This window comes from Sabethes cyaneus, chromosome 1 (assembly GCF_943734655.1).
Source record: "Sabethes cyaneus chromosome 1, idSabCyanKW18_F2, whole genome shotgun sequence".
Classification (NCBI taxonomy): Eukaryota; Metazoa; Arthropoda; class Insecta; order Diptera; family Culicidae; genus Sabethes; species Sabethes cyaneus.
In genome coordinates, this window is record NC_071353.1 from 143,397,411 (window position 1) to 143,469,499 (window position 72,089).

A 72,089-nucleotide genomic window follows, 5' to 3' on the forward strand; every position below is an offset into this window, starting at 1 on the left:
ACTGGCTTGGCTTGTGGACATAAAATGCCTTGTCTTCCAAGGGTTTGCTTTACCACCGACAAGCAAGCGAGCAGCAGCAAGAGCAAGCGGTTTGTTATTTCTGGTGGTAAGAGCATATCAACTCTAAATGGAATATTAAGTAAGATCGGTCCGCAGCAGTGCAGGTCCGTAGCTTGTCGTTTTTCTGTGTGGAAGGCTCAATAATGATGAAAGGCTCATTTCGTGCGAGGAGATGTTACGGCAGTACGCAATGCCGAATATTGGACAAGATTAAGCCATTAAGGAAATTTGCTTCGCTGACTCACGGAGCGGCTGCCATGGAAAAGATCGTAATGTTTTTATGTCTCGCCAACAACGCCATCCGTGGTTGTACGTACATTCATTTGGGGGAATACATACTGTGGAACGTCAGTGTAAACAGTGTCCCAAGTGGTCATCAGTTGTGTTGTAAGGTTCGTTTTATGCACAAAGGTTGTAATCTATGCTTAATTACGCACATAAATCGACAGACAGTAGTAATTATGTGACAATCGCCCAGAAACGACGATAAATTACTTTATTTATTGATGAAATAGATGATTATGATGTGAGTGCAATAACTGCAAATTGAGCTAACACATGATTGCCACCAAAATTTATTGAACACTTTGATTATTCATTGTCAATATAAATTTTTTGGAAATTCCAGTTTGCTTTTAGATTAGATACGATGCGGGCCTAATAAGCCAATCGTCGTTTGCACGAAGCTCGGCCGGCAGATAAAGTCAGTAGAATTATAGCACTAGCCCCGTAACTGTCCTGTATTCTAACAGCCGGCTACGAAGTCTGCTGATAAAGAAGGCTCACGTTGATAAAGAAGTTGGCAAGGCTTTGTTTTTTTTAATTGAAAAAAATTCCAAGTGCTGCAGTACGGTCTTTTGTCGGACCGCCGGAGTGAGACATATATATTTGCACCACTACTGTTCGTCGTCGTAATAGACGAATCGGAATGGTCAGGGGTGACCCTTTTGGGCTTTCGGAATACTTGATGCTCAAATCAAATTACCTTACCGGTTTTTATTGAACGAACTAATCGCTCCCACGACCGCCCATATGTGGTGGTGACGGCGAATTAAAAAATGAACTTTATGTTAGCGTTAAAGAGCAAGCAATTCTGATAGCTGTTGGTTGATCTGTTTTAACTGTTTTTCAAGTTCTCAGCTAGCGCCGACGAAATACCCATCGTTGTCGCTCCAGATTTTCAGTTGGGGCATCAACCGCTTTTCTTGTGCACACCTTCAGCAGGATGCTATTCTGCGAAATTCCGTCAACTAGCTGCCTCCCACATAAGGCCAATCTTCTACGGTTTCTTCAGATTCTGCACTACTCTCCACGGGAAATACCAAACAGGACGCGAGTCTGCTGATTATAACTCCGCAAGCTAGCTCGCTTCTCGTCTTCACACTTTGGTCCGATGAAATACCCACCGTCTGTCTGTCTGTCTGTCTGTCTGTCTGTCTGTCTGTCTGTCTGTCTGTCTGTCTGTCTGTCTGTCTGTCTGTCTGTCTGTCTGTCTGTCTGTCTGTCTGTCTGTCTGTCTGTCTGTCTGTCTGTCTGTCTGTCTGTCTGTCTGTCTGTCTGTCTGTCTGTCTGTCTGTCTGTCTGTCTGTCTGTCTGTCTGTCTGTCTGTCTGTCTGTCTGTCTGTCTGTCTGTCTGTCTGTCTGTCTGTCTGTCTGTCTGTCTGTCTGTCTGTCTGTCTGTCTGTCTGTCTGTCTGTCTGTCTGTCTGTCTGTCTGTCTGTCTGTCTGTCTGTCTGTCTGTCTGTCTGTCTGTCTGTCTGTCTGTCTGTCTGTCTGTCTGTCTGTCTGTCTGTCTGTCTGTCTGTCTGTCTGTCTGTCTGTCTGTCTGTCTGTCTGTCTGTCTGTCTGTCTGTCTGTCTGTCTGTCTGTCTGTCTGTCTGTCTGTCTGTCTGTCTGTCTGTCTGTCTGTCTGTCTGTCTGTCTGTCTGTCTGTCTGTCTGTCTGTCTGTCTGTCTGTCTGTCTGTCTGTCTGTCTGTCTGTCTGTCTGTCTGTCTGTCTGTCTGTCTGTCTGTCTGTCTGTCTGTCTGTCTGTCTGTCTGTCTGTCTGTCTGTCTGTCTGTCTGTCTGTCTGTCTGTCTGTCTGTCTGTCTGTCTGTCTGTCTGTCTGTCTGTCTGTCTGTCTGTCTGTCTGTCTGTCTGTCTGTCTGTCTGTCTGTCTGTCTGTCTGTCTGTCTGTCTGTCTGTCTGTCTGTCTGTCTGTCTGTCTGTCTGTCTGTCTGTCTGTCTGTCTGTCTGTCTGTCTGTCTGTCTGTCTGTCTGTCTGTCTGTCTGTCTGTCTGTCTGTCTGTCTGTCTGTCTGTCTGTCTGTCTGTCTGTCTGTCTGTCTGTCTGTCTGTCTGTCTGTCTGTCTGTCTGTCTGTCTGTCTGTCTGTCTGTCTGTCTGTCTGTCTGTCTGTCTGTCTGTCTGTCTGTCTGTCTGTCTGTCTGTCTGTCTGTCTGTCTGTCTGTCTGTCTGTCTGTCTGTCTGTCTGTCTGTCTGTCTGTCTGTCTGTCTGTCTGTCTGTCTGTCTGTCTGTCTGTCTGTCTGTCTGTCTGTCTGTCTGTCTGTCTGTCTGTCTGTCTGTCTGTCTGTCTGTCTGTCTGTCTGTCTGTCTGTCTGTCTGTCTGTCTGTCTGTCTGTCTGTCTGTCTGTCTGTCTGTCTGTCTGTCTGTCTGTCTGTCTGTCTGTCTGTCTGTCTGTCTGTCTGTCTGTCTGTCTGTCTGTCTGTCTGTCTGTCTGTCTGTCTGTCTGTCTGTCTGTCTGTCTGTCTGTCTGTCTGTCTGTCTGTCTGTCTGTCTGTCTGTCTGTCTGTCTGTCTGTCTGTCTGTCTGTCTGTCTGTCTGTCTGTCTGTCTGTCTGTCTGTCTGTCTGTCTGTCTGTCTGTCTGTCTGTCTGTCTGTCTGTCTGTCTGTCTGTCTGTCTGTCTGTCTGTCTGTCTGTCTGTCTGTCGGGATGTTCCTTATAGAATCGAAAACTACTGAACCAATCGGCGAGAAAATTTGCATGTAGAGGTTTTTGGGGCCAGGGAATGTTCTTATGATGGTTAGAGACCCCTCCCCCCACTAAGAGGGGGGCTCCCATACAAATGTAACACCAATTTCTGCATAATTCGTGAACTAACCAAGCAAATGGAACAAAATTTGGCGTGTGAAGGTTTTTGGAGGCAAGAATTTTTTCTATGGTGAATTAGGACCCCTCCCCACTTTAGGAAGGGGGGCGGCTCCTATACAAATGAAATACAAATTTCCTCATAACTCGAGAACTAATCAATCAAATGGAACCATATTTGGCATGTGGGTGTTTTCGGAGACAAGAATTTTTTTCTATGATGAGTTAGGACCCCTTACCTTTTTGGGAGGGGGGATCCCATACAAATGAAATACAAATTTCCTCATAAATCCAGAACTAATCAAGCAAATAGAACTAAATTTAGCATGTGGGTGTTTTTGCAGGCAAATTTTTTTTTCTATGGTGAATTGAGACCCCTCCCCTCTTTAGGAGGAGAATTATGATCCCTCTCCCCTTTAAGAGGGGGGGGGGGGGGGGCTTCCATATAAATGAAATACAAATTTCTTCTTTTTTTGGTAGGGGGGACTTAGATTACTTTGTCCATTGAATTGAACTTTTGTAGTACAGTAAACTCTCGGAAAAGTTAATCGATTGGGGAATGGGTCGATTAACTTTTCCGAAATATTAACTTTTCTGAGTAGTCCTAAAAGTCATTGAAAATGATAAATACAAAAGCGTAAAACATTACATTATTCGATTGCGCGGTCAAAAATCCATCGAAAAAGTATATTGGCATGTCTTCACATCAAACTGTTTCAGAGATATTTGAACCCGAAAAATGACGTTTTTTTTTGAAAATCTGTAAAAACAGGAAGAAGCGCCACTGCTATGGGGATTGATCGTTCGGCACAATATTTTGGGAAATTGGTTGTGGGGTCGGAATGAACAATTGTGCCAACTTTGGTGGAAATCGCTGATGGTCGAATCCAAACCTTGTGTACGTTTGAGATGGAATGACCTAGAAATACTCACAGTAAGAGATACGCGGAAACTAAAGCCAACGATTTGGCATCAGTGTACAAAAACTGCCAGCACTTGCTGTGAAGCGATATGCTGTAGCAGTGTGACTTGATTGTTTTCAACATGATCCGCTTCTGTTTTGTTTTCATCAATTTTGCACAATAGAGCGATATATCTTTTAACTTAATCAATGTGACATGCATCGCAAAGCTTTATACAAACTGTGTCCGAGTATAATATTCAAGGTGCGTGCCAATAGCTTAAGTAGATTTCATAACTATTTCAATACTTGTTAATCAAACATTTAAGCATACAGTATGCGTGTTCGATTGGCTCCCTTTTGACAATTCGCGCTGCTCGATTGGCTCCCAAGATGGCTGTTTCCGCGTATCTCTCACCTCTGAGTATTTCTAGAATGACCCATATGGAACACGGATGATAGAAGACGAAAGACTAAAACGGGAATTTGAAAACAGAAGGTGCTGCAGACACTGTCGGATCCATTTCTTTGCAGCAAAATTAATTTATTGCACATATGTATATTGAAGTTCAAACTTCTGGATTCACTACAAGCAATTAATACTTTTTATCATAAATTGCACTGATAATAATATAATATAATGAACCTAGAAGCAATTAGTCTACATTGAGGTTTGGTTAATAATTCCATTAAGACAGGGTAAAATAAAATTCTAAAATTCTCGCTCACCTCAGTTAAGACGAATTCAAAGCTAATGAATGTGCAGTTACACAATATTTATGATGTTATCTGTGCAAACAAGGATTGATAAACAAATTCAGTACTAAATGATAAATCTAGACTAGAGTAGAAATCATAACGTTTAATGTCATAATTCCGGGAACGGGTTTCCGGACATATATTTCGAAAGATGGTTAATCTTTTTAAGCTTCCTGGCTAAAGAAATCGAAACTCACAGGGTTCTCCCCAACCTCGCTGTCGCTTTCGAAATCATTCCAAAACACATTTATCTCAATTCACAATAACGAATTAATCGCAAAATCTGTCCCGCATCAAAGAGCAACCAACCTTCCGTCGGAACCTCGGAAATCCAGCAGCAGCGCAGGGAGCTGAACTGCTCGGAGGGCGTCATCGATTGTGTATCGAACGAAAACATGCAGTAATAAATGTAAATAAACTGAATCAAGTCCTTTCAACTGGATCAAAGCTGATTTACTTTTTTCCGCCCGTTTGGCTTTCTGTCGATTCTCCAACTGCCGTACCGTACCGTGCCGTTCCGAAGCCGGGCCAAAGCGGGTGCCCGAAGTATCGTTCCACAAAATTTCTTCCTTCCGGTTCTGCTCGCTTATCGCCTTTTATCGATGGCACCCAGCAGTCAGTCAGTAGTAGTGCTCGAAAGTGGTTGGGCTGACTGCCAGGATAGGCAAACCAAGGAAAGGTAGGGTGTAGGAAGGTGACGATAGAAGCAAAAAAGAGGAAGTGTTTGATTTCTTCCTGAATGGATATCCTTCGGTTCCTTGGGCCGCTCGCTCCAGTCGCCACCCCACCGGCGACGTTTAGTCGGTGCCTGACTCTTTACGCCTTACGACTTTTTGTAGAGTTGCAACAGTCGAGTGTGCAGAAGAGTATGTTGTGAAATTCGGTGCCTGCGCTTGGTCTGATTTTTATGGAAATTTAAAATGCAACGTGGTTGGTACTTCAGCTGCAGTCAAAAAAAGTTTTTGTAACATAAATTCGTTCATGTTGCGCCAATAAATTTATACAGCTTATAGCTTGCAGTTAATGTGAAGAACTGATGAAAATAGTTTAAAATTATATATAATCCTCTGATCTCGTTTACGGAATTGTAATCTTTCAGAGTCATTCAATGTATTTTTTGTTAATGAGTTCTCAGAATTGGATCGAAGGGCGTTAAGTCCCAGATAACCTCCACTCTACGTCATCCGGATCCCTCTGATTGATGGTGCCGAATATTCTGAAAGAGGTTAATCAACATGACCGCCCGCAGGGGAAGCATCATCCGCTGCTGGCCTTTTCATCTGATAATTATTCATTTTGTGTCGCATTCGAAATGGATGAAATATACTGTAAAACGTTTTAATCCATCGGTCGATAAGCGTCAATCACCATCCGCTGGTAGGTCCGGTCTTCCCTTCTACCCTTCAGAAACGAATCGAAATTTTGCTGCTGAATACGCAGCCAGAGCCTACTGCCGCTGAGAAATGTCACATTAAATTCGTTTGTTTTGCAATTGCACATGAAAAAAAATCAATAAAATGACAAACACTCACCTGTCACAAGCTGTAAAAACGGTGTAAACCATTAGCGTTTCCCGTAATTATCCGACACTTGCTGGCCTGTGCTGGCCTGGAAACTTATGAACGAAGAATCGGTCGACAAAGCCACCATACATTGAGTGAATAATGAAGACACCCGGGCAGGTAACATTATTTCATACCAAAATAATCAACATCAACGACCGTAGCGAATAGTTGTCTCAGCCATCAGCTCAAGTTGCGCTTCCCCACCCCTCTCCGTTTTTGTTCCCATACTGAAAAGCTTGCACACGCCAAAGAAAAGCTTTACCTGCCTGCCACGAAGGAAACCCTGATATGCCGAGGATAAATGGTTTATAAATTATGAAAGCAAAAATTACATGTCTTTCAGCAATAGCTGCTGCAGCAGCAGCAGGAGAACGTCGTCGTCTGCTTACAGCCAGAGCGCGTTAAGGCAGACGGTGCCGAAGAACAATGCACCGGAAGCCCAGGAAGGTGCGATATTATTAGCTTATACAACGCTTATGCCCGTTCCTTCTGGCACCTGGGAAATGGAAGCAGGCGTGCAGCCACCACCCACCCGAGAAGCGACGATCCGTTCCGGTAAGACGTTCAAACCATAGTACCGAAAGAAAGTAGCAACACTAAAGGCACTAAGGTCCAATGGAAGGAGTGCTGGCACCACTTTTTTATTGTGCTAAAGCAACATAACGGGAACAGCATTCCGGTAGCGAACCTTTAACCTGAAGCTCCGTTTAGGTTCAGGACGAGAGAAAAATGTGGCACCGCCACCGGAGCTAGCTGCTCTACAGTAACGGTTTCAAGAGTCGGTAATTTCATATCGGTCTCTGATATTCATGTTATTTCGACTGGAGTTATTTATTACAAACATATTTTTTGGAATTGAGTCGAACAAAAAACCGAGCATCGTTGCTCATACGGGATTTGCGTGTCCCAGCATATTCTTGTTGCAATAAAATTTCGACTGTCACTGTGAGGTGCCTCCAGGAGACTGTTTTTCTCACTCTCGTGGCTTGTGTTTTCATTCTTACCATTTCCGTCTGTTACCGTTTGGCACCTGGCATTTATGCAAATTACAATCTTCCGGTTAGAGGGGTTTAAGAACAACAACAGCAACAGCAACAAAAACGAAGAAAGCAACGATTTTCTCCACTCGCTTCGTTTATGAAAAACAGCTTTGATTAAGATAATCGGCTAAATTCAATCTAGATTAGCAAGCCGGAGAGTATGAAGAAGCTGTTAAAATTGCCACCAAAGTGCTAAAGCGGAAGTTTATAACTCTAGAAGTTTTGCTTTGAAGATTTTGTTTTCTTTTTTATATTGGAAATTTGTATGGTACTTGGTCTTTTTTCGTTCATCTTTCGTCTCTTGTCTTCCGTCTTTCGTCTTCTGTTTCCCATCTTTCGTATTCGGTCCGACCTTCGTTATCTCCCTTTATCTTTTGTCGTTCGTCTTTCATCTTTCTTGTTTCACCTTTCATCCTTCATCTTTCCCCTTTCGTCTTTTTAGTCTTTCTTTTTACCGTCTTCCGTTATCGTCTTTCGTCTTTCGCTTTTCCTCATCCGCCTTTCGTCCCTCGTCATTCGTCTTCCGCCTTCCTTCTTCATTCTTCCGTATTCCAGTAACGTCCTTCATCTTTCGTCTTTCATATTTCGTCTTTCATCCGCATTCGGTCTTCCGTGTTCCGTTATAATCGTTCATTTTTCGTCTTTCGGCTTCTGTCTTCCGTTCTTCATTTTCCGTCGTCGTCTTCCGCCTTTTTTCTTGCGCCTTTCGTGTTACGTCATTCATCGTTCGACGTTCGTTTTTTGCCTTTGGCTTTCGTCTTGTGTCTTTCACTTTCCATCGTCCGTCTTCCATCCTTTGTCTTCGGTCTAACACCTTTCGTCTTCCGTTACCGTCTTTCGTCTTTTATCATACGTCTTTCACCTTGCGTCTTTCGTCTTTCATCTTCTCTCTTACAGCTTTCGCTTTCGGCCGTATTCCTTTAGTAGGAGTTTCTATTTTCGTCTTTCGTTTTCCGTTTTCAGTTTCTGCTTTCCATTTTGCGTTTTTGATTTTCCATTTCCCGATTTCCGTTTTTCAATTTTTATTTTTACCTGGTAAATGACCCTTTCGGTTAAAACCACCTTAATATAAAAAGATCGTTTTTCATTATTAGATTCACTAGGGTAAACGCACCAGTTATGGCTATACTTAGCACGATATATCATTCTTTATGATATTTTGACATGATAAGATTCCGGTATTTGCTTCTCAACACTTTCAAAGTAAAATTTGAACATTTTTTAGTCGTTATGTATTAAAAAACTCATCAATAGGACATAATTTATCGTTTAAATGCGTTTCGAAAACTTCATTCTAGCGTACCACTTATGGCTATAATGTTCTTTTATTCGTCATAAAAGTGTACCAAATATGGTTATACTAGAAATTACTAAGAACAAGTAGCTTTTTCACCCATAAACTAAAATATTACTTAATGAAGATGCGTATTAAGTGTAAAGCAACCTGATTGAAACCACCTAAAGATGTAACGATACCTTTATTTTAGTTTATCCTGGAACCTGCTCCCGAATACAGTGAGGAAAATTCGTTTAAACGCATGGTAATATTTTAATGTTTTAACAAAACAACATATTATAAACAAACCATAACAATATCAGATGGTGACAGTCTAAATTTGTAATATGCAGCAATGCCGATTTCAATTTAAAGTCTTTCGAAAATTAAGAAAAGTACAAAAATGGGTTTTAATAAAGGAAATTCGTATAAACGCACTTTAAATTTTATTGGTTCAAACAAGGATGTAATTAATATTTTAACAGTTAATAACAGTTAATATTTCGTTTCCTTTCCGTTATTTCGAATTGTTTCGAAAATCCTGTCCGGCATCGAATTTTACCAGCTTTTGCAGCGGTAGCAACAGGAATGAATCTCCAAGATTCTCTAACTGCACCTTTGAGCTCCCGTACTATTCCAAACTACCTTCCACCTTGGTAAACAAGCCACACTAGAATGCCCCAAAGGTTTTCGATCGGGTATAGCTCTGGGCTACGTGCAGGCCATTTCAAAACATTGATTTCTCGCTCGTCAAACCTCGTCAAAGTTCACTTACCAACGTGATGGCTACGTTATCTTGCTTGAATATGAAATCTTCAGCCATAATATTCTCGGCAAAGGGAACAAGGACCTTTTCCAACAATTCTACATACTTTTCGGAATTCATCGTTTTTGAAATCATCACAATAGGGGGTTTTCAGTTTACGAAAATGCAGCCCAAACTATAAGCATTCCACCACCATTGTTTCTTCTCAGTTTGACTTCTGGTTCCTTCCTAAAATCACTCCAGTAGTAAGCCAAGCATTTGGTACCATCTTCTCAACCGAAAAAAATACACTGCTTCATTCTCTTTTCCACGACATGTGCTTTTCCACGAATTACAGCCTAGCTTGGATATGAGTTGGAGTAAGATTAGGTTTTTTGGCCTTTTTTGTGTACTTTAAGTATCCACATTCTCGAAATATCTGTGCAATACGCTTGTTTGCGATCGAGATTCTCAGTTCCTCCTTTATTTCTGCAGCAGAATACCTTCCTGTTTCGCCCAGCTGCGCTATTCGATTTTGGTCGCAGTTTTTTATTTTGGCGTTCCCCTTGGTACACTTTTTTACACAATATTTTTCACCTTTCTTGACAAGATTTCGAATTGCTACTTCGTATCGGTTTATTCTCTTTGCTATTTCACGGTTGTTTGATTCAACATCCTTCAATTCACGGGTCAGTTTTTGCTTTGATTCGCTTAAATTCGTTCGTTTCGCCATTTTGTATTCTGTTTAACAAAATAAAGCTATCAGTTTATGTTTTGCTTACCTATGCAATCACAGTATACTAAAATGACATCTAACTAAGGATTTGTCCTCTCAGACACGACTAAGGATATTTTTATTAGTATGCGTTTAAACGAATTTTCCAAAACAACATGAAATGTGTTATCTTATCGGAGTCATGAGTAGCATTCAAACCAAATCAATATATGCACAAAATCTACTCTCAATTACCAGTCGCATAGTGTTGTATTGACATATTCTTTTTTAGTTGTTATATCATATCAGCCAAAATTGACCATGCGTTTAAACGAATTTTCCTCACTGTATGTCCGAATTGCCTCAAACGTGGAAATAAATACTTGACATCATCGCCAAAGGGGTATATATCAAAAACATTAAACTTGACATATCCTACGAATCAGTTCGATGTTAATTGGAAAGTTGCCAACTCCCCCGAGGCACATAGAGAGGGTAGATAAAATGATCAGGACGGGGTAAATTTGGATAAAACTCAAACGACTGGTTGCATTAGACAGATAAGATTTTTCAATTTTTCTACAATATATCAGTTTGTGGTGGTCAGAAGACACTAGAAATGTTTCGGATTTTCGGGAGTATGCCAAAAACTAATTTTAATAATCGCTTGTATTGATCCTAGTATGAAATTTCATTAACATTTATATTTTATAAAAAACTCAGAATTCCCAGTCCACCGGGAAAAAGAAAATGGAAATCCGTTCAGTAAAGGATGAGATATGGCAATTTCCATGAAATTAGATACAGTTCATGAAGGGAAATGCCCGGATCAGAGCTGCCACAAATACAGATATTTGTGCATATATAAATTTGGTACCCATCAATTATTTCAGTTGCTGTGATTTCTGGCTCTACTAATGTTCCTGAATTTTAAAGTAGTCCATAAACTATTTATGTTATTTAAAAGATTAGATCGAGAAAATTAAATACTCCGGAGAAAACGGTAGGGTCCCAAATTTATGCATGCACAAATATCTGTATTTATGGCAGCTCTGGCCCGGATTCCGACGCGTGCGTGTGAATGTCACAAACCATTGTTGCCCTAAAAGTATCATTACTTTGCATTAAGTTTTAATTTTATGGATGTAATGTAATTTTTACTGACCAGGGTGGTTATGTTTCAATGGCGTGTCTTGTAGGATCGATCTCAGAAAATTTTTGGCATTTAAGCTTAGTGTCTCACGTGAAACTGGAAATTCGACCTCTTGAATTCCAGTCAATTTCAGCGATGTAATCTTCTCTCGTTAGGACTGTTCATGGTACCGGAACATTTTTCTTCCTTCACTCACTGGTCCTTTACTTGGCCTCTCAGTTGGCCGCGAGATACGGCACTAGTCTAATAGGCCGTAGATTTAAATCACATCTGGAGAGACTGTAAGAATCAATAGGATCGCCCCGCAATTGTCCTGTGCGCGTACACCTGGTTGCGAAGTCTGTCCTACAAAACCAGATGGTCAAGTTTCGAAACGGGTTGCAGCACCTAGGCTTTGCGTTGGTCCTCTTCCCGTTTACCAATCCCCGTTTACCCGTCTCCAATCCGGGCGATTTAGAGCCTGCACCGATCAGACACTTCTTCCGCCCTATAGCATTAAATTATTACTATTGTTGGCGATTGTTAATATATTTTACGTACCTGAAGTAATAATGTAACAAAATATCAAATTATATCCACGAAAACCAGCCGGAGACACTAAAACCAACGATGACTTCCCACAAGGTTGTTTGTTTATCTTCACTATGGCGACAACTGGTTTTGCAAATTTCTTTGCACACTATGCTCCATTTCGCATGTCGCCAAGTAAGGAACAATGTATATTTTTTCACCAGTTACGGCAATAGTAATAAATTGGGCAATTTGATAAAATAATGAAGAATTTCACAGTTTATGTAAAAAAAGCATATCTAAATAATGTCATTGGTGATATCCATATGTAGATATTGCGATCATTCTGTTGTATGCAACTATTTTAAAGTAATATGTACCTTAGCTAAATGATAGAAACATGAGCAACATGATAGTGGAGTATAGAAAAACAATTTCTGCCTATTAAATCTTTTATAAAAACCTACAAACATTATTCTAAACAGTGAATCTGACATTATTTTTCATAATTTGTAAAGTTTTGCCTTCAGAAAATGTTTCATAGTCTTATATTTTCGATTTTTGTTACACTATAGCTATAACTGGTGCTATCGCTATTACTGGTACTCCTTCCCTAATAGTGTTTTACTTCTATGTTTATTTTTTCGATTAACACTCTGAAAAAGTGCAACTCGGATTGATTTTTAAATTTAAAAGAAGTAACAGCAAGGAACAAAAAATAATCACGAACATTATCAAAATGTAGACGACGAAAAAACAGAAGTAAATTCGTACAACAGATTATATTAAACTTACTGAAAAGAACTAGTATTATTTTATAAAAATCTTGCTACATATTTCCTTCCATTGCAAACTTTCACATGCATTGAAATGTGTAGCCTATATCCGAGAAACTATTTTTCGCCTTTGTACTTATCATTTTCAATCACTTTGAATAACTCAGACCTAATCCCCAAACGATTAACTTTTCCAAGAGTCCACTGTACTTTAACTCTACGATACTTCAGTTCTTCAAATCTTCACTTTTTAATTTCAAATCCATTGTTTTATGTTTTCCATTTCCGTCTTCTATTTTCCATTTTCCTTTTTTCATTTTCCATATTCCACCTTCCGTCCTCCGTTTTCTGCTTTCTGTTTTGACGTAGGACTACGTCTTACGGCAAGTTTCGAGATAGGGTGTCATCCCAAAAAATCGAAAAACGCGAGCGTCACGAAAAATGATAAGTTATGAGCGCTAATAGCACAGCGGTTTTCCGATCGATTTTCAATATTCTTACACCAATTGATCGAAATGAAATGAAGAAAAGTATGGATTATTGATGTTGAACTATTGAAAAACTGAAAATAATGTACCTATGTTTTACCAGAATTCTCGCTTCGTGATTGGTTGTTGGAATTCACGTCATCAAAGTAGAAACGCGTTTTCACTTATAATTTCGGCTTATAATTCAGTAAATTTTCAATAGATTTCCAAGATATTTACACAAACTGATCGGAAAATCGATTTGGAAAATATTGAAAATATAGAAGACTATTGATTTTAAATGCGCGTTATTGAAAAATTGACAATAACTCTAACTCGGTGGTACTAGAAATTGTCGCTTTGTGATTGGTTGGAATAATTTCCAATTATTATCGAACAAGTTTTGGTACAATGCAGGATGCACCGAGAAAGTTGATGGAAAGTTCCATTTAATTCTACTATAACCAAGTTACAAGAGAATTAAATGGAATCCTACCCTTTCTCGTTGATTGCTAATTGGCTTGAAAATTCATTATTAAGATGTACCACCAACGGCAACACGAGCGGTGAGTCGGTGACGCAGTCGTGCACGTCTGCAGTTCCCGGTCGGTCGTATTCATCGGCTGCTGAGGAAAGAAAAGTATGCTGAGCGTGTGTTTGAGCTGGAGCGCTCCTTTCGCTGCCATGAAGGAATATCTGGCTGCTGAAGTTCTGGAATTGGCAGGAAATATGCTGCTCGCGACAACAAAATGACCAGAATCATCCCACGTCACTTGCAGCTGGCCACTTGGAGTGGTATTTCATCGTGACTCAGGAACATACACGAACGGCTTCGTCGATCGCATAGCTGCTGAGGCTTTCCGGCTGGTCCGTTGCAACAAGCCGTGCCTGGTTAGCGGTTATCGGTACTCTAATTTACCGAACAGAGAATTACGTTAAGTGCGTTAGTGCAAGTTTATTGCAAGCTAGAGTTATGATAATTAAACAATCGGTCCTTTTAAGGGCCACAGAACGATTGAAGAGTTTATTATATTTTCTTTCCCAATTAATACTATTATGACACAGGGAACGAAGGAAAAGTTGATTTTTTCGCCATTGCAGACGACCAACAAATGACGGAAATAAGTTTTCTGGTCACGGGCGACATTTTCTGCGACTTCCAAAACATCTGCAGGTTGTAAATGCTTTATTATCAGTGTTCTTTTGTAGGCCGCAGAAATGTTGCGCAAAATTTTCAGCTTTTCGAAAACTCGCGCGTACCGTCTACCGATTACCAGAGAAAAAGCACTATTCAACGTAGAAACAGATCATAAAAAATTATTTACTGTTTGGTTTAGTGTGACTTGCTTTCGTTTTAATAAAATAGATTCAATCAATTCATGGATATAACTCCAAAATCGGATGAGGATTGAATGTATACAATGTTACTACTTTGATAAACGTCACGTATGTAGCTTGTATACATGAAGAATCGTATTATTACATACATGGATACATCCTACTATCGCTACAAAGAGACTTAGGTAGTCCTACGTCACCTATGCGGTCGTGTCTTGTGCACAACCCCTCTGATTTTTCGATTTCTTTTTTCCCTTAACTGTTTTTGCTGTTTTTATTTTCCGTCTTCCTTCCGTTTTTTGTTGTTTGCATTACTTTTTCCGTCTTCAGTTTTCGCTTTTTGTATTCGGTTTTTATTTCACATTTTCAGCATTTTGTTTCCGTATTTCGTTTTTCGAATGATTTTTCGCCTTCTGTTTTCAATTATTTATTTCCTGTTTTCCTTATTTTTAAATTTTATTCTCCGTTTCCAGTCTTTCGGCTTTCAATTGCCGTTCCCATTTTCCATTCTCTGTTTTTAGTTTTTCATTTTCCAGTTGTCCTTCAGCAGTTTTTTATTTTTCACTTTTTAACTTCCAATTGTCACTTTGATTTCCCTGTTTGCTGTTTTCCGTCTTCTATCCTTTGCCTTTCGTTTCTCGTTTCTCGTCGTCCATCTTCCATCTACCGTATTCGGTCTTCAGTTTTCCTTTCTCTTTTGTCGTTTATCTCTCATCTCTCGTCTTCCGTCTTTCATTTTTCGTCTTCAATTTTTCGTAAAGCAAAGCAAAGCCCAGGTGCTACATTCCGCTACCGAAACTTGACCTTCTGTTTTTATACGACAGACTTCGCAGCCAGCTGTTAGGGTACAGGACAATTGCAGGGCCAGTTACTACGATCCTATTGACTCTAACAGCCTCTCCCAGCCGAGATTCGAACATGCGACGACTGACTTATTATACCAGCATCGTACCTCGAGGCCAACTGGGAGTTTTTCGTACTCAATCTGTTATCTTCCGTCTTCAGTCTTCAGGTTTCCGTCTTCCGTTATTGACCTTCACTTTTTGTCGTTCGTCTCTTATCTTGCTATATTCGTCTCCATCTTGCTATTCGCTTTTTGTTTTTCTACCATCCTCCGCATTCGCCTTTCCGTCTACTGTTTCGGTATTTCGACCCTCGTCTTCGGTCTTCTGTTATCGTCTTTCACTTTTCATCATTCGTCTCTTGTCTTCCGCCATTTTGCTTCCCTCCTTCGTAGTAAGTCTTTGCTCTTTCGTTTTACGTCTTTTGTCTGGTTTTGCGTCTTCCGTCTTCCAACTTCAGTCTTTCGTTTTTCGTCATTCATTTGTCTCTCGTTTCTCGCCTGTCGTCTTACGGTCTTCGTCTTTCATCGTATTTCGTTCGTATTTCGTATCTCCTCTTCTGCCCTTCGTTTTTCGTATGACGACTTTCACTATTCGTCTTTTGTTTTTTGTCTTGTGTCTTTCGTTTTGCATCTTCCAGCTTCCCACTTTCAACTTCTATCTTCCAATTTCCGTCTCCGGTCGTATTCCATTTTGAGTTTCTGTTTCTGTCTTTCGTTTTCTGTCTTCAGTTTTTCAGTTTTTTAGTTTTCTGTTTTCTGTTCTCTGTTTTCTCCGACCTATCCAACATGTTAAAATATAAAGTCATTTAAGAGTGTTGAATTTGGACATGAAGTTTCACGTGAAATTAGGATTAACATATTTCGTCTTACTCTCTGACTTGTTTTTTTAACTATCTGTTACATTTTTTCTACTTTTTCCTATCGCTTTCTTGGTTTTTGATCTAATTTTTCTTTTTTTTCTTTCCGTTTCTCTTCTTTTTCTCCCGTTTTCCTTTTTTTCTGTTCCGTGTTTTCTGTTTAATTGTTCTGTTTTTCTGTCGCATATTTTTTAATTTCAGTCCTGTTTTCCACTTGATTTTCCCTAATTTTTTTATAATTTTCTTTCCCGTTTGCTGTCTCTTCTCTTCCCGTTTCTTCTTTTTTCGTTTCTAGTTTTCGTCTTTTACTAATTCTTTTTATTTCCTTTCCTTCTTTTTTTTGCCTTCGTCTGATGGCCTGTTTTTTCTTCTTTCCTCTCACATTTTTACCGTTTTTGGCTCCCATTTTTTCCTTTGCTCTTCATGTTTCCTTTTTTATTTCCCGTTTTTTGACTTTTTGTGTCCAGTTTTCCTTCCCTCTTTGGGCCGTTTTTTCCTGTTTTTTCTTTTATTCTTTTTCTGTCCTTTTTTCCTATCCCGTTTCAGTTTTGTCCCATCTTTCACCTAATCTATTCCATTTAACTGCTTTTTCTAGTTTTCCTTGTTTTCTCTAGCGGTTTTCTTTTTCTGCCTCGCTTATCTCTATCTCTTATTTTCTGTTCCGTTTACCCCTTCTTGTCTGGTTTTTATTCTTTTTCGTCCTCGTTTTTACACCTTTTCTGTAACGTATTTTTTGCCTGTTCCGTCTTCCCTCTATTTATCTCATTTTCCCTCCTGTTCCCTCTCATATTTACTTTTTTCTACACTGAAATCAACGCTGTTTCCTCTTTCTTTCTTTTTCCTATCTCGTTTGTCACCCATTTCGTCTTGCTTTTTTTCTTTTCTGTTCCTTTTTTCGATTTTATTCTTCCGTTTTTCCTCATCTTCAGGCCTTTTTTGACGTAGGACTACGTCTTTGTTTACTATACTGGGACAGGGTAGCACTTTGAGAAAACGAAAATAGAAATGTAACGTTTGAATGAAAGATTTCAAATTGTAATAACTACTAAACTATTGAACGAAACTGAACAATTTATATAGCAATTTTATAGAGGGTGTAAGAGAGCAATTTAAGGGAGGGCATAAGAGGGGGCACTCCTATACAAATGAAGCACAAATTTCCTCAAAACAAGAGAACTAATTAAGCAAATGGAACCAATTTGGCATGGGAGGGTTTCAGAAGGCAAGAATTTTTTTCTGTGGTGAATTGAGCCCCTCCCCTCTTTAGGAGGTGATTAATGATCCCTCTCCCTTTTAAGAGGGGGGGCTTCCATACAAATGAAATACAAATTTCCTCATAACTCGAAAACTACTCAAGCAAAAGGAACCAAATATGGCATGTGGGGTTTTATGAGGTAAGAGTTTTTTCTATGGTGTACTGAGACCCCATCTCCTTCTAAGAGGGTGAGCTTCTACACAAATGAAATATAAATTTCCTCATAACTCGAGAACTAATCAAGCAAATGGAAGCAAATTTGGCACGTGGGGTTTTTTGGAGGCATGAATTTATTCTATGATGGTTTGAGACCCTGGTATGTGCCATATTTTCTGCTATGTTAACAAGCGGTAAGCAGTGAAACTAAACTAGTAAAACCTTTTCGGAGCAAAGACAGTGAATCGACGCCGTTAACTCACGTGCCTATTGCCATTCATGTCGAAAGAGAAGGACATTTGAATGGCACGTCATATTTGCGATAAACGTGCCTTGGCTTTAATGTTATTTGTAACCAATGGCCCTTTTTAAGGCCACAAGCGAGAGTTAGATTATTGAAACATATCATATTTAATACAATAATCTGTGGGCCGATCTTTTATTGCTATTTCAACCTTTATGATGCACACAAGATCATTTGATCTAATGATCTGAAAGTCCTACGTCACCCTTTCGTACAACCCTTAGGGCTGTATACCTTGTACTTTTTCCTATTTGCCAGTTTCATGTTTGTTTTTTGTCCCGTTAACTCCTTTCCTATTTTTTAGTTTTTATTTGTACTGTTCTTCCTTTTATTATGTTCCTCTTTTCATTCATTTTCATTACTATCATCGTCTGTTTAATGTTTTAACCCATTTATGTTCCGTTTCCTTTTGGTCTCCATTTTCTCCTTATTCTGTTTACGTTTTTCAATTTTTGTGCTCTTGTATTTTCTGCTACGCTATCCCGTTTTTGCTCCAATTTTCTTCCTTCCCAAGCAACAATGTCAGTTTAATTGTAGTTTTATGGTGGTTTTCATGACCAATTTTGGTCTTAAATGCCATCCTAAGAATGTAATAAAACCCAAATTGTTACTTGGGGTTTCTGTCAGTATGTCCTCGTTGTCTTTATGGTTTTATGGAAAATGAGCTTTATCATTAACTTTCTTTTCTCCCATTTTTCTTCTCTTTTCTTCTGTTCTGTTTCTTTTTCTGTGCAATCTCCTCTATTTTTGCCTCGTTTGCTTTTTTTCGTTTTTTTTTACTTTTTCTATTCACGTCCTGCTTTCCCTCCCATTCTGTCAAAATTTGTCTTTCAATGTCAGGTTATTTTTCGTTTTCTCTCTGGTGGTTTTCTTCCTTTTCTACCACGTTTGTCATTCTTTTGTCACGTTTTCCCTTGCGCTTCTCTTTGCTGTTTCCATTTCCGGGAGCAGCCGACTTTCTTGGGAGTTTTCTTCCATCACTAAACTTTAAATGGGATCTAAAATTGGAATATAGAAGTGGTTTTTAATTGGACTTGGAACTAGGTTTGAAGCTGGACTTGAAATCAAAATTGAAATTGGACTAGAAATTAGACGTGGCAATGGACATGACATCTGTTTTCTGCTTTCTCCGAATCTGAATATCTCCTAAAAGTCGTCAGAAGGTTTGAATCTCTTCCAACTTTTCAGACTACTAAGAGGCTCAAAATGGTTAGCAATCTGTTGTCCAAAAGTTGCTTAAATGTTGCTCAAACATTACCTTAATGTTTACAAAACATTTCCCGAATGTCGGTGAAATATCGCATGGACTAGTAAAAGTTTTACATGGTCAGTCACCAAACTCTAAAGATTTGCATTATAAGGTTCATGTAAATTTATTTCAAAATGCATCTACGGGAAACCATTCCGGTAGCCATTTGCAAACAAGCTTGCTTTATAGTTCCAATCCCAGCAGAATGGTTCTTTCTTATTTTCCGGTGTCCGTGCAAGATTCCTTCACAACAACTAAATACGAGAGGCTACCAAAGAAGGCAAAAAGCAGTTAAACGGTAGCCACCATCAGATAAACATCGGAACATGTTCCATTCCCCGCGTTCCGCGTCCGCCGTGTGCTCCTTCACTCACTATTCCACCGAAAGCCATTCCGGTTAACGTTATTAGAAGGGGGTGGCAATATAATTGAAAAATCGGCTTCTCCGTTTGCGTTGCGTTTCTTCCGGGGTCGCTGCTGAATGGCGCTTCCACCATTATTATTCCATTCCACAGAACCACCATCTCCCCCTCCCATATCAATTTGTGTGTCTGTCTGTACGTGTGTGTGTGTGCGTGTAAGTAGGTGTACATGTGCAAACGGGTAATTGAATATAACGGCTTAAAGGATTTTAGTTTTTCCAGAGGCTGTTCTTCGGCTGGCGCCTGTGTGAAAGATTGTTCTGTCTGTGCATGTTGTCCGAATTTAAGCCCTGGCCCCCGGTGACTAGTTAGACAGTGAAATCTTCATTCCTTGTTCCATGTGAAAGAAAGGATTAAAGTGCTCGGTTTCTTCCATTGGAGCCAGAAAAAAAACACGAAGATTTCCGGGCAAATTCCAGACGATTATGTGCTATTATCGTTTGCCAGCTGCCCGGTCGAAGTCCAGCCTGCCTGCCTGCCTGCGAGTTAGGTTTTCCAGTGGGAAGCATTAAAGCGGAAGACGATTCGAAACAATTTAAAGCACACAGTAAAAGTACGGTATAAGCAAGGTATCTCCGAGCCAGTCAGTCCAAGAATAAGCAAAATTAAGGATTAATCCTGTGGCTTTTGATGTGATTAAAATTTCAAATATTCATCGCAGCCACAGTGAATTAGCAGCTAAGTTTCTGTTCAGCTGTTTGTATTCTTTGCCCCTGCCTGGAAGTCAGTTTGTGCTCCGTGGATCTGAGCTACTGGAAAATTTACGTCCCACTTAAGATCGGTTCTTCTGGTTGGGGCGACTGCTAAACGGTGGCTCGATTTTTGATTCCTTCAGACAAAAGTAGAATTCCTTATTCCAAATAGATTTGCAGATTTTGCAGCAAATACCTTCTGGCGAAAGCACCGCCACAGCCGTTGCCGTTGTTGCAAGGAATATCCAGGCCAATTTTCATCCACCCTACAAACCGAGAAAGTTTGCAGTGCTGATTCACCTGACGAGCCATCAGGCAGCGTACCATTCCACCGCCTCGGCTGCCTCTCATAAAACTGAGCAGCTTCATGAATATGTGCATGTTCTCACACATTCACACTAACCTCTCCAGAGGAAAAGTTTAAAATAGGATCGCCTCTTCTGGATGGAGGAACTCAACTCGAATCGGAGAAGGTGAGGCAAAAACTTCACACGCCTCACAAAGAATAGTTACAACATCATCACTATCATCATCCCCCTGCTCATCGTCATCATCATTGCCTGGATCTTTCGGTCGATTGTGTGCTGTTGCCGTCATCATAAATATAATCTTGTTAAATGATACTCTTGCTTTGAAGTGAGATTGCAGACCAGCAGCAGCAGCAGCAGCATCAGCGGCAGCAAATGTTTAGAGGAAAACTGAGCTGGATTAGGTTAGAAACTATGAAATTGGTGTGGTTTTTGTCGTTGCTAAAAACGAAACGCCTAACAAGAAAGCTAATCGACGAAATGAAGATAAAATCATGATTGAGAGAAAACTAGTAGGAAGCTTATTGGTGGCCGATCTTTAAACTTTTATCACACCGCAGTTTGCTAAACACTTTCCATGTTCCGAAAAGCGTACTCTCTCATTTGATTTAGTATTTAATAAATAAAGACTAGGAAAAGGGAAAAATAAAATCAAGCATTACTAAAAATTTAAATAGAGATATACAGATATATAAAACACAAAGTACATAACACAAAATAAAACTTTTAAAAGATTGATGTTTAGATGTCTTAAATAACTTAGAACGACTTTCATATGACTTTCTGATGATTTGACGGACGGGTTTCAAACGATTTTCAACCGGCGGCTTTTGGAATGACCTGCAGAAAACTTTCGGGTATTTTCTGGATGATATCGAATCTTTTCCGGCGTCCGGACCGGACTTTTGGGTATCCTTTAGACAATATTCAGATGAATTTTAAAAATCTATTTATGACGCAAAGCCTTGAGTATAACCGTCAACCATGAGATGATGTTTAGAAGAATTTTAGACCACTGTTACACGACTTTCTGACGTGATAACTGTCAGACGTTTTCAGATAACCTTTAGACGACTATCAAACGGCTTTTAAATGACTTATAGGTGACCTTCGATCGACTCTAAGATGATTTTTAGAAGAACGGCTTGTAAACGGTTTTTATGCCAATTAGTTTCGGGCGATCTTCAGACAATTTCCAGATGACTTTAATAAACTTTTTTTTTATTCAAACAATTTTTGTAAGATTGTTAGATGTCTTTCAGATTTTCGTCGGTGAGCGCTTCTAGACGATGACTTCAAAGTGACATTTCGTTGATGTTCAGACGACTTTTAGTCTTTTTTCAAATGGCTTTCAGATAGCTTATAGGTGACCTTCGAATGACTTTGAGATGACTTCCAAGAATTTCAGACGCCTTGTTAAGACGTCAAACGGCCTTTTAAACGATTTTCAGACGACTTTCTGATGGATTTCAAAAGACATTCTAGCAAGTTTCGAGCGACGTTCAGATGCTTTTCAAATGACTTCCATTGGACTTTTTGAATAGTTTCAGATGGCTATAGATATTTTTAAACGTCTCCGGCCTTCGAACGAATGGCAAGCAACAGTCAGGTGATATAGACTTTCAGGCGGCTTCGGTGCGACTTTCAGTTAACTTTTAGATGATTATTTTAGAAAGGGCGGAAGTGTCTGCTACCAAGCATGATCCAATTCACCCAATTATGAAATGGAAAATTTCGGTATAGACCAAAAAACTACCGGGGTTTGCAATGGTAGGTGTGGCTCGAACACGTGCTCTTTCGGGTGGTACCCGAAAGTATTACTAACTAAACTACTGCCGCCCTATTATATTAGGTAGTCTTATGTCTGATTTTGTTATTATTCTCCCAATAGGACACTGTCTCTAGTTTCTGATAATTAATAACAGAAGTTGGCGCTAGTGTTTCAACATGCGCCATGCGTGAGAGTATGTTTGAAACTATCAATGTTTTCCTGGTAAATACAACAGATGTCATTACTTTGTAACACATATTGTACATTTCGTAAACAGCTCAATTTCGCGCGACAATAAATTAACTGAACGCAGTTACATTACTTTCTCATGCATCTCAGTTTCTTTTGTGTTAATCGCTAATCGCAATATAACTTTTGACGCCTGAACCAATAAATAGTTGGTAAACATTGTTTTTATTTATTGCGTTCATGTTGCGAAATTTAATTTTTTCTAATTGAAATGTCGCATACATATTGAGCTCCTGGCTCTCGTATGGTATGAAATCACTTTTCCGAACTCTCGGATGAATGGTAGTAAGATACTATGGAGAGGAACATTAAAAGTTTGTTTTTTATTAAAATTAGGCAAACGTCATGAAAATTAAGTGTAACAGAGTAACTGTACCACAAATAAAATATGATTAGTGATTGTTTTTCAGGTAGGTAAACATAGATACGTGAGAAATTTTGATTTTACGCCATCTCTAGAAAAGCAACGGTTCGTATGGTGTCCTATTCTATCATTCCCTGTATACGCGTCACTCACTTCCCCATGCGTTTTTAGATGACTGCTCTTTGTTTCTACCGCCGAAAAGATAGAATGTTATCTACTCTACCAGTGCACAGTGGTCAAATTTTGAAAAAACGCGGACATTAGCAATTGGGTAAAAAATGCGTAATTTTTCAAGGGTGATGTCTTCAGAGAAGTTTAAAATTAAAATATAGCGCATCTTTGTGCATTATTAGAGTGACCGTGAATTCACCTATTAGGGTGATACGAACTTTCGTTTTTTTAAATAGTTTCAAAAAAATTTTGTTTCTTCAAAAAGTTGCAGAACACACTAAAATAAGCAACTTTGCTGAACACATTAATTATGAGATAGATAATACCGGTTGCGAAATCATTAGATGTGTTAAAAAAGAGCGCTTAACCGTTATGTGTTCGACAAAAAAAACACCTTTAAGTGCTCGACAAGGGTACCCGGGTACCCACAAATTGAAACGCTTGTAACTTTGGCAATTTTTGACCGATTCGGACACCTTTACCACCAAAAGATTCAGGAACTTATCCACTTCTAGTGTGGTTATAACAGAGCCGGAAGTGGTTCATCTGGTTCCCGGAAATCCGGCGGTCCGAGGATGTGTTCCGGAATTAAAGCACTTTTTATATTTTTGGATGTAATTATAGTAATATGGGTGTCCAACGTTCTTCCAATTACTCCGAAAGGTCATTATTCATTGTTTTAAAACAATACAATGATATATCCTCGGAATGGCCATTCTGCGACAAGTTCCCGTGGGACCTCCTGTGGCCATAAAACTGTTTGGTTTGCAACACTGGCAATATGGGTGTCTAAATTCATGAAATTACTCCAGAAGGTCATTTTCCATTATTTTGATTCTATCTGACGATTTTGCCACGGCATAGCCATTCCGGAACATATTCCCGTGGGGCTTCACAGTTGTCCAAAACCAAAAATATGTGCGCATTAGAGTTTTGAGTGGGAAAACTTGATAACTTGATTTTAGGTTTATGGAACCTTTGGGAGAGTTTCTTGAAATTAAAAGTTCTATCGTATGGTGAAATTGAAATTTTGAATAATCGTCCTAAAAGTGAAATAAAACATTTATTTTTCCGCAGCTTGAATATAACACTTTGAAGATGTTCTGCAAAGTTTTGGAGCATATTATTACAAGAAATTTTGCTGAAGACCGTAACCTTCTATCTCTTCAGCGAAGATAGAAATACCCTATTTCTTAGATGTGAATCGTCAAAATCAGTTGTTCTATTTTAGCTTTTTTTGTAGTTGTTGTATGACTTTTTCATGTTTTATAAAGTTGTACAAATAGCAAAGATACACAACTTAGCCAAATGTAGTATACCTCTATCTTTGCTTGTTTAGGAACTGTAAAACTTTTGATATAAAAAATATCCTAATTTTGATCCCCAATTACGCGACTATGCGCAGACGGATACAAATGAAACTTCCTGACTTTTTGTAGTTTTTTATTTAGTTTCAGATTCATGTAATGTAATTTGTATCTGTTTGCGCATAGTTGAGTAATTCGGGGTCAGAATTAGGGTATTTATTATAACAAAAGTTTTACAGCTCCTAAACAAGCAAAGATAGAGGTATACTACATTCGGCAAAGTTGTATATTTTTACTATTTGGTCAACTTTATAAAACATGAAAAAATCATACAACAACTACAAAAAAAGCTAAAATAGAAAAACTGATTTTGAAGATCCACATATAAGAAATAGTACTTTTCTATCTTCGCTGAAGAGATAGAAGGTTACGGTCTTCAGCAAAATTTCTTGTAATAATATGCTCTAAAACTTTGCAGAACTCATCAATGTGTTATATTGAAGCTGCAGAAAAATAAATTTTTTATTTCACTTTTAGGGCGATTATTCAAAATTTCAATTTCACCATACGATAGAACTTTTAATTTCAAGAAACTCTCCCAAAGGTTCCATTAACCTAAAATCAAGTTATCAAGTTTTCCCACTCAAAACTCTAATGCGCACATATTTTCGGTTTTGGACAACTGTGAAGCCCCACGGGAATATGTTCCGGAATGGCTATGCCGTGGCAAAATCATCCGATAGAATCAAAATAATGAAAAATGACCTTCTGGAGTAATTTCATGAATTTAGACACCCATATTGCCAATGTTGCAAACCAAACAGTTTCATGGCCACAGGAGGTCCCACGGGAACTTGTCGCAGAATGGCCATTCCGAGGATATATCATTGTATTGTTTTAAAACAATGAGGAATGACCTTTCGGAGTAATTGGAAGAATACACATAACGGTTAAAAATCAGTTATGCTCAATAACTTTGCACACGATATTTTTACTGCTTTCGAGTGTTATACAAAGTTATTCAGTATGCTAAAATGCACATTTTCGCTGAAGGCTATTGGTCGGTAGAACACATATTTAATAAGTTATAAAATAAATAAAAAAATTGCAATATTCATATTTTTTTTTTAAATTTCTGGCAGCTTCGTACAAACTAGACAACCATTAGGTGAAAGTACTACATTTTATCTATAAAAAAAATATTTCCATCAGGAGCACTCCAAAGGAATCTCAGAAAAATCAATTGAAAAATGTGTTATTTTTTGATAAAATTTTTTTATAACTCATTAAATATGCATCTTCGTGAAAAACAGTCTTCAGAGAAAATATGTATTTTAGCATCCTGAATAACTTTGTAGAACATTTGAAAGCAATAAAAAAATTGTGTGCAAAGTTATTGATTTTTAAGTGCTCCTTTTTGGCACATCATTATATTTCGCAATCGGTAAGAGATAGATACCCAGCAAACACCAACTCGTGTATCAATGTAGGAAATTTATCGTTGTTCACTTTTAATAAATTCAGGATCGTAAATATAGTTTAATGAAATCCACACAAGTTTACCTTCTGTCGTATTTGACGATACCAACTGTTTGACCTACGATTTCCAGTGAAGAATTGTATAGCATTATAAACCTAATCGCTTTGAGTCGGATCTTATCGCATACAAAGATTTATAAAGATGAATTCTTAACGTTTATTTTGTAGTACGTATATGGCCTCCAAATTAGTATGCATATGCTAGTTTTATGCATCAGATACGATTTTTCAGGGTATATATAGGTACATATAACTCATTTGTTGCTCTGATATGCATATAAAAATGTTTACTGGGTAGTTACTATATTCAGCAAAAATGCTTATTGTAGTATGTTCTGCAACTTTTTCAAGAAATTTTTTTTTGAAATTTATTTAAGAAAACAAAAGTTCGTATCACCCTAATAGGTGAATTCACAGTCACCCTGATAGTGCAGAAAGATGCGCTATATTTTATTCTTAAACTTCTCCAAAGACACTATGCCTCAAAAATAACTCATTTTTGCGTTATAGCAAACTATTGTGATTTTGGAGGTTTCATTAGGGTGACACAAATTTTCGTTTATTTAAATGCGTTCATAAAGGTATGGTGTCTTCAGCAAAGTTGTATAACACATTAAAAGAAGGAACTTTGCTAAATACAGTAACCCTCTATCTCTTTACCTTAACCAGCTATAATAAATTCTAGTTAAAAATAACGCATTTTTGAATTATTTTTTATGAGATTCCTTCAGAGTGCTCCTGATGGAAATTTTTTTTTATAGATAAAATATAGTATCTTCACCTAATGGATGTCTGGTTTGTGCGAAGCTGTCCGAAATTGTCAATAAAAAATTTTGAATATTGCAATTTTTTTCATATATTTTATAGCGACAAACAGTCCAGTGAAAATGTGTATTTTAGCATACTAATTAACTTTGTAGAACACTCGAAAGCAGTAAAAAAATTGTGTGCAAAGTTACTGAGCAGAATTGACACTTTTTAACACATCATTATATTTCGCAACCGGAAAGAGATAGTCACTATCAGCAGCACTATAGATCAGCAAAATTGCTTATTTTAGTATGTTCTGCAACTTTTTGAAGAAAAATTTTTTTTTTGACATTAGGCCAAGTTTTTGTCCCTTCGGTGTTGAGGCACTGAAGGGGGGGCGAAAAAAAACAAAGAGAATTTTTTAATCGAGCAAAAAATATGGATTTTAGGCATTTTTATTTTAAGTTTGAGCGGGAAAACCAAATCTATTCTCGCTTTTAATATACATATACGTTGTTAATTTCCATGCAAAAATCTATGAAAAAAGACAAAAACGAAAGAAAACTTTTTTGGCTGAGTTTCGGAAATTCCGCTGTTTGAATTTCCTTTTATATTTCATGCTAGAAGCTCAACTCGTACACTCATTTTTTGAGTTTTTCAGGCTGTAGAACCCACAGACAATTGATTTTATAAAAAAAATTTAGCTCATATCCTACAAATTATTTTTTTGCCCCCCGATTTTTCAAACCAATTTCCAAAGGGGGGGGGACAAAAACTTTTAAAATGATTTGCAATGGCCTTATTCAAAAAAAAAACAAAAGTTCGTATCACCCTATAGGTGAATTCACGGTTACCCTAATAATGCAGAAAGATGCGCTATATTTTATTATTAAACTTCTCCGAAGACACCACCCTTGAAAAGTTACGCTTTTTTATCCAATTGCTAATGTCCGATAGAAACGATAGTGCGCTGCTATAGAAACGAAGCAGCAGCGCAGTGCGATAGCAACGAAGCAGCACGTTGCCGACAGTCGCACGGGAAATCTCCGGCTAAATTAGACGATTATTAATCGACCTCCAGCAGCAGGCATCCCGAGTAAATGATTATAACAAAAAGATAACAAAAAAATATCTCAATTAGATAGAAATAACAGAATTTGTTATATTTTTGATCAGACAAACTAATGAGACAATCAGAATTATTACAAATTTTGTTATTATATCAAAATTTGTTACAAAATTGATATAGAGCAATTCCAGCTCAACTAATAATGGTTTGTCTTGACTATTTTTGATTTCGAAATTTTGCTAATACATTGAACCACGCACGGATTCATTTTCCATGAAACATATTTTTTCGTCAAGAGTAACTTTTAAAAAGGGCGTATTTAGAAATAAGATTTTTTTTGAAAAATGCTATCTCGAAAACTACTTCTTTTATGAAAATGACGTCAAAGGAAAAATTGTAGTAAATTTTATGCATTTTCAGAAAAAAATACACTGAAACAAAAGCTTTGCAAATAGGGTGCTGGATGGTTTCATCTACTTTCCCGACATAGGCGCGAAAACAAGCAATATAACTAACTTTGAGGTGAATTACATTCATACTAATATGTACTTTGCATCAATATTTATGTATTGTCCCTTAGTAATCGACAAAAGATAATGAAAGAAAACCACTATTTTCACAATTTTTTCAAAAATAAAAGTCCTCTTGGTTTTACTATCCGCTTTGAATATGACGAAGAGCATCAGCAGCACATCAGCAGATTACTCGGAGTCAAAACATCGATATCTAAGCTCTGATTCAAACTACTTGCATTGTTTTGGTGCCAGTTGAATAGCTCATGCACACGGCATAACGAATACATGCATAAATTTTTGTTAACAATTGTGTCTGTCCATGGTGGACGAAAGCAAAACTTCGTCAAGACAAAATGCAGTTTCCGTATGACGAATTGCCGCTGAACAAGAACATCTGTGCCTGTAAAAAATGTAAATTTTGAAATATTTTATCTGTCTAAATGGTTGTATATGCAAGAAGTGAGAGAATTATCTCGTGCCAAAAACTTGAGTACTTGTGGATATAATTCTTTTAAAAACTCGAAATCAAGTGTGAATCATGATTACGTATGACGAGGTGGGACCGCAACTCTACGCTGCTTTTTTGTAGAGCTAAAATAAAATTCTTCGTGTAATTTTACGCAAATTCTACGCATAATTTTGAACAAATTATGTCACATAAACTTTTTTCTTATGTCGTTCTCAAGTTATTGCAAATGTAAAATCTAAATAATACGTATTAGAGTAGAGTATCCGAGATATATCGATCTTCACGGATTTGGACCCAATTTGGCAGATTTTTTATTTCAAGTCAGAATGTAAAAATCCTAAATTTGGTGCCGGTTGGTCCTTTCCACTATTAATGCAAGCAAGAACTATCAACATATCGCATTCTATATGTTGCATTTCACATGTTGCTAAGAAATTGTCTAATCTAAAACATACTCGATGCAGTAACGCGCCGCTCCTGTCAAGTCACGTTTTGGGAACCGTATGTACTTTATTATCAGAAATTACAGAACGTATTGACAGAAGTCTTTGCTTAAATAACCTAAAGAGTTATTTTTGAACGTCATTGTTGAATTGCATATATGAGAGAAACAGTTTTTTAGTCAATGCTACAACAATGGCATATAGTAGAAACATTTATTTTATTGCTAGATGCTTGGAACTGAAATCTAAAATGAAACCTTATCTCTTTTATTCTCGGTTTATGTTTTGTTTATAAAGTTACATAGTCACAAAGTCATAGTACAAAGTCACATAGTTACTGAGAAATAGTTGCTTTTACGCATCATTTGAATGATTAAGTTCGTAGTTGTTTTTAATCTTTTCTGTAGTCAGGTCCTGCCAAAATGAGCAGAAAAGTCTATAGACACGAAAGCTGAAATATACGCGTAAGACTCATTGCAAAAAAATCTTGACGGCCTTATTTTCTTATGTATTTGATGGCACATCGTGCAACATTCTTAAAAAGGTGCAACACGGATTGAGGGGACATAGTACCTTTTGCACCATATTTTTTGCCTCATTTCAAATATTTTTTTCTCGATAACGCGCTAAACATTGCACTTTAGACAATTATTAACAATTTTGTTTTTATATGGAAACCTCTTCCTCCCACTCCTACGACTCCTTGAAAAACGCCATTCAGAAAAAACATGAATTGCGGTACCATGGATTGGCGCTCGAGGGCTTATCCGAAATGAAAAATTCCAAAACGACATGAAAGTGTATTAAATTATCTCGTGTTTGACCCATCCTTTTTTTTAAATTCGAACGCATAACAAAATGACAGACATTCAAACATAAAAATCAGATTTTTAGTCGAAAAAATTGACTTTAAACATTTCTAAAAATACATAAATTGCAATATCGAAAAACGGATAAGTCAAAAACTAGATAATTTTGTTAGCTTTGAAACAAAAAAAGAAGCAAGAGAATTGCTCGAGCCGTTCTTGAGATATTTATGGTATCGACTTTGAAAACCTGGTTTCGAGAAAAACGGCATTGAAGTTTTTATTCGATGTGCAATCGTTCCAGACATGCGCAGTACAAATAGCTATAACTTTGTCAATTTTCGAAATTCATCCAAACGACTTCAACCACATATGCTTAAAATGTTAATCTTTCGAATGAATTAATAAAAAAAATTCAATTTTTTAGAATTGAATAAGTCTATGCCCCCTTAAACGGATTCAATTTTTTCTTCTTGATCACGACTTTGGATCGAACACCGAACGCTTTTTATCTATTTATAGTCAGCTTGAATCAAAAACTGACAACCCCGAATAAGCCATCAGCCAAATCATATAAGCATTTAATCTTCCTACATTCAAGAGCAGTTCTGGTATAGGGGATAAGACGGTTGCATTCTATGCGATATGTCATGAGTTCAATCCCGGTTGAAGGAGGAGCAATTTTTGAAAATGTATGAAAGTTTTTTTCTGTGCTATTTGTGAATGTTCTCGAAAGTAGTTGTCTATTTTTGACAATTTCGTCGAAATAAAATGTCGATATAGCAGATAAAGGCAAAGAAGTTTTTGCTATATTTTAACAAAATTATAACAAAACCTGATAGATATATTATAACAAAGTTTGGTATAATTTTGTTCTAAACATAACAAATTTTGTTATGTTTTGCTACAGCTGCATATAAGTTCTGATAGAATTTTTGATATTTTAACTACTAACGAGACCAAAATTATAACAAATCATGTTAGAAAAACCGTCGTAACAGAATATCATGATTTGTTATAATTTTGTTACGTTTGTCTGATCGGGATTCTAACGATTTTTGGGCTATTTTGAGACAACTTACTGATAGCTTTCAGATAACTTTTAAATAACTTTTACTGTTTGTTAGATGACTTTCCCTTATGCTCAACAACAAACAAGGTCAGAGAGAAATGAGAGTGTGTATGTGTTAGCTCTCTCTCTCTCCTCTTTTTGTTAATATTTTTTGTTTTGATTATGCTTGCCCAGTTTTGCTAAAAATGGCGTCGAAACAAGAAGCATTTCGGAAGCACGTTGTACACTTCTATGAACTGCAACAGCAATCTCGGCAAAAAGTATACGGTACAACGTTTACAAAGCAAATATGTTGTGGCTTCGACTGTTTACCATATCCTAAGACGCCCAACAACTGTTGGCAAGCAAGGTAGTGGAAGACCAGCCAAAATTATGGACGCAGAAGTACATCGTTTTCTTTCTCGTTTCTACAACAACAAGCCCTCTGGTTTGGCTATCAATCAAGATGCACCAGACGAATGTTTGAAAAAAATTTTGATCCCGTTTCTTCAAAAACATGATGCAGATGGACAGTACGTGTTTTGGACGGATAGAGCATCATCGCATTATGCCAAAAAACACAACCGTTCCTGAATACCCATTCCATCCCATTTTTACCTGAAGACCACGACCCGTAAAATCTGTCTCAGTGCGCCCAATCGAAGATTTCTTCGGGATTTTGTGTTCCTTGGTGTACAAAAATAACTGGAGAGCCAGGAAATGCAACAGGTATGATTGATGATTGGTATGGATGATTGGATTGGAATGATTGGTAGAATCAAGAGATGCATTTGAAAAGTTGACATGACGGCCGTACAACGCTCCTGTTTCGACGTCAAACGAAAGCTTCGCCGAACAGCCGATCACGGACCGTTTTCAAATCAGGCCTTCTTCATGTATCTTTGTCTTTTTTTGACAGTTTGAGAAAAATTCCAGAATTTTTGTTGCCACCCGTTAGGCGTCTTTTGGACGACCTTTGGATTATTTTCGGATGGCTTCCAGCCGTTTTAAAACTACATTAGACGACTTACAAATGGATTTCAGAGTGCCTTTGAATGACTTTGAGGTGGCTTTCAAAAGAATTTCAGATGACTGAGATATATTTTAGACGAGTGAAATAGATTCTAAAATGATATTCAGATGACCTTCAGGTGACTTTCAATTGCTTTTCAGAGAGGCGTCAGGAAGCTATCGTTTGACTTTCGAGTGCCTTCCAAACGGATTTCAAAGGGCCTCTGGACTTTTAGATGGCTTTCAGTCGGCTTTTTAACTACTTTCGGAAGATTTTCAGCCGACTTTTGGATGGCTTTTAGATGGTCTTCAGACAATTTACAAACGACTTTCAAACGACCTTTGGTTTACAACCATTTCACTTTTAAGCCCCTTTTAGACTAATTTTAAAATGCCTTCTATTATACATTTTTGGGCGATTTTGAAACAACTTTCAGGCGATTTTCGGATAGCTCTAATGACTTCCAGGTAATTTTCAGACATCTTTGAATGACTTTCAGATCATTTTCGATCAACTGTCATATGATATTTAGATGACTAGAGAAAGACTTTCAGACGTCTTTCAAATGTCTTTCATACGGCTCTCAGATGACTTTCAAATGACTTATAGGGAACTTCCAGGGAATCTTTAGACGACTTTTAGACAAACAACTTTAAAACGGGATGTTTTCGAAAGGCAAAAATATGATTTTTACAGTATTTTCAAGGTGTTAAATTATCATATATGGGTCTAATAAATATTTATAATAACTGCATATTGAATAGGTTAAAAAATAGTAACGAGAAAACGAACTTTGTTCTAAATTGACTTTTTTTTGCAAATAAGTTCGTTAAACTTAAATAAAACTTATTACGAGCATCCCATAGCACTTTTTCTTGAGTAGAATTCATTTTAGATTGTTTACGAGTATTTCAAATGGTTGAAAAACTCTTGCAACAACCTGTGTACTCCATCTTAAAAAGGCAAAAAAAGAAACAAACTACCATCCACGGGCTATAGTAGTTCAATTTACAATCAATCAAACAGCTATAAAATAGTCGTAATAACAAAAATCCAAAACACCGGTGCAGCAGCAGCAGCATCGGTGGGAAAGAAAATCAACCAACAGATTTTCGCCAGTTCAAAATAAAGGACTTCGTCACTCTTCCTCCGAAACGGCGGCATGTGGTACATTGGCATTAGTTTGAGCTCAGCTCTAGCCTCAAAAGGAAAACACAAAAGTTTGTCAGTTTTCAAATTTATTTTTCATAGTTTTTCTTGGCGGTTTCCTCATAAACTACGCAGAGGCAGTCAGTGGCAGCCAGATTGCGGTGCCCAAAACTGCCAATCAGCTTTGCGGTTCGGTAACAGTGTGTGGTAGTGATTGATTGGTTGATAAAGAAATAAGCAATAGTTTTGATTGACATGTGTGCTAACTTACCCGGAAGATGAGACGAACAACGCAATCATTTTGGCTGTTTAACTAACCCACCTGTTTTTTCTGTTTTGATTAATTTCAGGAATCCCGGCCGTTAGTTGGGAGGAATGGTGGACTTATGATGGAATATCCGGTAAGTATTTACGTTTTTACACTAATGGCACTACATTTATTACTGTCCTTCCGTGAAGTGAAGTACAGAGTGAGTAATTGCCAGGTTCTTTCCACTTCATCACTCGCTCAGCTCAGCGAGCCCTAAAAATAGGCTAATTTATACGTTTGTCTTTGAGCCACAAAAAAGCCTAGCTAATTGTCGGTTGCTGTTGGTCGGTGGGAAACATTTCATCAACTTTCACTCTCGTCGATGGAGAAGAATTCTTTTGGAACCTGCTGTGATCATCGTCATCATAATCATTATCCTCTTGCCAAGGAAGAGTGGGGTGGGCGAGCGGGGGGCAAAGCCCCCCTTCGAAACAATCTATTATGAAAATTAATTGTGGGAACCCGATCAGCTGGCTGACATTGTCTCGACGCTACCTAGGGGAACGCCCTAGGTCCGTCACCCACCCGTACCGTGGTGCTGCGAACGGTGAGGCAGGCAAAAGTTGATGGAGGATCGCGTCCTGCATCGCGCTACGGTTCGTTTGTTTTTCACGCGCGAGATGAACTTCGGTGGTGAACGAACGGATTTCCCCTTCGGGGTGTGACAGCAGCGCGGAGCACAGCGCCAGTCAGTGGTGGCGGGTGACGGCAGTCATCATGGCGGAAAATTTATGTTCGACGGAGTTGCTCTCTGGGCCGCGGTGGGCGCCGCTCGGGAAACTATTCTCGTTAGACGATGATTTGCTTGAAGGTGAATAATTATCAGTGGGAATAAGGGTTAAGATTCCAGCTGGCAGGCAGTTCTTATCCATAAATTATATAGACAATTTTGCGGAAGTTTCCCCAACAACGAATTAAAGTTCATAAACACATGCGACCTTTAATTTGGCATGTGTATTAAGCGGAAAAAAGCTTAATTTGTCAGCCTATTACTGCTGGAATGAATTCTAGTAAACTTCTTCACGGCTAAAATTCCAAGCGAAATTATATTACTTTTATTCTTTTACTTTTATATTCTAGAATTATGGAGATCATGCAGCAGAAGCTGCTCTTGTTTTCTTCATTTTCATCACAGAAAACTGGAAACGACATAACAGAAAATAGAAAATAGAAAAACAAAGGTCACTCTTCGATCATGAGACATACTCAAAAACTTGAGTACTTCGTTGGGAAAACGTACAAGAGCTATATCAAGCTTTCGACTATCATGAGAGACACTTGTTAATTTGGCTGATGCGGACAAACTTTCCGTTGCTTCACAGTGCCTGCCAAACCTGCCAAAATCTCTACGATTTAAAACCGCTGGCACGCAAGCTTGCTTACAACCGGAAAAATTACTGTTTTGCGTAACCTATCTGACCCTCTTCCTAGGTTTACATTTTCTAATTATGTAAAATGAACGTAACGCCTGGAATATGAACTGTGGGGTTGAAAAAAGGTCGGCTGTCTCTAACAAGAAGTGTGAAAGGTTCACATAAGAAAAAATCTTTGTTGGTCGTACATTGTGCAACACATGATCTACAAGAATTCAAACGAGAAATTGAGTTGCTGAAGACCAACAAAGCCGGTGGTAAGGAACGCCTACCGACAGAAACTTATAACCATAGCCGAGAAACGCTAGCAACGGCTCTAACTAGGTAATTTCCAAGATTTGGGAGGAGGAAAAGCTACCGGAGGAATTGACTAAAGGAGTGGTTTGTCGCATCTACAAAAAGGGCGATTGGTTCGACTGCAGTAACTATCGTGGCATAACACTGGTAAACTCCGCCTACAAGGTACTGATAGCACATGATTTCATAGAGAACTATCAGGCGGGCTTCATGGGGGCTCTCGCACCTACAGACCTAATTTTCACCATCCGACAGATCTTGAAGAAATCTCGGGAGTACAACGTTCCCACGCATCAAATCTTAATTGATTTCAAAGCAGAGTACGATACAGTCGATCGCGACCAGTTATGACAGGTAATACACGAACACGGTTTTCCGCATAAACTGATGTGTTTCGAGTGCATCTCGGGGTCACTCTAAAGTCCCTTTGAGACGCGACGAAGCTTGAGACATGGTAAATTGGTGACGGCTTATCCTGCATGCTGTTCAACATCGCTCTTGAGAGGGTGATCCGACGAGCGGGTATCGAATCGAAGCAAAGGTGTATGAATCACGAGCTACGGGCACTGCTTAGGTCGAGAGTCGGAAAGTGTGCGATTTCTGAAACGACTATCAAATTGGCAACAAGTGGCCCAAGATCAAGTTGAATGGAGACGACTGTTTGAAACAGCACAAGCCACCCCGGCTCTGGGTCATTCCTAAAAGAGCATTGTTCGGGGTTACGCCTTCTTACAGTGTGGAGAATAGCAATTGTTTTGACTATTAAAAGGTATTCAAGGCATTGAATTGCCTATAAAAGGTAAGCTGCCGTTAGATTGTCTGTACCTGCTGTGAATTATCATCAAATGTATTTCGGCTATCTGGGACGTCTGCTGAAGGCACTATTCCGGAATTACGACGCTGTCATTGATTGGTTTTAAATTTTACAAGGCTTTAAAACTCCAATTTGCCAGCACAAACTTGGCTGCGTGTTTTTTTTATTTTTGTTTCTGTGCTGCTGCACGCTTACCATGTCGACGGAACGCCGCAAAAAGACGCACCTGCTGGATTCCTGTTTCAGAATCCCGAAGATATCTATTTTATAGTAAAGGGGATTCCCTTACCGAAATATTGGTATCCTAGGGTTTCGCCTTTTGGATTCTCATACAAATAAGTCAGGGTTTAAAAACTGTTTTAAAGGGTTTGTCCACGAATAACGTTTCATAGATAATTTCCATGAAGAGATACAACATACAAGTATGGTGTCTTTGACAAAGTTGATTGTATTGATATTTACTACAACTTTGCTGAAAGTACCAAACCTGTATCTCGAATATACGAAAAAATAAATTTCGTATCTCACTTTTAAGGAAATTAAATACCCAAATTTCTCTCACAAGAAGGAGCTTGTTATACCAAGAAATGTTCCTAAAGACACTACATGCGAAAAACTTCATGTTTCGGCGCAATGTCATACGATCACGTATTTCGTTGTTTGGACCACTGTGAGCTGCAGCGCGCTGGCTTCAATCCAAATTCTTGCGGTAAGACGTAGTTCTACGTCAATAGCCGATTTACTTTTACCTCAACGTTGAAAGAATCATTTTATGAATGAAAAATCAAAATTTTGTTTAAAAAATTTTTTTTGACTATATGATCGAGTCTAAAATTATATATAATCGAATCATATATAATCGAGTCTGTATACAATTGAGTCCGGCCTGTATGGGAATGCACTCTTTCACTGCGGCAGCTGTCTCATAATAACCAGGTCAATCTTTATTGGGTTCCGGGTCACTGTAGAGTTGAAGGGAATGATCCATTGGCAAGAAAAGGATCGTCTACATGATTTATAGCGCCAGAACCTTTCTTGGGGTCTCGTCAAGTGACATAAAAACGGAACGAGTGGAAAAGGACGACCATTAAGGCAAACTGGCATCCCAGCTAACACCAACTCGTATATCAATGTACGAAAATCCCCCTGTTATGAACCCCCCCCTTTTGTCAACCCCTTCAATTCTGACTCCCTTCTGTCAAGGAACATGTGTGCCAAGTTTGAGGAAGAGCCGTCCAGGCACTTCGGAGTTTGGGCCTCCCCCTGTTATGAACCCCTCTCCCTTTCGTCAATCCCTTCGGTTCTGATTTTCTTAGGTCAACGAATATGTGTGCCAAGTTTGATGAAGAACCATCCAGGGTTCTGGGAGTTAGGCCCTCCCCCTGTTAAGAACTCCTCCCCCTCTCTTGTCAACCCCTTCAGTTTTGATTCCCTTATGTCAAGGAACATAAGTGCCAAGTTTGATGAAGAACTGTCCAGGTGTTTTGAAGTTATGGGCTCCTCTTTGATATGACCCCCCCTCTTTTGTCAATCCCTTCAGTTCTGCTTCTCTTATGTCAACAAACATGTATGCCAAGTATGATGATGAACCATCCAGGTGTTTCGGAGTTAGGGCCTCCCCCTGTTAAGAACCCTCCTCTCTTGTCAATCCCTTCAGTTCTGATTCCCTTATGTCAAGGTATATGTGTGCCAAATTTGGTGGGGAACGGTCAAGGCATTCTGGAGTTACGGTGGAACATACAAACATACAAATAAATATACAGTATGCTCACGCTCACTTTACGCTCACTTTTATACATGTAGATAAAAACAATTTTATCCAACAACCACCGTGATATATTTAGATTATATATTTAGATAAATCTATCATTTTGTATTGTTTTGGTAAAAAACCCGATTTAATCCACTTATTGGTGAAAGGAACCTTTGTTATACCATATCATTTGTCATTTGAGATAGAATTCGACACGTCTTCGGAACATAATTAAACTTTATGATAACACTCACTATGGTAGTTATCATCAATACATATGCATGTGTATGTACTGTGTATTGTATGTGTCCTGATAAATTTGCATAATATTTGAAAGCAATCAAAAAATGTCTCCCTTTTATTTGCAATGCTGTACCTACAATAGTTTAAACGCTCTCCTCGAAACCATATGTTTTCAGCGACGGTGCGTGTATCTCAGTATCTAGAGGACCGATTTGGCTGATTTTTGTTTTGACGTGTAAAAATTAATTACCTAAATTGTGACGTAGCCGCTTTTCGATATCTCAATTTTTCAATTTTCGCTGCATTTTTAAAAAAAATCGTTACTCTTCGCAACCAGTAAGAGGTAGATAGTTACTATGTACAGCAAAGTTGTTTATTTTATTGTGTTCTACAACTTTTGTGGAGACACTGTACTTTTTTGGACGCATTTAAAAACACAAAAATTTGTAACACCCTAATAGCTAGATCTACGGTCACCCTAATAGTGTAGAAAGTTACGCCATATTTTTTAAATAAACTCTTCCAAAGACACACTACCTGGAAAATTAAGCATTTTTGCTCAAGAGCACATGATCACGTGTTTTTCTATTTGGTTCATATCAATAAAGTTTGCTTAAATAATTTCATCAATGTTTTTCAAATAACTTTTGATTGGTAAAGCCAATTCTAATGAAATTTGGCAGATATGTTCACAACGTTAAGGCCTCTCGTTTGATACTAAGATAATTGAAATCTGATTAATTATCTGGTTAAAATCGTTATGAATAATTGTAAATTTTTTATGCTGTACACGACTGCTCATAACTTTCAAATTAAACGTCCAATCGAAAAACAAATCAATAGTGATCTATGAGGCTATCTTACCTACCAAATGAGACTAATAGCGCATAAATCGGTTTGGCCATCTCTGAGAAACGTTCGACTAATTGACACCTTGAAAAAGCACATTTTTAAGCATAACTTTTGAACCGCTTGATTGTTTTCGATAAAACTCTCCCAAAAAATTTGCAGTAGCAAGAGCCTTCATTTGATACTAAAATTGTTGAAATCGGATGAGCGGTTCCGGAGAAAATCATGTCACGTAATTTTAACATTTTTGCTTATAACTTTTAAACAAAATGTCGGACCGCAAAACCATTCAATAGTGATCTACAAGGTTATAACACCTTTCAAATAAGCGTAATAGCAAACGAATCGGTTCAGCCATCTCCGAGAAACAGACGACTAAAATCAAGCGTCACATACACACACACACACATACATTGCTCAATTCGTCGAACCTTATCGATTGGTATATGTGACTCGGCCCTCCGGGCCCCGGATCAACTTTGTGTTTTTCGACCAATTTTTAAACCTTTGTTATAGTATAACAAACGTAAAACATGATTTTCATCATTTCGTTTTTTTCGTTTCATTAATCACCACGAACAGCAAAAGAAACGGTAGCACTTTTGCCGCAATGTTACACGCAAGATTTGAGACGTTTCAAATCTTGCGGGTGACTTTGCGGTAAATGTTGCGTTAGTGCAGTTTAGTACTCAGCGACAAAGTCAATCCCGATACATTGTGGGTTGTTCCATATGATTCCATGCATTTAAATTAGCTGTCAAAATGACGCTAACGCAAACGTACGTATTCTGCGCCGGCCTTTAGTGGTTTAAATGCAAGAAAAACGCACCCCCTTTTGGCAACCTCCCAGTGCTGATTCCCTTATGTCAAGGAATATGTGTGTCAAGTTTGGTGGAGAACGGTCAAAGCGTTCTGGAGTTATGGTGGAACATGCAAACATACTCACGCTTGCTTTTATATACCTAGATTACGTCAACGTAGTGTACAAGTCTACCGATATAGCAAATCCGACGCACAAACCACAGAATATCATACATTGTGAAATACCAACGGGCGAACAGCACCATAGTCTTTTCGTGATCTGCACCAGCATTTTATTGCGTCAACTTTATTTAGTCGTACGTTAAAAAGGCAGTTGTGTCTTGAAAACAAGTTTCCACTTATTTTTCTTAAAGGAAAGTAATTAAAATGGCAGTAAACATATGGTGTGTTTAAGTGTCGTTCTGGCCTGTGAAGTGAAGAAAATTTATATGGAAATTTGATTATGAAACTTTTTGTTAATTTTCACTATTTAGTGATTGAAATTGAAAATCATATTAAAAATAATCATAATAATCATAAAAATACGTCAACAAACTAATGGCCATGCTTTCCATAAATACTGTAACCGTTTCTGTATTTTGTTAAATCGATTATCGATTGAAGCAAATCAATAGGGATGTCATTTAAATCGGCTTTTGGGAGCGAGTAAATCCCACTAGAAACTTCCCAGCAGTGAGGACAACGTTGAGACGAGATCAGAAATTATCTGAAAGTCGGTTTCGAATTGTGGCGACATTTTGTCCCAGAGACGACCACGTTTGCAGGATTACATGGCATGGGGGTCAAGGACAAGAAGCGCGATGGTGCTTGGAGATTTCCTCCGCAGCTTCCCAAAAGCCACCAAAATGGGGTGACCGTGCCAGTTTGAAACGACTAGTTTTGACACCAGTTTCGGAATAATGGCTTCAATCTAATGCGTTTGCATGAATAAGTGAAAATTGAGACTACGGCAACCGACGAAACGTTTGAGGTGTTAATGGACCAGCCCGATGTATTGCTGTTTACCATGCCAATATGAACCGTTTTCGATTACATGCACACGGGGTTGTCCATAAACAAATGTCTGCTGCATAAAATATGAATAAAATATGATTTGATGTAGTCAGCAGAGTTACTTGAAATTGATTTACCACAGCCTTTTGAAAGTATAAAACTGATTTGTTGCTCAAAATTCCATTACTAGAATTGGCGTCACAGTATGTTGGGATATTAGATTACTCTTTCGAAATAGTTTAGCTGCAATGTTAATATAATTGGCTAAGAGTCAAACTAAGCATGGATAAGTTTCTTCCTAACATAAAAAATACTAGTCAAACTGTAGTCATACCAAAACGGAAGATTACATCGCCGGCACCGGAACGGCACACAGTCGCTCGGGAAGCATCCTTCCGTAAACAGAATTTGAATTTCATTTTCATGACACCGCTTATGAACACGGCAATCGGCGGTATCGGCGGCGGCCGGAGCGATTTAGTCAGAACCGCTGTTTGTTCGGCCAATATTTGTCTATTCATGGCGTGGGTGCGTCCCGTCGTCGACCCATCCGATCATTACAGAAGAGTACCAGGATGGTCCAGTGGTTCTATCGACCATCGAAGCCGGTTGTGCCGTGTCATGACCTGCCCTTTCACTGTTTATCTCGCACTGGTGCTTCTTCCCACCACCGCACCGCACCGTACCGACCGGGATCGTCCCGTGTTTGTTAGCGAGAAAAGCGAAGTGCTTTCAGGATTTTTTTCTCCTCCTATCGAACACCGGAGCTGGGCACAACGATGACCTGTGGAGAGCTCGCGAAGAACGTTGCACAACGCAGACATACCTGAGGCGATATATTCGGCTTTTTTTGTTTGTGAAAATGTTTGCTTCCGATTTCCAACCAAACAACCAATCCGTAGGGTGGTACAACGCAATGGAAAATTCAAGATTCGCTTGCAACAGAAAGGATCACCCTAGCCGGAGGGCAAATGTTTGTTGCTCAGTGACAATGGAGGCATGAAAGCAGAAAATTGTTTTCCTACTCGAACCCTCCGTCGGCACCGCCGCGCCAGAGCGGAGATCCTAGACCACTTGAAGTGTATGAAGAGCTTCGAACAAATCCTGCTGCTGCTGGTGCTGAATTGTTTGCCCAGGTTCTTGTAGCTATTGGTTCCGAAATCAATACTCATCCGGAGTCTAGCCCCCACACACATGAGAAGAATGGTAAGCAGTGATAAGATTTATTCTGTTACTCAAATCCCTTCCCCGGATGTTTTGCTGTAGTACATCATTTTTACTCCTTCCCGACGCGGCAGTGGAAACCGTTTTGAACATGGAAAAAGAGCGAAAAGGGAAAAAAGCACACACAATAAAGCACATACTGCATGAAAATTCGTTGTTGAGCGATGTTCCTTTGTCGTACCTCGAAGTTAGCAAACATACTGAAAGCAAAAAAATAAGCAAAAATTCCCAACTCTAACACGATAAGATGATAAAGTGCTATAAAGAGGCCCAACCACACTGAAAGAGCGGCGATGGTTGGCAGAGGAAGCAAACCAAAGCCTCTTCCGCTAGCCAAAAATAAACCTCCACACGGCGCTGGCTGTTGTCGCCGGTCATTCTTCTTCCCACACTCACACACTCGAAAAACCCCACAACCGACCATAAGCTGCAAAGTGGATAACCCATGCAATCAGCAGTAAGATCATTTGTCAGAACTTTGACTTTTGGGACCGGAAAGTGTGCCCGGGATGAAGACATTATTCCGAATTGACTTTTGGCGTGACGGAAAGTTGAACGGAGAAAACAGTGGAATAGTGTGGTGTGGAGTGTTGGAAAATAGATTACATTCCGAGATGATGGAAGTTTGGGGTTGGGTTTCGGAATGAACATTGTGCCGAATCACATTAACTATCGTTGTGAGGAATAAACTTCATTAGGAATAGGAGGAAAAAATTGAGTCAGAAAAAATTGAAGAACTAAACTCTAAGCAGAAAATGAAAACAAATATAATAAAAGAAAAAAAATCAAGAAACCTACCTACAACCGACGAAGGAACGAGTGGATCATAATAAAACGCTGTTCACTCTCCGGAACAGACCATCACCCTAGCGGTAGTGGTCCTTAATTAAGTAGAAATGAGATTGTTGAGATAATTAATTCGGCACCAACCCGCCGCCGGCCGTCATTCATCGGCTACCGTCAGCACAGTTGGAAGCAATATTCGAAATCCCGGCAGCAGCGCAGCTTCCGGCGGCAATACCTACACTATAGGTACACACCGAGTGAGCACACCTTTTTCAGGGGTCGATTGATTGATGAAAAAGCGCAGGAATTTTATTAGCTCCGTTCGACTTTTAGTGCCCCTTCAAGTGGAGGGAAACCCTCCAGCACGAGGAAAAGCGAGACCGGAGCGGTGGCGGAAGCCGGGGTGCTAAGATATCATTGAAATGCAAATTTTAACGCTTTTCTTACGTTGGCCATTATACTACTGACTGGGTGGTGGGGCGGAAGGTGTAGTAAGGAATTGCAAAACGGCTCTCGGTCCATGGCAGCTGTTTGTAGTGCCGTCGCCCAATTCTTGCACGAGGTTCGAGCGCAATAAAAGATAATGTGAATTTAAGAGAGTTTTTAGTTTCGGCACCCGGCCCGGCCCGGCTCGGCGATGGCCGTTTCGTTGGCGATGCGCAAACAAGTCAATATCGCTGCAGAAGTGATTTAATCGATTGGGAATAAAAAGCGCGACCCAAGGGTTGGGGGGTCGAACCGAACCGCCTTCCGGAGGACCATGCTTGTGAACTCTGTTTTTCGAATAAATTGATTCTTGGTGCGGTTGTTAAAATTTGGTAACCTTTCCGATGGAACGTCTCCGTGAGATTTTAATTTTGCTTGAATTTTGAATAATCGAAAAGGACTAAGAAATTTAGCTAAATTTTTACGATTTCTTCAATTAATCATTATCGAGCTAAACCTTAATTTTGCTAGTGGCATTTTCGATTATTTATAATTAAATCCAAGTCCAAGCGTCTTATAATATACTCATTAAATGTTTTGAAGGGCTGCTTTCTGTTTGGAGAGTATTGGCTAAGAAAGAATTCATTCGAATTCTTTTAGTATATGACTCAAAGGTCTATTTTATAGGACTTTTCTAAAAATAAACAAAATTATCATTTCATGGCTAAACCAAATCAGTATTGCAGGAAGTACTAACAAGGACAGAAGCAAAGCAAGTCGTAGATATTACATTTTCTTTTTGAAACTTGACCTTTTGTTTTTATTGGATCGATTTTGCAGCTCTCCTAGCCGTAATTCGAACATACGCAGGATTTTTTAGATAACCACGTTAAACACTACACTGATACACTAGTGCCAGCAGCAAGCTGTTGTCACTGCAAAACTAGTTATCTTCAATGAGCCGGTATCTAGGCAATACCGACACGTTATCCATCGGTCTCTCTTTTGATCTGTTTTTGAAAAACAACTAATCCCTGTGCAGGCTATTTCGCCCGGTCGGATTTAAAAAACACAGACACCACTATAGAAAATGGGCCCAATTTAGCCGCAGCGACTTCATCATTTCTCGCGACTATAACTCAAATTCAGTAGCGTTTCATTAAGACCAAAATATACGTCGATATTCAGTAAATATGATTCTATCAACTGGTATAAAAATCTTGTCTCGAATGAATATAGTTTCAACGTAATTCCTGAATATTGTTTAGGCTACCGCTTAATGGGCTGAAAATACCCTCCCGTACTCTATATGGATGTGATCTAGTAAAAGGAAATGGCGGCCGCTCACTTTGTATGAAGTTTCACCTTCAGGACATCAAATTGGGCTAGAATTAATGTTTAAACAATAACATCGGTTGAAAAAGGGGGGTGGTTTGGCACTTTGACATACTTCCCAAGCACAGATATCAAATTGGACTAGGTTTAATCACATTCGTCAGGAATTTTGTTGGGACGAGGAGATTTTGTCACTCTTTCTGACGTACTTCCCAAGCACAGATATCAAATTGGTCTAGGTTCAATCGTCGCAAAGAATCTTGGACCTGTTGGGACGGGGAGATTTTGTCCCTTTTTTTATAAAAATACGTTGCGACCAATCACGAAGCGAGGATAGCCAGTTGGACAATGCTTTATTATTTTAAATTTTTCAATAGTGCGTACTTTGAAATCAATAGGTTTCTATATTGAGGTTGATGCGTAGAAGATTTTCCGATTGATTGGTCCAAAAATGTTTAAAATCGATCCGGAAACCGCTAAGCTATTAGTGCTCAAAACCTATCATTTTTCGTGACGCTCGCATTTTTCGATTTTTTTGAAATGACACCCAATCACAAGCCTTGCCATAAGACGTAGTCCTACGTCAAAATAATCTCAATTTCTCAGCCAACTGCAGGCTCCCGTACTTCAGCTAACAAAAACTTTAGTTGACAAAAACGGGTCTGTAAACTGAAAGCGCGTTGGGTGAGAAGAATGATAAACTGGATGAAACTGGAAAATTTCGTTATGAGGCCAAAAGTATATTGAGTCGTTCAATGCACAGTGGGCAAAACCGACCGAAAAAACGGAACTTTTTGTTGCCGCTGCTTTTAAGGGGTAAAAAATAACTTTTCTTATATAAAAAATCGATTGGTGATGGTCCCAACGCGCGGAAATGACGGGGAGTAGTCCATTTTGCCCGATTCACCCCAATTATCTAATAGTTTTGAAAGAATCATGTTCAAACTTTCTCTAATTTGATATTACATACATGGTAAGAAAAGACAAAGAATGTGAGGAACAGGGTATAAGAACAATTTTATTTCAATACAATATAATCTAGAAGTTTGTTTTGCCCTATTTTACTTAAGATTTTTGCACCACAGGTAAAATGCCGGTTCGATACTTTTAGCAGAGATTTTCAAGAAGGCATGCTTGTTGGGAAGGTTGAAAAAGTCAGAAAATCGAATGATGATCAAGGTTTTCACAAAAATGTCGTGTAAGGGATATTTTGCCTTGTTTTACCCTACAACTTGCTTTGAAATCTGAGAAAGTATTGATGGGAGAACTAGCAACTGTTAAAGTGCTCCGATTTCGTTCAAATTTGGGGTGTTTGTTCCTAGTTGAAAAACTTTAGACCGATATTATTTTATTGGATGCTTAGGGTGCCCCTTTATGAGTTGGGGTGGCTACAAAAATCTTCATGTTTGTTAATCTTTTTTTCTTTCTTGAACGTTTCAATGTTTTTGTAGTTTGGAATGCTGTGAGCTACAGTCAACTATATATTCTGAAAAGCTGATTGAAATATCTTCTATTTAGAACCAAATAAATTAAAATCGGTTCAGTGGATCAAAAGTTATAAAGTATTGAATGAAGTAAAATCGGAAAGCATGAATATTTTTGTGGCCACCCTAACTCAAAAAGGGGTACCCTAAGCGTCCAATAAAAAATATGGGTCTACAATTTTTCAACTAGGAACAAACACACTAACTTTGAACGAAATCGGAGTACTTTCACATGTGCTCCTTTTCCTATCAATACATTCTCAAATTTTAGTAAAAGTTGTTGGGTAAAACAAGGGAAAATATTCCTTTACACGACATTTTAGTGGAAAATTTGATCGTCTTTCGCTCTTCTGACTTTTTCAATCTGCGCAACAAACACGCCTTCTTGAAAATCTCCGGTAAAATATCGAATTGGCATTTTACCTATAGTACAAAAACCTTGAGTAAAATGGGGCAAAACAGACTTCTAGATTATGCTGCATGAAAATAAAAATGTTCATATACCTTTTTCCTAATATTCTTCTTCTTTTCTTACCATGGAACCTTAAATTAGAGAGAGTTTGTTCATGACTCTTTCAAAACTATTAGAAAATATGGGTGAATGGGGTCAAATGGGCTACTTCCAGTCATTTCCGCGCATCGAGACCATCACCAATCGATTTCTCGTGATTTTTTACGTAAGAAAAGTCACTTTTTACCCCTTAAAAACGGCGGCAACAAAAAGTTCCGTTTTTTCGGTCGGTTCTGCCCACAGTGCAATGGCAGGTGGCACTCCAACGCACACTCTCTCGGTTAGGCCCCGAGTGTTTTATGCAATTGAACTACTGCCGCACCTTTTTATTAGATAGACTCATATCCTGGGAATTAAAAATCACGAACGCAAAAAAAAATATAATATTGTCCCTACTGAAAAATGTTGGGACAATTTACGATGAAAGTTTGTCGCTATTGCATGAAAGTTAGGACAACGGCATGATATCGTAATCGTGGATACAAACGTTTCACCATAACCATTTGAGCCATTCCGAATTATAGTGGTCTATTGACCATTCAGCAAATTTTACAGAAGACGCAATTGTCTAAAAAACTATAAAAAATTCCATTCAATTATGCTCTCCAAACCCAGTGTTCTAATGTACAGTGTATAAAGTTAAGTTTACGTTAAGTATAATATTAAGATGACGGGATATCAATTTTTGTTTTTTGTTGAACCAGTAGCTTAGTATTGACCAAACTCGTGACTTTAGTCATGACCTTGAAATGCGGTCAGGCATATATTAATATTTTTTTGAAACGATGATTCTACAATTGATGAAGGGACGGTAAGGGAAAGTAATGAAGAAGGATTTTTTTCCGGGAAGGGTGGAAAGGAAGGGGGGGGTACCCGGGTACACGGGTACCAGTGAGCGACACGCCCTGGCAGGTGTTGTGGGTTCAAACCCGGTTATAATCTCTGATTACAGCTTGGTTCGATCCATGCACCTTCCAGCATTGGACAAAAGATAGGAGTCACAACGACAACTTGTTAAGCATAGCTACCTATTACCCCCCCTTCCTTTCCACCCTTCCCCTTCATTCCCGAAAAAAATCCTTCTTCATTACTTTCCCTTACCGTCCCTTCATCAATTGTAGAATCATCGTTTCAAAAAAATAGTAGCTTAGTAGTTTTCTGTAAATTAGAGCCCCTAAAAGGAAATTAAATTCCACTGGGTGCTCATTGATTATTAGAATTAGTTTTAATTAAAAACTGGTCCTTTCTCTCACTTATTATTATTTTATACTTTATTATATTAAATTGAATGTGTCCATTACCAGGGGGCTCTCTGTGAGCTTTTTGGTGTGGGGGTGAGCGGAGGGCTGATTTAATACAAGTGATTCAACATGGAAATACATAAAAATTTCAACTTTTGTCAAAATATGCGATTTACCATTATAATTTCATATTATTTTTGAGCACCAGTGCTGCCAAATATTTGTTAACTCGACTCGAAAACTAAATGAGTACATGAGTACATTAGAAATTGGTACAATTTGATCTCAAAAATTCCAACTTCATCGTGTTTCGCAAATTTTTTTACATAAGAGATATAACATTTTAAAGCAAGAAATCAGCCATTTTTTATGTAAAACAAATAGCAACATTACTGCAGTGAGTCTTTATGCAATGTAAAAATACTTTGTCAATTTTTTTTTGTAAGATTATAGTAACTTTAACCAGTTTGGGTCATTCATGACTTCTGCGGGGTTGCGATTTGAACCCGAGTCTTCGGCGTGAGAGGCGTGAATGCTCACCACTACGCCGGGACTAACCCCCTATGCCATATTGTAGAAGCAAGTATTCAGTATATAATAAAGTATTTCTTAACAGTGTTGCCAACTTTTCAGTTTCATGTTAATAAATGATGAAAAACCTTCATAAAATAACGGATGTTGGGGAAAGAGTATGACGACTGAGTATGAAATATCATGATTGGAAGCCATTTTGGAATCAAATTCTACCGTTAAAATTCTCGAGTCCGCGTTTCATAAGTTTCATAAACGTCAATTGGCTTCTTCTAAGCGATAGTAAAAAGCTGGTAAATAGGTAAGCTTTCAGACAACGCAAAGATATGACTAAAATACGAAGGAAAGACAGTGAAAGTGTGATGAGAAGTTCACGAAAATACGGAGAAAGACGATGATAATATGTACGTCGGAATTAACGTGAAAATTCGACGAAAATGATAAAAATACGCTAGAACAGCTACAAAATAAACAGGACGAAAAACAATACGACAAAACGATGTTCAAAACGCGTCAAAAAGGCGATGGAAAAAGACGATGGATACACTAAGGTAAGCCGACGAAAAAATGACGAAAAGTAAAAAGACAACATTTTTGTTGCATTCACAACGAATAGACGAAATGACGACGGAAATACGCCAAATTATTACTGTTTGCCGAAAAAGGTGAGCAAAAATACCAAAAACAGTTGGAGAAAATACGAAGAAAAGATGGCTAAAAGTTAATAAAAAGATAAAAAGACGACAAATGCAAGAAAAACAGAAAAACGACAACAAGGTGTCGATGAGATAATAATTTAATGACTAAAGAACAACGAAAAGACAATGAAAAGATGGCAAAGATACGGTGAAAACCGTTGAAAAAACACCTAAAATGCGATCAACTAAAAACGCCGTAAAAGACGATAAGATATGACTACAAATCGCTGAAAAGAGACACAAAAACCATGAAAAGATGGCATAAATATGATAAATAGATGCCAAAACAACAACAAAAAGCATAAAAAAACACGACAAAAATGACAAATATGATAGAGAAACAACAAAAAGACGTCGAATACGAACAAAGGACAAAAAAACATGACAAAAAGACGGCAAAAAGGTGTTGACCAATAAGATGTTAGAAAAGCAACAAAAAACGACGAAGGAAATAAAAAACACGACAAAAAGACATTTAAAAGTGTCAAAAACAACGAACAGATGACGGAAACAACATGAAAATACGATTAAGGCAACGAAAAGACACCGGCAAAAGACGGTATTATGACGGAATGATGATGAAAATGACTTGAAAAGATAGCGAAACTACGATAAAAAGTTCACAGAAAGAACGGAACAGAACAGAACGAACAACAAGAACAACAAGAAATGACAAAAAGTTATTCAAAAAGCGTCAAAAAGGTGACAAAATATACTAAAAGACGACGAAAAGGTGTCGAACAATAACACAGGCAAAACGACAATAAAAAAAAAAAACGTAGAAAGTTGTCGTCTTTTCCAAAAAGAAAAAGAAAAAAAGACGAAAAATCAGAACCGAAATACGCCAAAACAACAACAAAAGAGACGACAAAAACGACAAAAGTCGTCAAAATTTAAATAAAAACAAGCAGATGTAAAAAAGATGAACAGATGACGAAAACTCGACGAAAACACAATAAAAATACAACAAAGAAATGACAATAAGACGATGAATACGCAGAAAAGACAACAAGTAGATGGCATAAAGCCGACGAAAGAAAGACAAAAACACAGCAAATAGGCGACAAAAAGACGGCGACAGATAGGCAAAAAGACGACAGAAGCATGACGGAAAGGTAATGATAAATAGGTGAGAAGCCCATTGAAAAAAGACCGATGATGATAAAAATACGATGAAAACCGCAGAACCAAATCAAAAACGCCATAAAAGACCATAAAATATGACAATAACTCGCTGAAAAGAGACTAACAAATGATGAACAAATATGGCGAAAATATGATGGAAGCACGCCAAAACAACAACAAAAAGAACTGCAGAACACGATAAAAATGATAAATACGACAGAGAGGTGACAAAAAGACGTCGAATACATAGAAAACTCAATGAAAATATGACCGAAAAGACGGCAAAAAGGCGTACCACAACAATAAGACGACAGAAAGATGACATTGATGAACAACCATGAAAATGACACTAAAATACGATGAAGACATGAAACAATAACAAAAAAGACGACAAAAAATGGCAAAAAGCCGTCAAAAAATCAATAAAAACAAACACGTCAAATAATTATTTCGAAAGCGTCAAAAAGGCGACAACATATATATAAAAAGGCGACAAATGGATGACGAATGGACAGTAAAAAACTACATTTTGATTGTCTTTTTTTTATACGCCAGAAGGGCATTGGGCTTAAAGGCCCCTACGACAGTCTTCGAATCTCGGCTGGGAGAGGCTGTTAGACTCAATAGGATCATAGCAACTGGCCCTGCAATTGTCCTGTACTCTAACAGCTGGCTGCGAAGTCTGACATATAAAAACAGAAGGTCAAGTGTCGATAACGGAATGTAGCACCTAGGCTTTGCTTTACTTTACGACAGTCTTAAAGATCGTCTTTTGTGGCAGTTATGGTTATTTTGGCAGCAAACAGGAAGGCGTGAAAGGGTTTGGGAAAAGGTGATGAAAAGACAGCAAAAACGGCAAAACAAAACAACAAACAGAAAATGATGAAAATATGAGAAAAAATCGACAGCACAAAAGACGACCAAAACGATAAAAAACGTAATAAAAACGACGAAAATTGCAAAAACGGAGGTCAACAAATGACGAACAGAAGACAAAAATGTGACGTAGAGGTTGCGAAAATGGAAAGACGATAAAAATATGACATAGAAATGACAAAAGGCGAGGAAAAAATAACAAAAAAACGATATAAAAGGACGATGACGCCAGCGCAAATAGACGGCAAACAGACGACGATGAGGTGGGGAAAAGATGATGTTTAGTAGGCGAAAGTCGACGTAAATAAAAATTAGAGACGACAAAAATACGACGAAAAGACGCCAAGGAGTGACAAAAAATGTCAAGAGAGACCAAAACAAACTACAAATGAGGACAAAAAGACACCATCAAGAGCAACCAAAAATGCCACAAAAGATAATAAAAAAACAAATCACTGAAAAGTGACAAAAAGATGATGTAAAGATGCCAGCAAGGCAGTGTCAAAAAGAATGAACCACAGAACCATCACCGAATCGAGTAATCACACAAAGAAAAATTAACAATAATGAAAGTCGGGAGTAAGCGTCCTTAATTAATTTAAGTCAAAACTCAAATCTTTGTGAAATTAATTAATACAAAAAAGTACTAATTTCCTTCCAATGACAATATCTATAAAACAAAAGTGATAGAGAGTGATACCACATTTAGGAAGAATCAAGCGCACTTAATCCGTGTTAAAAGAAGCCCTGCTATATTATACTTTTAAATTTTATGGCGATCAACTTTGCCGAAGAAAGTATAGACGGCATGTTCGAATCTCGCTGAGATATTTTGAAGGCAAAGGAAACACATTTCTGCAATTTTTAAATTTGAAACTTGAACTATTTATACTAAATGTTACCTACGTTTTTGATAGGAGAAAATATGCACCTTCCACAGAATTTGGCACCATTAAGACTCAAGAATCATTTTCCAAAAGTACGTATCTGTTTTATTAGGTGTTTTGTTTGAAAAATCGAATCTCGAAAGCTACGAACGTATCCTGCATATTCAATAAAATTGTCATTTTCCCCTCTCATTCTAGGACCTGCCTTCTGGGGCCTTATCAATCCGGAATGGTCTCTGTGCAACAAAGGCCGCCGGCAGTCCCCGGTCAACCTCGAGCCGCAGCGGCTCCTGTTCGATCCGAACCTGCGCTCGCTGCACATCGACAAACACAGAGTGAGTATGATCGCACGCACAGTAACACTGGAACACTGTGAAGTTAACGGCACAGCCTTGGCATTTCATCGCATCGCATTTCTTCTTTTCACAGATAAGTGGTACCATAGCAAACACCGGTCACAGTGTGATCTTCACAATCAACAACGAGACGGCCGTTCCGGCCGGAACACCACAGGTTCCGGTGAACCTTACCGGAGGTCCACTTTCCTATCGGTATCGGTTTCACGAGATTCACATACACTACGGACTGCACGATCAGTTCGGATCGGAGCACAGTGTGGAAGGTTATACGTTTCCCGCTGAGGTAATGGTTTAAGGTTTAAATTTTGTTCGACTTCATCCCTGTTTCACCCTGCATACAGATTCAGATCTTCGGTTACAACTCGCAGTTGTACTCGAACTTCAGTGACGCAGTCTTCCGGGCGCAGGGCATTGTCGGGGTGGCAATCCTGCTGCAGCTTGGTGACCTATCGAACCCGGAGCTGCGAATGCTAACCGATCAGCTGGAGCGAATTCGGTTCGGCGGAGACGAAGCGCTGGTTCGCCGGTTATCCGTTCGAGATCTGCTGCCGGACACCGAACATTACATGACCTACGAGGGCTCGACGACGGCTCCGGCCTGCCACGAGACGGTAACGTGGATCGTGATGAACAAACCGATCTACATCACGAAGCAGCAGGTTGGTTGCAGACTGGGTGGAAAGTTCGATGTTCTTTTTTACTTTTTGTTTTTTTGTAGATTCATGCCTTGAGACGACTGATGCAGGGTGCATCCGATCATCCGAAGGCCCCACTGGGCAACAACTTTCGACCGCCGCAGCCTTTACTGCATCGTCCGGTGAGGACGAACATTGACTTTCGAAACAAACAGGAAAAGGGGGGTAAAATTTGTCCAACTATGTACAAGGACGTTCACTATAAAGGTTGGTGTCTGGTTTGAAAAGCGTTGCAGAATTATTAATTTTCACTTTTGCCTTTTTGTACCTTTCACAGCTAATAGTTGGAAACACAACTAAACGCAGGCAGCAGTCCGCGGAGGGGCAGGAGGAGGATCCGGCGTTCGACGAGGACAGTCTGGTCACCTTCGCCTGAATGTATACATCGCGTGACGGACGGCAGCGCAGAAACTTATCCAGCATGCTTCCAGTGTACAGAAAACAAAAAAAAGAAACAATATCACAAACCACATTTAGAGAGGAAAAAAGCAGAAATAGTATAGTTAAAGTCAAACACAAATCAAATTTAAAACCAAACCAGACTTTTCCCCAGGTGTGCTTCGGTTCGGTTCGGTTCAGTTCCGTTTGCTGAAGTTGGAACGGCTTGGAAAACTGAATGTATCATAGTTCATCCTGTGCTGTGGTGTGGTTCGACAAATTAGCAGCACGATTGTATCGAACTCGGAATTAGTTGCGAAGGAATTAAAACTTTTCAGCCGGTCGAAGTCGAAGTTTCGAAACAGCAGATGCAGAGTTGAAAAGTGCCGATCGTGCCTAACCCTGTACTGGTCACGGTTTTAATTTGAAACTTCCTATTTTAAACAAAATTTTATTTGAAATCTTGCATTCTTAGTTTTGTAATTCATCAGATATTTTCCATTTCGAGTTATTGTATAGGATTTGTTGATCAACGGTAGAGGGTTAACATGAGAACAGGAAAAAAACTATGAATCCTACACAGAATCACTCCACAGCGAACAGCACCGAAAGACTAAGCTGGGGAAACTCTATTAAAAGTTTGAAATAATTTGTAAATAATATTAATGTAACGAAAAAAAGGAAAGAAGCTTGCAGCAGCAGCTGCTGCTGCTCGGCTACTACCGGAACAGAGGTTGCAGCTCTCTCAGCATAGTTGCAGCATCCTACTGTGCGTGAAAACAACTAGGAGGGACGAGGAGGATGAGTCAACCGGAAAAAGTGAGCGGAGGAGGGAGCGAGCAAATTGTAGCAAATAAATTCCATGCTGAGAAGACTATAAAAAAAAGAATCCCGAACCCGGTGCAAAAGGTGATAGTGCAAATGAGAAGAAATTGAAGAAGAAGATGGTCTGTTGATAGGAAGGAACAACATTAAGTAAAAACTGATGCCGGCTGGAGGAGTTGTTGGACCGGCTGGATGGGTGGCTTATGTTCCTGTTGCGCTTCGGTCGGTGTGATTGTCTGGAGGGGTTTTTCTCACTTTATAAACATCGTTATCGCAATTTGTTATGAGAAATTGATACTATTGGTATAGTTCTGGAAATTGCCGTTGAATGTTCCGAATTATACACATGTTATTCGCACATCAAGAAATGTTAGGTTCGACTACGAAAAAAGCTAACACGTAATTTCAAGCATTTCAAGGGTCGTATATTTGTAATACTTTGGGTCTCAACAGCATTAGTTTCATTGAAGCCGACTACAAAGAAACCGCAGATGTAACTTTTATTTAAGACACGAAACCCATACCGATTTCTATTAATTTCATATAAAACTTTTAAGTGGGCTTATTGAATGAAATTCGCATCTTTTATGCAATGTCCTGCAGGTTTGCAGTGGTTTGGCTGAAAAAGCAGTCAGATTGAAGTTCTCGTTCGATAGTTGACTCCAATAGATGGCACCGTGGCCAGCACAATATGTGTTTAAAAATAAATCAACTCCTTTATTAATCCGGAGAATGAAAGACGAGTCTCACGCTTGTATAAAAGCTAGAAAAATTATCTTTTATCAGTCTTCTGTAGTTTAAAGATAAAGCAATAATCATTTAGGTCCAGAAGAAAAGTGGATTCGAAAGAAAGTGCGTACCATTTCAGTAACTCACACTTCATCTATTTATCCGCCCTTTTCTCTTTACTTCTTGTCCTAGGAATACTATAAAATACCTTATTTTCTTCTACCATTCCCTGTGTCTATTCAAAGACCATATAAAAAGTAGCTTCACAAATAATTCATACACACAATATTCAATCCCCGAAGATTTCGCATTTCGTACGTAGTGTGGGGAATTGTTTTATAAAGAACATGAACAGCAATGGTTTTAGGTTGCTTCCTTGTGGGACCAAAAAGATTTGTTTCTTTCCGTCGTACTTTAATGCGTGATTAATCTGGTCTGATGTCGCTTAAAAGTAGTCGTTTGCGAGCGGGTCGGCGTATGGGAACGTAATCGATGATCAAACGGTTCAAGGTGCGAATGAATTTGATGACAAGCGATGTCAACATCAGGAGAAAATAACAAGGACCGCCAGTCAACCTGTGCAATTACCGTAGTTAGGCCGTCAAAATCAGTTCTGTTGAAGTTTAAGTCGTTGCTGTCGATAACATTCTTAAACACGACAGGGATTGGCAAACTCAGTGTAACAGCGAGAGCGGGGTGATTGGCATCAAGCGTGATATTATAAATTTAGCCGTCTCGGAAATCGAAAAAAAATGTATGGCGGGATCATTGGCAAGTATCAGAACTAACAAGCCAATATTTCTGTTTAGCACTGGATTAATTTGTATCAGGCCGTGAACACAGGAACCGTCTAAGAGTTCGGTACAAGCAGCGGACTGGAACATTCCAAACTAAGCCGGGCTGATTGTAATCACCAAACAGCAGCGCCAGGTCAATCGACGCTAATTGATTCGATATATTTACTGATACGCCTAGTGTCGTTCTTACGGCTGAATTTCTACGACTTTTACCCATAGTTGCTCAAGCGCTTTGCTAATTGGGTATGGGTTGAAATGATTATATCGAAGTTTAACTCGGTTACAGCAATTAAAACCTCATCGAGTTTGGTCCAATGTCCGCACACGTTCTGGTAGTAAATCAGCATCGGATTGGAGTTCTGCCGTGGGTCAAGCGCAGAGCTAGAAACGGGGACTGCGTCATCGGAAGTATTACTATAGGAGTTGTTGCACTTGCCTGGTCCAGAATTCTGGAAGCCCCAGAACAATCAGAACAACCGAGACGACTGTTGTTCGCTGGCAAGAATGACTCGACTACGATGGGGAGGGCAGCGGCTACTATATTATCGAAGCCCATGGAACCCAAAAAATTTTTGAGACGACACCCTCAAACTTTCTGAAGAGAAGACCTCGTGACTCGGATCTCGTATTTAGCTCAGAGTCCCACAGTTTTATATCCAACTCGATTTTAAACGACGTGAAGTTCATAATAGACCAGTTTTATCCTTTTTTGGTCAAGGGAGTGATCTTGAACGCACTGTAAATATTTCTTTAGCAGATTCCACTTTGACTCGAGGGTGAATTCTGGATAGGTATAGAATAATTCCTTCGGAGGAGGAACAGTTATTACGGCTTCAAAAGTCGATGACTTCGTACCTTGCAGGAGCGGCTTGATAACCCTGTAGCGCTCATCACGACGTCGTTTCATCGGAGGTTCGCTAACGGTCATTCTAGGACCTAGACGTGTAGCGACAATATCTTGCACTTTCTAAGAAAGCAGTGCTGGCCTTACCATGGTTGGCAGACATTGAAGACACAGCTTGGCCGACGGACGATAAAGCCTGTTTAAAACGAGTCATTTTCATCAATTCAACGGACTGGTCGCACATCCAAAAGCGCTTCTTTCACTTATGGACCTTACGTCAAGATACTTTGAGCACAACATTTGGCCACTTCAAATCAAGTTACTTTGAATACAGCGGTGCGACGGTAAGCCACCTTAAGACGATATACGTTGGTCGATGTGGAAACAATTAATTATAAGCGTGATGACGCTATATTCCACAGATCCGGCACAAAACCGAACACAGGGAACTCCCTTAAACCACACTTGATGTATAATATTACAATATCAGTGATACCAGATGCCTGTTGGCAACGATCCCGCCTTTCTCAGCAATGGTGGCTCGAGCAACACCCAGAAGGAAATGGATGTTGAAAGTGGCGATTTAACAATATGCGGCGGAACTGATTTTTTGAAACTGACGATGTCCAACTGATTCGCTCTGGGGTGGAGCTACTAGTACGAACAGGGCATCGAGCGTAGTTAGTTGGTTGGTTTCACCATTACTACTGCAAAACAACTGATAACGCTGTCAATTTTTTCGGAATATATTAGGGTTGCCACGAGGCGATGCTCCATCCAGAGGTAGGGTAATCGTTCATCTATAAATAGTGACTGTTGATGGTGATAAACTTAAAGTAGTTGGATCAGCTCATATATTTGGGATCTCTGGTCATAGACTCTAATGACACGAGTAAGGAGATTCAATATACAAAACGCTAATCAGACGGCGAGTCTTTTACGTAGTCGGGACTGTAACTTTGGTTTCGGAAAATATGGCAAGTCAGCCTATTTTTGGTGGTGTATAAACGGAAAGCGGACAGTGGGGGATTCCCGTCGTATACCTGGGGAAAGTCGAGAGGTTACGGAGGGCCGGACACATCGCAAAGATGCTGGACTACTCTGCAATGAACTCTGTTCTTATCAAGGACCTCATAGGCATCAGGAATAACGGGCCCAACGTACTAAATAGTTCGACTAGGTTGAAACTGATTTACGAGTTTCGAGACGCTCAACGATTTGGCGACGGGTAGGACTGGGTACAATGGTGACAAGTTATTGATACAATACAAGCCACCTCGGCTCTAAGCTTCTAGAAGAGGAGGAAGATAATATTGTGATAAATTTTCGCTGCTTTCTATTTCAAGAGGTCCGACGGATTCTTCTACAGCGTGTTAGGGAGCGCACATACAGGTGAGGACACTGCGACAGAATAGAGTCGTCTCCAAAACAAGTTATCCAGCGTTTCTGTTGGTTATGCCATTGACTTGTATCAACCCGTGTTAGGCCAAACCGTCGATAAGTGTAGAACTGGCGGCAGATAAAGCCACTAGGGACCTGAAATGTCCAGTAATTTGAGTTACAGAGCAGAGGCTGATTATAGTCCCCAAACTACAGAGCATAATCGCTCAATTGGAAGTTAGGCCGATAGAGTCTACGTAATTATGAAAGCTGCTAATATCGTTATGACGATCCGGGGGTAAGTAAATCACACCCACACTCACAACTCGACAAGGCGTAGTCAGCTAATTCATTGCCGAACAGTTGCGCACTAAATAATCTTGATGAATGTCATGTCTCGGTCAACACAACAACATCGTAGACGCACTCGCTTGCAGCCAAAAAGAATGGATCCATCTTTGTCCGTAATCCTCGCACGTTTTGGTAGAGTAGTTGAGCGCATGGGGTGACTATCTTCCAAGTTGCTAGTTGCGACAACTCAATTGTTCAACTCTGAAGTTGAGGTACACAGTAGAAATCGGCATGAAAGCGCGGTAGGATCAGAAGCGCGACGTCGGGGAAGGAATAAAAAACTTCAGGAAGTGAAGAAGGTACCAAGCACGGGAACGGAACGGCTATACCTGATTGGATCAGAAGATAAATTGTATTCCGGTGGCGAGGGGATTATCGTTGGCTAGAAAGTGCGAGACGCATTAGTGGAGCATAAGTAAGGACAAGATTTATACCTACCATGCATGGGTTGAGTTGCGAAAGCTCTGTTTCTCACACCCACACGTAGTACCGCATGATGGCAAGATTACAGCTAAAAAAGTGTCAGAACTGTCTGTGACTTTTACTAGTAGTTGAATTAATTTGATGAAATACCGCGGTATTACTACCGCCTGTCTTTATCACGTGGCAAGCAATGCCAGCAAGCCTTGATATGCAAGGTTTTTTTTAATTTTTGATTCGATTTATCAAGTCTCTTGTTTACTAGTCGGATCGAAAAGTAAAGTCACCCCATTCAAGTTTATGTCAGTTCCGTGGCTTGAGCTCGAGGCGGTAGAGATTGGCGCACATTTAGTAAGACGCGTAAAAGAGAAACGTTCAATCAAAGTTGATGGCCGAACTTTTCGGACGGTTGTCCGTGCTATGATTAGTTTGCCAAAGACTAATCACCGGGAATATTCCTAGTTTTAGAAGCCTTCACCGACGTTGAACAGTAGAAATGGATTCGTGCGAAAATCAACATCAACATCGAAATCGACGACGGCACGAAATGGGATGATCTACAAGGTTTATTTGGGCTGACCTTGGAATGGTCGTATCGGTAAACGAAGGAATAGCAGAACTTCGACTGAGAGTGATGCACCATGTCGCCCAAACAGCTGGTGATTTCTTACATCTGGAAACATATTCTGATTGAGATCAGCTTTAAGATCTTTTCTCCCTAGAATGGCGATTTTTGATCAACTTGAAAAAAAAAAAATTGGAAGGACCACGATTTGCGTGACATTACAAGGGCAATCCATATTGAGCGAGCGCTCGGTCTCAACATACCGGCCCATGCATGATGGCCTTCCCTAACTGTTTCTCCTGGTGAAGAAGAAGTCTATTATTTGGTTTACATTTTACGCTATCAATCGCAGAATCGAAATAATGCTGAAACAAAACCGCTAACGACTTCTTGTCATGCAAATTTCAACCGTTTTAGTAAAGAATTTGAGATGTTCGACAACAATTTGCCAATCTGTGTTTTTCTTGGTCGCTTACTTAATGTTCTGACTAGAAATTAGTATCATTGTTTTATTCGGGCGTGGGACGTTAGACATACGGACATTAGGCATAATGGACGGTAGCCATAATGGATGTTAGGCATAATTTACGAAACTTCGCTTTCCTATGAATACACACTTGAACCAATCATCACTCCGACACAATACAATGAGAACCAGGGCCGCCCATTTAACAGAAATTCATATGGCATGATGTTATTTGGCATAACGTGGTTTTGGCATAAACATAAGCGACCATTTGGCATACGGCCCTTTCGGCACAATGCCGTAAAAAGTTTGTTTATAATCTTTCATAGATGATTCAGAGCGAGACGGCCGTAGCCCGTGAGGTTTGTCGGCGACCTGTCGTTGGAAATGCCGGTCACTGCCGGAGGGCTACCCGATCTGTTATATGCCTTCCTAGGTCTATCGACTCTTTTTAGTTTTCCCTAGCCATCGACACACCCGGCTGGTACCGAGTGGCCAAATAATAAATAGCCGAAACTTAAGACGCTCGAAAAACTTCAGTCAAATAGCCGAAACCCAAATGACCGAGCTTCAACAACTGTCAGATGGGGTCAAATTTGTATTTGGTCGGAAAAAACGAATCCCTATTTAGCCTAATTATAAAAGGCCAAAAAACATGGCTAAGTCTCTCCGAAAATTTTTTTTTCGATTGCTATTGATAGAAATCATGTTTTGAGTCAATGTTAAGCTGGTTAAACTATCATCAGAATAGTCAAAAGATATTTCCGTGTGTTTTAGAAAAATGTAATAATACAAGCACCTTATTTGGTCTGTATCCAAAACCAGACCCCTGACAGGAAGTCATGTTTTCGTAGCATTAATTGCACCTCGCCCACTAAATATCAGAAATCACCACTATTTAGGTGCATGCATTTTCCTAGGCTTACTGACTAGTAGCGGTTATCCCTTAGTTCAATCTGAACGAGCGGCAGCGAGTAAGGACAGAAAATGTACCTAACATTTGAGCAGGTCGAAGACTGCGAATATTTTCTGTGACATTCGGCCATGTGTGGAGCGACTGGAAAACCATAAAAGCATAACTCATTTCGCCTCATTCCACATTTTTTGGAGCTTCAGTCTATCGGATCCTCACATATGGGCGGCTTCTGGGAGAGGATGGTACAGGTGGTGAAAACTAGAGGAAATGAAATTGAAGCGTTAACTAGCCAGTAAAGTTATTGGAAATCTCGTGACCGAAGTGTGTCCTCTGACGGTTTGGAACTAATTCGGATTCTAAGAGAGATCAGTGTCGGGGCAAAGCCCCGTTGCCTCGCTGACTAGTACAAGAAGCTTGCGAAAACCTATATACCGGGTGAATAGTAATAGTTGCCAGTGTTTTTGAACATGTTTAATTAAAAATGGGTTAATGACAGCTGTGTCTGCACATTTTTCGTTTAGACGCAACACAACACAGCTTACAAGTCGTGCTAATCATGAACGCAAAAAGGGAATTGGCGATAAGTCTGTTTTTGAACATTTTTCGACCGTGTGGTATTTTCAAGAAGCTGACGCCACTCGAAATAAGCGATATATGCGTCATTCGTACCATACGGGCGACACAATGAAACCGGAAGTCATCAAACGAGTAAGAAAGTGAGCTGGTAACTCGGTCCTAATAACGACTGAGTTTGTTTTGTTTTGAGCATCGAGCCGTTATGCTACCCGTTCTCCCGACATTCGACACTCGACAGTGCCTGAGTCGAGTCAAGTTGCACGGGGCCCCTAATCTCAAAGGCCCGGTGGGCCCTTTGGCTCCCAGTCCGCCCCTGGATCAGTGTCGGGGCAAAGCCCCGATGCCTCGCTAACTAGTGCAAGAAGCTTGCGAAAACCTATATACCGGGTGAATAGTAATAATTGCCAGTGTTTTTGAACATGAGTGTAGAGTGTATTCAAGTGTCAACACAGCTTGCAAGTTTGTTTTGAATTTTCATTCGCTTAAGAGTCGTGGTAATCATAGAGAAATAAGCGAGATATTCATCATGCGTACCATACAGGTGACACAATGAAACCGGTTCTGGAAAATTACATCCCAAACCTGGCCGTAAACGCACTTCAAGGACACCGGAAGTCATCAAACGAGTAAGAAAGCGAATTCGACGGAAACTAGATCAGTATGGGACGTAAGATGGCCAAGGAACTGGGAATTTCGCAGTTATCCATGAACAATTATTAGAAACGTGAGAATCCAAAAACGCCTGGACGGTTTCCGACGGATTTCTGCCCGCGTAGTAGATTGACGATGTGGTCATCGATTCGAGTCTGGTCGTCACAGATCTCCTGTAATTTGGAATTGGTGGTATAATGGAAACCAATTTTCCTGGAGCGAAATCATGTGCGAGATTCGATTGTGATAATCGTGCAAATCGGGCAATCATGCAAATGTCGAGATACGATGCTGGTCTAACAAGCCAGTCATCATATGCTCGAATTTCGGTTAAATACTGTTGCTAGATAGAGTCAGTAGGATTGTTGCACTAGTCTTGTAACTATCCTGTGCTCTAACCAGCCGGCTGCGAAGTCTGTCGATGAAGAAGGGTCAAGTGTTAAAAAGACGTTTAAGCCCAAGGTTTTGTTTTTTTGGTTCTAGATTTAACATCAATTGTGCGGATCTCAACCCTTCGTCAGTATCAATAGTGTACCACAAGGGACTATCACAAGACCGCTATTATTTGCACTGTACAATAAAATTGGTTTCTTATTAAAAGCACGCATTAACAGGTTTTCTCTTGACAATGATTGGGCTCTGCTCTGAGACATACACCGCTATTCTATATTTCGAACGACTTGGTATTTCGAACGAAATTTCCGCCAGCAAAATCAAATGGGCAAAACATCTCGTTCGAAGCAAGTCGAATGAAATAAAGACTCGTTCGAAATACAGAATAGGGGTGATAATCAATAATTTTGAAAAATCGAAACCCCCGTTCGCGCTCTGAACCCGAATTTACAGCCTCCATATTTCTGCACGCAACAAATTTCTGAACCACCCTTCGATAGACACTTTAGTTCCTGCAAACGGTGTCAACTAAAGCGAGAAATTACCTGCTCTTGCCAATTCCGCAATTCACGGAAAATCCTTTTGTTGCCACACAAAAGCCTGCAAGGCGTCAAAGCTGAACAGCTGTAGCGATAAAGTTTTTCTCCCACCCAACACGTTGAGTCCGAGGAAGTTCGTTCCAGACGAACCGGAACAACGTAGTTGTTCGCAGTGGCCACAAAAGTGCTTTAAGGTATTTTCTACAACTTTTTTTTGTCCTGTTACCCTTTGTGCGGTGAAAGAAACCACCCAAAATAGAAACTATCTGAACTGTCAGTCAGCCAGCCAGCTTACAATTATTGGTGCAACTATGTTCTCATCAAACTACTACTAACCTAACCGACCGACTAACTGACTGACTGACTGGGTGTCATTAATCAGGCTGGTCTGGGGTACTTTTCGATGAAAAGTCTTGCTGACCGCGGTGCTTAGTGGTCAAGCACAGTCATACGTTCGGTCAGTCACTCTTCCAGCCGGTCATCGTTGGACAATTGAAAAATTTCCACCCGTGCGTTGGTCATCTGTGGCGACCAGTCCACCAGTTTGAGAAGATCATTAATCAAAATCAGTGGAGTGAAGGACTAGACGTGGGATTACTTTTGATTAAGTTTTCCCTATTTTCCAATGGGGGAGGGACACAATACAAACTGAAAAAGTAGTAGAAGAGTATCAACATATCAGCTTGTTGTCAACAGAACCGAGTCGAGGGAGGAAGGTTGGACGGCCTAAATCGCCTAGGATTACAGACATATGCTTGCGCGAAGGGAATCCGCATAATCTCAGGTCAAAAAGAAAATCCTTTTCTTCTTCGTTATAACGAAGAGCGTAGATTAGTGTGTTGTTAATTTTTGCTAGCTTTGTTATGGAGAAAAATAAGCAAAATTCACTGGCAAATAGAAAAAAACCGTTAGTTCAATTAGGAAAATTTACACCTTAAATCGGCAGAAAAAAAGAAGGTCATCAAAATTGATGGTATTATGATTATGAGCTCCAGTTGGGACGTGGAAAAGTCTGTTGAACTCTAGTATACTGAACTAATTGCTAAGAGCAGCATAAGAAATACAAAAAAAATCAATCATTTCCAATTTAGACAGTAATCCTGTAAATATCAACCGGAGACAAACAATCTGACCCTGAGTAAATCACCATATCTTCGGAAAGAGTCAATAAAAAAAAGTCAATCGAAGCAAAAGGATGGATGGACGAAACAAACATTGCATTAATCAAGCTTATGAATTATGAATAAAACAAAACAAAAAAAAAAAGCGCAAAACTACCGGTCAATAACGAGAAGTTAATCGAATCGCTGGATTATTATCACCTAAACGCATACGAAAACATATTATTGGTTACATATCTCTCGTATTCCTCTAGAAGTCTAGAGTGGGGAAGCAAAATCAACTTTGAGTGTTATATAAATGGTAAGGCAAAGAAAGCAAGACGCGAAACGCTGACGAAAAATTTATTCGAAATAAGAAGGCCCTACTGATACTGCTGATAGCAACTATTGTAATATCATACACACCTGCAACATGTAGAAGCAGAATACTGGAATGCTTGGCAACAAATGTGGCACAACCACACATCCAAACATTTAGCTATATACATACACAAAACATACAGCTAGACACATTTGCAAGCAAATCAAAACGTATATGAACGGAGAAAGTAAGCGAGAATGTTTGCGAGAAGTTGAAAACCTTAGGAGCAAAGTGTGCGGCGCCAATTTGTAAGGTCGAGAAACGAGGAACGTGAGAATAGTATCTATGAAAACATTGTTTAAATAAAGAAGCAAAGGAAATTTGACGGTGTGTTTTATTCGATTAAATCAGAGGTGGCTTTAGTCGTTTTTCGGTAAAAACAATACTCTGATAACCACTAGCGTGGCCAGACAACACACAAAGGGTGGAGCACCAGGACCTGGCGAAAGAATGTTTTGGCTTAGAAAAATAGAGCAATCATAGGATGGCGAATCTGTTATTTCTTATCACAAAACTCCGGACTTTCGGATGCAATTAGATTTAAAATCAACGTTTGCTAGTAATAAGAGATGGAACTGGACTAGAACTTAATGCTGAAATTGGGCTTGATATCAGTCTTGACATAGGACTTTAAATTAGACTTGAATTAGGACTACTAGTAATAAAATTTCTAGTTAAACTAGAAATTTTATTTAAAACCGGATATGGACACGAAATTAGACACAAAGTTTTATTTAAACTTAGAATTGATATTTTCCGTCTCATTTTCTTACACGTTTTACCTCTTTCCTGTTTATTTTTTCACTTTTCCAGTCCCGTTTCCCATTCTTTGCTCCGTATTTTCTCCTTTCCTGCGCCGTTTTCTTGATTTTTGCTCTCATTTTCCTTCCGTTTTTGCTCTTTTTCTTTCGTTTTCCTGTTATCTATTTCATTGTTCAGTTTTTTTTCATTTCCTGTCTTGCTTTTCCTTATTACCAATCCTGTTAGCCCTCATGTTTTCACTTGTTTTATTTTATTTTCTCCTTTTCCCTTTTTTCCTTCCCTTTTACTAGTTTTGTTTCCAGTTTTCGTCTTGTAACTTGTTTTAGTTCCTTTTCTTCTCACTTCTCGTGTTCATCTGTTCCATTTTTCTTTTTGTTTATGCCGCGTTTTTCGACATTTCTGTCCCATTTATTCTGTTTTAGATTGCCTTCTTCCCTTGTCGCCTTTACATGTTCATTTTGCCATGTTTACGTCACATTTCTCTCGTCTGTTCGTCATTTTGTGACTCAATTTTTGCATTTTATGTCACTTTGTTTAACGGCTTTTTACCGTTGTTTTCGTTCTTTTTGTTGCTGTTTTTGCACCTTCATTTTGGTAGTATCATTTTGTCGATTTTCTTTCGTTTTTGGCACCATTATCCACTGTCCGGTTTGTTTTGCAGACAACCAAAACTGGCACAAAAGACGATCGTTAAGACTGTCGCATTGCCTTTCTGTTATATGCCAGAAGCAACTAAAATACTGTCGTTTCATCATTCTTTTGTCGTCTATACTCGTCGTCCTTTTTGCATATTTTGTAGTCTTTTTAACGCTTTTAGAACGTCTTTTTAGCGTATTTTTTTGTTGTTTTGGAATTTTCCGTCATTTCTGTCACCTGTTTATCCATTATTTTTCCTAGCTTTGTTTTTGGCAACTTTCGTGGATTTTTGTCGGTTTTTTTGTTACTATTTTGTCATCTTTTTGTCGTATTTTCTTAATTTTTTATTGTCATCTCTTTGTAGTTTTTTTTGTCATCATTTCGTCGTTTTTTGTTGTCTTTTCGTCTATTTTTGCAATTTTATCATCGTCCTGTTCGCTGTTAAGATAACAAAAAGCTGTCTTTCTACAGTCATTTCGTCCTTTTTTGGTCTTATATTCGCCATCTTTTCGTTGTCTTTTTTTGTGTGTTTTGTCACCTTTACGAAACTTTTTGAATGTTTTTTGTCATGTTGCTTTTTGTCCCTGTTTTACCACCTTTTTATCGTCTTACATCTTTTTATAGTCATTTCGTCAGCCTATTTTTATCTTTTCGATACCTTTTTGCATTCTCTCTGTCATCTTTCCGCCATATTTAGTCGTGTTTTGGTCTGCTTTTGACATTTTTTGTCGCTTTTTTCGGCCTTACTTTTTTGTAACCCGTTTTTCGTCTTTTTCTCCTCCGTTTTCTTTATTCCATTTTTCCTTTCTTTGTCGCACCTTTCTCCTTATATATCCCGTTTGACATCTTTTTCACGGTTTTCTCGTTACCTTTATCGGTTAATTATTCCCTTTTGGTGTCTTGCCTTGTTTTCTGTTCCGTATTCCCTTTTTTGTCTCGTTTTCTCTCTTATTTGCTCTCTTTCTGTTCTACTTCATTTTTTCTCTTTTTATGTCCCATTCTGTCACGTTTTTATATTTTCTTTTTCTTTTTTCAAACCAGTTTGTATTTTATTTGCTCTTTTTCTGTTTCTTTTCTTGTGTCGTGTTTCGGCTTTTTCCTGGGTCCTGATTTTCCTCTGTTCCGCTTCATCTTTTCTTTCCTTTCTCTTCGTTTACAAGCCAGTCTTTTTCTGTCTCATATTTTCTCACTTTCTCGCAGTCATTTTTTAAGTTTTAGGTACCGTTCATTTCTTTCGTTTAACTCCTTTTTCATCTCGTTTTTCGTTCGTCTGTCCCGTCCTCTTATTATGACCTGCTTTTCTTCTTTTCCTTCCGCATTCTGGTGTCCTTTTACGTTTTCATTTGTTTCTCTTCTGTTATTCCTCTTTTGCTATTCTTTTCACTCTTTGTTCCATTTTTTCTTCTTTCCTTTGCACTTTTCTTGATTTTTGCTCTCATTTTCCTTTCATTTTTCTTCTTTTTCTTTTCTTTTTCTTTCGTTCCTCTGTTTCCTGTTTCATCATTCAGTTTGTTTTTCGTTTCCTGTCCCAATTTCTCTTATTTTCAGTCCTATTTACCCTCATGTTTTTCACTCTTTTTTTCTTTTCCTTCATTTCTCGTTTGCTCTTTTTTCTCCGTTTCACCCTTTTTGTTTCCAGTTTCTCTCGTCTTCTAACTGTTTCATTTCGTTTTTCATTTTTTCTGTCACATTTATTCTGTTTTTATTTTCCTTTTTTCCCTAGCCTCCGGGTTTTCTTTTTCATATTCCGTTATTCGTCTTCTCTTCCGTATGCCCGTTTTCTTTAGCCCGTTGCAGTTTTATAGTCTTCTTATTTTTTGACCCGTATTTCTCCTTTTATATTTCGTTTCACCTCTTTTTTCCATTTTCTTCGTTTCCCCTATCGGTTTACTTTCTCTCTCGCTATTCTCGTTTTTGTGTTGGCTTCTTTTGTTCATTATGCCGTAAGCCCTTTCTTGTCTTGTTTTCCCTCATATTTGTTCTTGTTTTCTTTTCTATTTTTTCTCTTCTTATGTCCCGTTGCCGCCCCTCGCCCGTTCTTTCAAGTTTTTGTTTTCATTTTGCTTTTTTCGTGCTAGTTATGTTTCTTTTATTAGGCTGTTTCCGGCTTATTCATGGCTACTGATTTTCCTCTGTTCCGTGTTTCTTCTTTTTTTTCGTTTTCAAGCCCGTGTTTTCTTGTCCCATTTTTTGTCACTTTTTGTCTGTCGGTTTTCGCCTTTTTTGCTTTTTAACTGCTTTTTCATCCCGTTTTTCGTTCGTCTGTGCCATTCTTCCTCTTAATATGTGCAGCTTTCCCTCCTTTTCTGCCGTATTTTGTTTTTCTTTTTCATTTTCATTTTCTGTCCTCTCCTGTTATTCCTCTTTTTCTATTCGCTTTTCTCCATTTTCTGCCCTCGTATTTTCACTTTTGCATTTCGATTTCGTTTTTTCTCCGTTTTTGTCCCGTTGTATTTCCTTTTCTGTCCAGTTTAAGTTCATTTTTCTTTCCAGTCCGTTCGTTTTTTGCTTCGTTTTTCCTGTTTTTTCTCCCGTTTTCTTCATTTCCTCTTTTTTTCTATTTGTACGTCCCATTTTCCTACGCATTCTGTCATGTTTTTATTTTTTCATGGCAGTTTTTATTCATTTTTTCTCTTGAATTTTTCCTCTTTTTCTATTCCATTTCTTTAGTTTTTGTCAAGCTTTCCTCCGTGCTCTTTTCCGCTTTTTTCTGCTTCTATCTCCTTCCCTCTCCTTCCATCTCATTTTTTCTCTCTTACCTTTTTACTGGAAAGCAGCAGGAGACAGACTACCACTAGATTCTTCAGTAATCCATCTGTGAATATGCTAAGAAAAATTACTAGTCAATATGAATTTTTGAATTGGGTAAAGGCTCAGAAAACCTGAGCCCTAACTTAGGAATAACAAAAAAATTTTGGCATGAAAATTTTATCAATAGAAGATTATCAATTGACAAACAAGAAAAAAAATATTCGAAAACATTTCGGTGTGACAGAACATAATTTTCCGTCTATTCTTTGGACTTTTCCACCATCACTTAACTTGAAATTGAATTAAAAATGGAAATGAATTGGTTATGAATTGGGCTTGAAAATAGAAAATTGAAATTGAATTTGAAATCGGACTTGAAATTATGCTTGAAGATGGACTTACAATCAAAGTTGAAATTGGATTTGTGAATGGTCATGAAATTTGATCTGAAATTGAACTTAATGTTTAAATTCAAATTGGATATAAATTGCACTTGAAATTGTATTTGCGATTGGAAACTACCCAGGTAACCTATAAGCATTAAAATAAGCAGCAAATCAACTGCTTATTGGCATATCTGGCATTGTATACTGCACGTTGTTGTATATTAGCTTTTTGACTGCATAGGTGTTGTAAAGTGGCATCCAAAATTCTATACAAATTTTTCGTGTCAGTAATTAGCTGCAAATAAGCATTGTCAGCACTATAAGAAGGTTAGCAGTAAAGTTGCTTCGTAAATTTTGCCAAAAGTAGCTTTTAAGGCGACTTAAATGCTTATTAGCATGCATTTGAATAGCATTAGTGATGCCTATTGGCTACTTGGGTAGATAGATTTAAAATTGGACTTGAAATGGGTGTTGGTATTGCACCTGAAATTAGAATTGAAGCCAACTGACCCAACTGGAAAGCAACCAACAGAATAACCGACAGTAACGGAACCCAGTAAATTCAAAGCGGACATAACCGAGGTTAACAATACCAGTCGTCAGATTAGACGCGAGTCTTTGTGGTCTAGTCTAGGCTATTATGTGTAATATATATGTAAATTCCGTGTAATCGCTCATATTTAGCTCCTTTTTGTAACCAACAGCTCATTTAATCCAAATTTATTTATTGATTGGGTGTAACTTGCAGCTGTTCGAAAGCCTACAAGTGGAAAATGTTGTGCTCGACTACAGCAGCATCGTAAAACCAACTGTGTGACTGATTAGCAGATGTCAGAACTATTTATGCCAACTCGAATTAAACTAGCCGCAGTACCAAACGCTCAACCGACGTGGACGGTCCAGAAAAATGAAAAGTTGCTTTTCGTTTGTAATCGTTCTGCTATTAGTGCTGAAGATCGCAAAATCTTGCGATCCTTCTTGTCCCTGTTGCTGTTCGTGCTGCTCGATATACGATGGAAACCCCGAAATGAGCCACACCGAATACACCAACGTCGACTGCCTCGAGGAGGGGGAAGAGGCTCAGGGACGAGGGTTTTTTGGTGCTATGGTTGGTGGTTTTATTGGTAGCTGGCTTGGTGGCTAAAATTTTGTAAGTCTCGTCGTGGATAATGGTAGATAAGTGTGAAGTGCAATTGAATTATATAAAATTAAATTAAATGTATATTTTCAGCGGGTGAATCATCCTCAATTACCGACACCTTGTTTGATTACTGATGTTTACTGATGGTTCAGTATTTAAGAAAGCATTTGTGTAATAAATCAAAATCAAAATAAAAGTAAACTTACTTACTTACTTATGTGTCTATGACAAAGGGATGAAATCTGAGATCTCCACTGCTGAAGGCTAAGCGCCATGGCCGTTACCTGTCGCCAGGACAGGTTCTCGTCTTCAGCCCGGATGTCGTTGGCTAAGCTGCGCCGTCATAAGCCTCTGGGTCTGCTCCTTCTACGCTGTCCTTGCGCATTCCAGTCGAGTGCTTCTCTGCAGATCTCACGTGCTCCTTTCCTCAAGGTGTGTCCGATCCACTTATACCTACGTTCACGAATTTTTGTTGCTATCGGCCGTTGATGGCATCGACGATGGAGTTCCTGGAGTATCGCCATTTTTGTAGATCGTGTAGATAAACCCATCTTTCCACTCGTCCGGTAGCTGTTCCGTATCCCAAATTCTATCAATTAGCCGGGGCATACAAATGGTCAGCATCTCTGGTATCCAATGCTTACTAACAGCTGATGTTTGATATCATCCGCATTAATCCCGATTAAGTAAAGCTTGTGGGATTCTTTCTTGAATTCAGATTGGGCATCGTCTGTTTTCGTATAGATCCTAGACGCTGCATCGGTTTATATTTCCGTACGATCCCGCGGCTTGGATAAAAAAAGCGATACACAACTTTCTTAAGCGTTCAGACCCTTCAGGCCTGATCCCAACCTTTTGGATCCTATCATGAATATCTTTGTCTCATTGCTTTCTTCTACCGTCCCCTACGTTAATATTACAAAACTACCGTTAACAAAATGTAATATTTCCGTACCCAAAATCACAACAGAAATCATCCATTTATAAAAACCAACCCTCCGCCAGTACAGTGGACCCCCGTTCGTTTGAACGATTCCTCATGTAAACTAACGGGGTTAGTTTTTAATTTGAACAACTGGTAACCCTAAATATGCTGGAACTTGTGTGAACTGGCTGCCCTACTCTTTGTTATTGTTTTGGTGGTTTGATTCAGTTGGCAGTTGCAAGCAGCGAATATTCATTCTCTGATCGGATTTCTACCATAATCGTTAAGAAAACGCAATGTGAAACAGATTAAACACGCTAGATCAGCACAAACAAATCGTGTTTATGTGCATTGTCTGCATAAGCAAATGATGTCATATTGAGTATGACGTTTGAACCATTTTTAATTTGCACGTCGTGCAAACCAACGGGGTTCAAATTAAAAAGTGTTCAGATTAAAAACGGTCAAACAAACGGGGGTCCACGGTATCATATGCCGATTGGAGTCCAGGTTCGATTTATTTTTAATATGCCTAGCCAGGCTCAAGGTCTGTTATGCAGGGTCTGATGCTGCCTCGTCGCAATTGCCTGTTCCCGTTCTATCCAATAGATAGATTACAAAATTCACGTTTTATACATACTGCGTAAATTAGTTATTCCCAAATATTTGAGTTAGTTGGCTGTTATGCGCGATCAACAAAAGTGAGTTGAGAGCTAATTAAGTGCTTTTTAAACTTAAATTATCTTCTTCCATATCTTCTTTTTAACGTTTTAAAATCATTTTTATTTTCTCACTATTTGTTTCTTCGTTCAAAAGGGCATGAAACGGAGAAGGCAAACGAGGAAGCGTCCAACATAGGTCTAGCCATCCCAAGCCCCTGCCTAGTGGCTCCACGTGGTCATACCCGAAAATGCTCTATTGAGTAGCCAAGCTAGGAGGTGCGATGTTGGGTGGCTCCCGGCCCCCTGATCTAAATACTGCAGTTTTGGGCACCAGGCCTTGTTAACTGGTAAGCCTAATATAAATTATTTTAACTATATGTTTTGTTTTAGCTCATGAAGCACCTCCGATTGTACAGTGAAAATTTTGGCCGAAACAAGTTTAAATAATGCTCATGGATGCCAGTAGAAAAATTAAATTAATAATGGAAGCATTTATGGAAATGCTTATGATGCAACTCTTTTTCATTCGTAGGACTGCTGGTGAGATTGTTCTATTTTTGCCCATATACTGCCTCTGCTTGTGGTTCTGCCCAATCCCTTTTGGCCGTTCCGTTTGCGTTGCTGTAACCGCGGATGGACGTTCTCCAATCGTATTCGTTGAATCGGACATCAAAGTAAATGGGACGTATAACCGGGAAAGCATTTTGGAGGCTGCTTTGAAGCCGTAGGCAGACAA

The 72,089-nt window shown here is 39.0% G+C and overlaps 1 protein-coding gene across 1 annotated transcript; it reads left to right on the top strand.

Moving 5' to 3' along the window:
- Positions 1 to 31,502: 31,502 nt before the first annotated feature.
- Positions 31,503 to 53,078, top strand: LOC128746330 (carbonic anhydrase-related protein 10). Its single transcript, XM_053843382.1, has 7 exons — positions 31,503 to 31,518; positions 33,497 to 33,547; positions 51,923 to 52,059; positions 52,154 to 52,366; positions 52,425 to 52,742; positions 52,802 to 52,985; positions 53,056 to 53,078. The coding sequence occupies exons 1-7, from the start codon at positions 31,503 to 31,505 to the stop codon at positions 53,076 to 53,078; spliced, it is 942 nt and encodes a 313-aa protein (XP_053699357.1).
- Positions 53,079 to 72,089: the final 19,011 nt, after the last annotated feature.

What these genes read in the sequence shown, in the direction of transcription:
- LOC128746330 (XM_053843382.1), top strand. An exon ending in TCTACATCACGAAGCAGCAG is followed by an intron (nt 52,743 to 52,801) that starts GTTGGTTGCAGA and finishes GTTTTTTTGTAG; the next exon opens with ATTCATGCCTTGAGACGACT. An exon ending in CAAGGACGTTCACTATAAAG is followed by an intron (nt 52,986 to 53,055) that starts GTTGGTGTCTGG and finishes TACCTTTCACAG; the next exon opens with CTAATAGTTGGAAACACAAC.